We start from the raw sequence: 72089 nt of genomic DNA on the forward strand, positions 1-72089 counted from the left end.
GCTAAGGGTGTTGTTTGGGGGTTTAATTATATGTTTGGGAGAGGTTCTATGTAGGTTTGAAGGACTGGTTTGAGAGGGAATCGCACAGGGGAAAATTGGTTCGTGCGTGGGCGTTCTTGCTGTTCTGGGCTGGGCGCTGCGGCGCAGCATGGGTGCGCCGCGGCCCTTGGCGTTTGGCAGGCAGGGAGCTCTCTCTGTTTGAGGGCGCGCCGCGGCGCAGCAGGGGAGGGCCGCGACCCTTAAGGCCAATTTTGTTAAAATGTGGTTTTTAACTTGGGGATTCAAACCATAGGCCTCGGGGTTGGACCTAGTACCCGGTTGGGTAGTATTTGATGTCTCGGGGGCTGGGATTTGGTTTGGGAACCCTCGGTTATCATTTTTATTGATGAATTCTATAATTTGGTTATGACCAGGTGACCGTCAAGGATTTTAAAGGTTGATCGTTCTCAGGGGTCGTTCATATTATAATTCTCACTCGAACCAGAGGTAAGAAAACAGTGTATGAATACAGTTGCACCCTGTATAGGTATATGACATGCATGGTTTGATATTGAAGCATGTTGGTTGATTTATGTGAACATGGATTGCATGTTAAATGCTAGTGAATGCTGATTACCTGTTTGAGACACTGACTAGTCAGGGACCGACTCTAAAGTCGATGATCACGCATTGAATGGCTCTATGGCATTAATGCGGGACCGACCCTAAGGTCGAAGAACTTATAAGCGCTTGCCTGGTCTACGACCAGATGACTATAGCCAAGGTATATGACCCCGGTGACCATTTGTCACGTGGCTAAGGGACGTTGTCCATAGTTTCGACTCTAGAGTCGTGAGGAAGGTTATGTTGGTGACCAATCACCATGCACCTGTCCTGAACAAGCTTATTAAAGAAATCACCTATCAGTTAAGCCCTGGTGACCCTATCGTCACATGGCTAGAGGGGGCGATGCTCATTACTGTGACTTTTGGCTATTGTCACCTATTTGTTGGACTGATAGTCCTGAATGGTTATTATGATCGTTGTCGATATTATATCATGTCTTACTATGTTTTCTTGCTGGGCCTTGGCTCGTGGGTGCTATGTGGTGCAGGTAAAGGAAAGGAGAAGCTTCGCCAGCCTTGAGTGGAGAGCTTGGGCGACGTGATGTACATACAGGGCCGCTTGACCGCCACGGTCAAGGAGTTCTCAGAGGGACTAGGGGTTTACCCTATTTTTGCCGCTTATGCCGGCGGGGACTGTAAATTTGAAACAATAGCGACTCTTTTGTATTACGAACTACTTGTAAACATTTTAAAAGGCTCATGAGCAGTTTATTTACTTAATGGAATATATCCTTTCCTTTTTACTGGTTTTTCACCTAAACCTGTTAATAGTACCTAGATCACGTTTTTAGCCAAAGGACTCGGGTAGCGAGTCAAATTTCTGGTTCACTGTTCACCGTAACTGTTCTGGGGTAACTAGGGCGTTACAGTATGTATTGTTTGAATTTGACTGTGTGAAATCTGATCAACCGTAAAATTTTGAATTTTTTTTTGGGTTTTTTGAGAGGTACGATAGGGTACGATAGTGTGACGATAGGGGTACGATAGTGTTTGTGTTTTCTCATAACTTCAGCTTGAAGATGACTATACGATAGGGGTACGATAGTGGTACGATAGTTTTGTGTTTTCTGATAACTTGAGGTTGAAGATGAAGGTACGATAGGGTACGATATTAGGTACGATGTGTGCCTGCTATTGGGAACAAATTGTTGGGTTGTTATATTCCGATGGTGTACGATGTGTGGTACGATGGTGCACGATAATTTTATAGTTCCTGTTTTTATTATTTTTTCAGTGGTGTCCGGTATGGTGCGATAGTGTCCGATAGTTGCTCGATAGTAGATTGCAGAATAAAAATTTGATGTTTTTTTTGTTATTCTATTTAATTGGGTATTTATTTGTTTTATGCAGAATTTAAGACCTCCACAACTGATAGTTCCAGTAGAAGAACATTTTACACGACGTATCACTTGGCGCGGTAGTTGGTACTTTCCAAAGATTAAAGCATAATTTATACAGTGTGGTTTATTGGATAGGGTGAAGGAATCCCCTTTCAAACAGTTCTTCGTGGCAGAACCATTAAATTTTTCTGGTGCCTTAGTCCATCAGCTGTTGTTGCACAAATTCAGAGGGGAGAAGACTGACGAAGTCCAGTTTTATATTGGGAAAAAATGATGTAGATTTAGCCAATTGGAGTTCGCTTTAGTTACTGGTTTAAATTTCGAGGCCAGACCGTCTGAAGCTGAGATTAAAGCGAAGACCACTTCGGATCGGTTGATTCTTGAGTACTTCAATGGTCATTCCCCAGTGAGCATAAGGCAACTGCGCAGAACTTTTGAGAGTTATCAAATAGTTGATGATGTGTACAAGATGAGTTTGTGTTTATTAGTAGAGGGTGTTTTGAAAGGTCGTGAGGAGAAGTTGATGGTTTGGACTGACATGCTGAAGATGGTAGATGACGTTGACTTCTTTTTCCAGTACCCGTGGGGGAAGATATCATACCAGAAGTTGTTACAAACTTGTCAAAAAGACTTTGTAGAAATGAAGAAGCATTTACAGAAGAAGATTGAGAAAGGAAAGACTCAGAAGGAGCCCAAGTACTCTATTTATGGGTATGCTGCAGCATTGCAGTATTGGGCTTTTGAGTCCAACATTGAGTTGGGTCAGGATTATGCTGTGAGATTGGGCCAAGGCATTCCAAGAATGATCAACTGGCAGAGCAAGGAGAAAGTAGAGATACACAAAGAGCAAATTATTAAATTGTTTGCCAAAAAGGTGAGCTTTTACTTTACTTTTTAAATATTTTGAATGTTCTATATTTTTTTTTCTAGATATGAAATTCTATGGGTACTGCACGATAGGAATACGATAGGGTACGATTTGAGTACGATTGTGGGGTTATTTTGTGGTTTTTTGTCAACTGTTTGAAAACTGGCTAAGGGGTACGATTTGGTACGATGATGGTCCGATTGGGGTATGATATATATTCTTTATTAATGTAGTTGTATAGGTACGATATTGGTATGATGTTGTACGATGATGGTACGATAGTTAGTAAGTAATTCTCACTTACGGGTACGATATTGTTATGTTATGGGTACGATATGGGTACGATAATTGCATGATATGGGTACGATATGGTACGATTGAGGTACGATAATTGCATGATATGGGTACGATATGTTACGATTGAGGTACGATTGTGGTACGATTGGGGTACGATAGGTTACCATTGTTCACCGATGACAATTACTTATTTTTTATATTGTTTTACTTTCCAATCTAAATATTCATTGTTTTTGGTGGCAGTTGACAGTATACCCCTACCTGTGTGCCCGACCTACTGAAGAACAGTATGTGAGGACCCTTACAGACAATGAAGCCCCATTGTATGTGGACATGGGGTTAGAGGAACTAGAGGTGGGTGCCGATGGACAGCCTACACAGGAAGCCTTACAGAGGCAGGCTGAAAAGCTTGCTGAAAAGTTAGCTGAGCAAGAAGAAGCATCAAATATTTTTAAGGAGGTTCCACCACCTCCAGCACCTGAGGCACCTGAGGTTCCCCCATCAGCACCTCATGCCAGCACCTCCTCCCAAGCTGAGCAACCAGGCTACTCTATGATTTTGGCTAGGTTGGAAAAGGTTGAAGGGCAACAAAGTGCCCTTATTAAAGGTCAGTCCGAGATCTTGGGTCAATTGCAGAAGCTGATGACAATGATGGAATATCTTAGTAGGCCAGCTCCAGATCCACACCCTCAGTCCACTGAAGAAGGCCCTCAGTCTCCTGTAGATGAAGACATTCTCCCTAACGATTACAGACCTGATGATGTAGATGATCACATTTTTCGCACCCCAGAGGATATGAAAATTACTGTAATCGGAGATACTGAAGATTCTGAGGTACAATTCTTAGACATAGCTCCACCAGCACCGGAGAAGAGGAGAGAAATAAAGAGGCCTAGGTGGTTCGATGAGTACACTGCAATGAAGAAAAGGAATAAGAAATCGAAGACAGCAGTGAATGTGGATCCTTTGAGGGTTGTTGATGGTAAATTACTTATGACCTTTCACCAGTGGTTGCTTGGCACCATTGGGAATAAATATCCGAGGGAATGCTTCTCAGGGACACATGATGCTGCTTGGTTCCTGAAACTGCATACTCCGAGGATATGGCTTTCTGACTCTGTAAGTTTTCTATAACTTCATAATTAAAAAATGTTGAAAATTTATTTAAATGTTTCTATATGTAGTGGTACGATATAGGTACAATTGGTGTACGATGGTAGTATGATAATTATAAGTGTCAAATTATAAACTGTTTATATTGTCAATGGTACGATGGTGGTACAACATTAGCACAATAGGGGTACGATATAATTTGTTAAGTAGTTACTATTAACATCGTAATTTTAGAATTTGTAGTGGGACGATATAGGTACGATGGTAGTACGATAATAGTTAGTTTCAAATTGTTAACTTACTTTGTCAATGGTACGACAGTGGGACGCTAGTGGGTACGATGGTGTATACTACTGTAGTTTTTGCCATAAAGGTACGATGATGGTTTGACATTAGAACGATATGGGTACGATAGAAGGTTTTATTGTTGTTATTTAGTTACTATATTCATGTACGATTGGGGTACGATAGTTACTATATTCATGTCTGATAGTTTTTTGTTTATTTATTTTGGTACGATAATGTGGTTACTGACTTAATTTTCCTTTAATGTAGCATTTAGATGTAGCATTCCATCTCATGAGGAGGCGTCTAGAATTTTATCCTAACTTGTACCCTCAGAACTGTGTTTCTATGCCTACAATTTTTCCCGAATCATTGAAGGCTCGGTGGGACGCTTTTCCAGGTTCTGACTACTCTAGCTTTAGTTGGGATGATAGTATATTGGACCTGGTTAGGGGTGATGCAGTCCAGTTCTTACCGAGTTGGCAGAACAAGGAGTTCATTTATTTTTCCCTCTTCTTGAAAGACCAATTGCATTGGGTAGCTGTAGAGGCAGACCTGAATGGGTGGATGCTCAACATCTTTGACTCCAGTATTGGATCAATTTCCGAAAACGATTTGATCAGCTTGATGGTTGACTGGTGTTCCATTTTCCCGTTGGTCTTGCGACAGTCCGGTTCATTTGAGAACCATGAAGTTATACTCGCGCCTCAGTTGACAGCATCAGAGAGCCAGGTCAAACCCTTCGATTGGAAACTCACTCCACGTGAATTCGTACCGCAAACAAAATCCAGGTGAACTTTATTAAATATCGCATATTAATTATTATTTCTTAATTACAAAACTTTATTAAATTATTGTTTATTTTCTAATGCAGTGGCGATTGCGGATGTTACGTAATTGAGCATATTGAACATAAGCTTCTACAACTACCATTTGATAATGTAATTGACAATAATATGAAAATTTTTAGGCAAAGGTGGTGTGTAGACTTATTCTACCAAAACTTATGTTGAACGGTCTTAATTTTTTTGAATTGTATAATTTTTTTGATTGCTCTTTTTGTAATTACTACATTTTAATGTGTTTAATCTTTGCAATCGTACTATCATCGATCACTATCGTACTCTATCGTACCCACACATGTCTCACAAATTTCACGAAACTGTACTGAAATCATACCATCGTACCACTATCGGACCAATATCGTACATTATCGTACCCTAATGTCGTACATTAACTATTGTACTACATCGAGCAACGTCGTACCATATTGTAAGATACATTTAAATAATCATACAACAAACGATATCGTGCATTGTCGTACCGGCATAGTGCACTATCGGACCAACACTGGATTATTACATATTTAAGAGTTTCATAATGGAGAAAAAAACAGAAAAAAACCTGTAAAATCCAGCACATAACAAATATTACTAGTTCAAGCAGAAATAAAACATAATAGGTCAACTAGAATACAAACAAAACAATTTAACCTCGGTACTTGCAAGACGCTTTGTTGTGCCCTTTACCACCACACTTGCTACAACATCATTGTATCACAACCTTGTCTCCATTAGAAGGATATCGATTTTTCCTAATTCGTCTGACCTTTTGCTTCTTCGGTTGGCCTACAGGTTTCTTCTCAATCGGTAGTCCAATTTGGATGTTCTTAATGTCTTCAGGCAATTCCCAATCATCCTCATCACCAACTGGCATAATTTTCCCCTCATATGTGCTCTTCCAACACTCTCTTGTGTAATATTGAGAGCACAATGCGTATATGCTAATATTTCGTTCTTGAGCAGCAGCACATGCATGTGGACAAGGAATCTTCATGATTTGGAATAGGCCACAACTGCATGTTTGTGCCTCCAAATCAACTATACCACCGCTCTGAACTGTTCCTCCGGGGTGGACATTAAATGTATAAGGTCCAGCTCTATCGACGCTTAAGAACTGAGATTTCTCAAATTGACATGACAAGTCCCCCTCCATAACTGGTTATAGAGTCGTGCTACACTTTTCAGCGTTTTCCTTTCGAGTAGCAAACCATGTTTGAATAGTAAACCTGATGAATTCAACAAAAGCAGTGATCGGGAAGGCTCTTGCATCCTTAGTTTTGCTGTTGAAACTTTCAGCCAAATTACTTGTCATTACATTGTAACGGTCCCCTGGAAAGTACGCACGAACACATCTTTCAAATCCAATGCCCTCAAGATATAGTGCAACAGCAACATCCATTGCTTTTATCTTCTCAAATTCTCTTTCAAAATCTGTCTTCTTATACGAGTATGCACAACTGTAAATATGATCCGTGAAGCAATCAGTCTTGAACTTGCTAGCCACGTTCATAATAATGTGGTGGTAGCATGCGCCATGGGGTGCATCAGGGAAGAAAAGTTCCAAAGCATGAACAATGCTTTGATTCCTATCCGATACGAATGCTAAGTTCTCAACATCACCAATCGCTTGTTTCAACTTCCTCATGAAATAGGTCCAAGAGTCGTGGTTCTCACTGTCAACTATTGCGAAAGCAATCGAAAATATGTGGCTGTCTGAATCCAATGCCACGGCACACAACATTTGGCCACCATACCTAGTTTTCAAGAAGGACCCATCAATACATATAACAGGTCGACAAAACTTGAATCCCCGCCTACAAGCACCCAGAGAAAAAAAGCAATACTTGAAGCGACCCTCGTCTACCTTGAAATTAGTAATGGAATCGGGATTGTTCAACTGCAGCATGTGCATGTACCCAGGTAACTTCGAATATGAAGCTTCAGGCGTACCCCTAACTATGTGGAGTGCCTTCTCTCTGCATCTCCAAGCCTTCTCATAACTCATTTCGATCCCGAAAGAATTCTTCATATCTTCTCTTATTTTGGAGGCTAAATAATCTGAACCGTTAACTGAGAATTTATCCTTGATTAGTTCGGCAACTACCAAAGGTGATGCTTGACGGTTATCTTTTTTTCGAACATCGAGGGAACATGTGTGTACATTTTCAAATGCTGTCACCTCGAACATGTTAGAAAGTTGCTTCTTCTTCCCTCTTAACCTCCACCCACAATCAGGATCCTTGCATGTAATGTAATAAACATCAGTACCAGACTTCTTAACTATAAAGTCGAATCCCTTCTTCATTGCAAACAAGCCAGCAACCTTCTTTAAATGTTCCTTGTCTCTGAAAAACTTTCCTAAATGAATCTTCCCGCCCGATGTGCCACCCATCGATATATAGTGACTATTATCCTCAATGTCTTCCCTTGTAAACATCTGAGCTTTGAATTTACTATAATATGTCTAAGAAGAGAGTGGATCACTAAATTCTCTAGCATCATTTGTTCCGTCTGGACGACTACTACTAGTACCAGGTGTTTGGCGATCTTCTCTACGGGGTCTACTTCTACATGTTGTTTGCCTCGGTATTTGGTACGACAGTGGACTCAGGTTCAAAGCTTGAGAATGGACCTCTGTTTCTTGGTTGTCTCTTACATCATCATTGCAATCAAAATCAGCATCAGGTTCAGGATAATCAGGAAAATCGTCATTGCCCTCAAAATCATCTTCAAGGTCAGGACAATCAGGAAAATCATCATGAAATGGCATCTGTGCTACATGATCAACTGTCGGTATGAAAGGGTTTGATACAGGTACAGCAGTGGCTACCAGCACCTCCGGATTTGTTTCTGGAACATAAGTCCCAACCTCACTACGAGTATCCTTAACAGTACTTGGTGGAGGATTACGATCAACAATGATATTCTTCTCCACCAAAGTCACAAAAAGGGGAACAAATTCATCTGGCTTCTTCAAAAGCATTGACAAATATAAGCTTACACCCTTGTCATTCCTTATAAGTTCAGGCCGATACATTAACCCTTTCATGTACTTATAATTCACTTCTAATTTCAAGTCATACTGCACTTTGTCAACCTCCAGCTCTGAGTACAAAAGTTCAACAAGTTGTGAGTAAGTTATGTCATTCTCCAACTCGAACGTTAAATTTTCGGCTCCATTAAAAGCCCAATCTTTACCTTCACGCTCCAACACACCATTATACATCAAGTACGCGAACAAAGTTGACCTTATCATGTACAAAGAAAAAAAATCAGTAAATGGCAACAAAATGTCAAAATTTAGTTCGGCATTTTTTAGCATCGTACCAGTATCGGGCCATATCGGGTGGTATCGGGCAAAGTTTTATTTATGTTTTTAATCACTTAAAACAACTAATATCGGGCAAGTATCGGGTACCATTGTACTATTAGGTCCGCGGTAGCTTAAAAACAAAAATCGGGCATATATCGGACTATTATCGATCCATTATCGTACTTAAAGGGCGTATAGATTCAAAATAATAATCGAGCAACCATCGGGTAGCCATCGGACCTTTATGACCATCGGGTAACCAAAATATCGGGCAACCATCGGGTTGCCATCGGAACTTCATCCCTAACCTTGAAACTCAACAACTATCGTGCCCGAATCGGGCCTCTATCGGACACTATTGGACATTTAGAAAAAACTCAGGGAACAAAAAAAAAAGCAGATTTTTACAGAACACGATTTTCACCCAAAAAACAGCAAAAAATACCAACAAACTACAGATCCAACATCTAAACAGCATTCTAAATCATAAAAATAACCAACAACAATAAGAATCAAAGAAAATCACTTACCCATTTAATCTCTTCACTATGAGCAAAAATAATACAAAACTTTGTGTTTCTCCTCAAACAATCCACAATGTCCGAATGTGTATCTTTCTAGCAAGATTTTAGTATGAAAATCTTTTGTGTATTACGTATGGTGAAGAGAGAGTGAGAGAGAATGTATGGTGAAGAGAGGTAGAGAGGAAGAGAGGAAGAGGGAGAATAAAGAGGAAATGTGTTATGAGAGGGGTATTTTTGGTATTAAATAAAAGATGAGCATTGATATCATATGGTGGTTAACTTTGGTTCAAATTTTAATTATTAAGCTAATATAAGCATGAATTATCAAATTTTCCTTTAGAAATAATAATAGACAGGGTCTCATTTTCTTTTTCTTTTTTTGACTATTTAATTTTTATAATATATAAAAATGGGGGTGGCCTCATGTTTTTGACTTGTATACCAAGTCGCCGACCTAGTATAAATACATAAATACAAGTAAAAGAGGAAGCAAAGTAGAATATTATAAAAACTCATAAGCTAAGCTAAGCTAAGGTATTGGGGTCAATCAGAAAATGGGGGCCGCAGAATTTCTTCCCAAAGAGTACGGTTATGTAGTTATTGTTCTTGTTGCGTACTGCTTTCTCAATTTCTGGATGGGTTTTCAAGTCGGCAAAGCCCGTAAGACGTAAGTTTCTTATCTTCTCTTTTCGTTTTCGTTTTCGTTTTTTTAAAATTAAATGGTAAATTTTATGGTTGAGCAGGTATAAGGTGCCGTATCCAACTCTTTATGCCTCAGAATCCGATAACAAAGAGGCAAAGCTGTTCAATTGTGTTCAGAGAGGGCACCAGAACTCTCTGGAATGGATGCCTGTGTATTTTATGGTGATGATATTGGGTGGAATGAAGCATCCTTGCGTGTGCGCTGCTCTCGGATCTGTCTACATCGTCACCCGCTTCTTCTACTTCAAAGGCTACGCCACCGGTGACCCTCAGAACCGCCTGAAGCTCGGCAAATACGGATTCTTGGCGCTGTTTGGGCTTATCGTCTGCACAATTTCATTTGGGGTCACTCTTGTGCTTTCCTAACTCATCCGATCAGATCAGACTCGGATTATAGTTATCTTCTCAGCCTTGTCATTGTTATTGTTGTCTTTTTTGTTTTAATAGTTGTTTTTACAACATGTTTGTTTGGGTCATCACAGTAAGCAATAAGAACGAAGAGTAGTTTTTCATCTGCACAGATGTGTGGTATTTTTTTTTTAATATTTTTTTTAAAAAAATTAAAATTTAACGGACTAACAATGGAGGGTGCGGTGCAATAGTAAATAACCTACCTGCCCTGAAGATTTCGGGGCCATTCAATTTTGGAAGATAAACATTAAGATTAAAAAAGAACTATATGTACAGAATTATATTGTCTTCTGAGCCATTTGGCCAATGGATTCGTTAGTTCTAGATGAGGTGGTTGATTATAAATGTTGCATTTTTGGATCCACAGAAAAAAATACCATGGTTTTTGTATTTGCCAATAGTCGGTCAACATCATAATTTGTCTTATTTTACGGTCCAGCCAAGTTTGTCTTGATACTTTTCTTTTCGGCATCGGTATTTTAGAAGTGTAATCCATTAGATACATTTACAACAATAATAATTAAATATATTTTGGTCATCCCAAGATGTGAAAGACAATTTGCCCATATATATTGACAAATTGGTTCTTATATTTATTATTTTTAATATATTTTAATTTTTTTATGTTGATAATAAAATAAAAAAATATTGTAATGAATAAAAAATATATAATAAGAATTAAAAAAAGTATAAAGGTTCAAATTGATAAGTCAAAACTTTATGTTATTTTACAATACAAAAAGTTGACTTTAAAATTATTATAAATAAAAAAATATTATAAAAATTCAAAATTCAAATTAACAAAAAATATATAAATAATAAAATTCAAAAAATATATATTAATATATTTATTTTTTATAGATATAATTTGTAAAATTAATTATGAAAACCTAAAATGCAACACTTAAAATTAATTATGGAGCAGATCTTTGCTAAGGGCATTGGCAAGAAAACATTACTGATTAGCATGATCTCTTGGAGCATTTGGAAAGCTCGTAACGAGTTTGTTTGGAGAGGAACACGGCTGGGATTAAGCAAGAAGTTGTTACATCTGCACTTACTTATTTTGACAATTGGAGTATTGCTCAGAAAATACATTTTCTTCTGCCCAAAATTCAGGGAGAGATGAGCATTGGGCCAAGCCTGTGGATAATATGGTCAAAATTAATGTAGATGCTACTTTATTTCAGTCTATTAACTCTTTTGGCTTTGGCTGGGCAGCTAGGAATCATATTGGAGAGCTTATCGAGGCTCGGAGTCAGCTTAGGAGGGGCATGGTTCTTCCTCACATTGCTGAAGCAATTAGCGTTAAGGAGGTCCTCAATTGGATCAAAACCCAGCTGCTGCAAAATGTTGTTATTGAATCCGATTGTCAATTGGTTGTTCAGGCAATTCATAGCTCCAAATGCCTGCTTTCTCCTTTTGGTGATATTGTTAGGGACTGTCAAGATTTAATGTCTCATTGTACTAATATGTTTATTCAGCTAGTGAAATGTTTTGTTAACTAATACTTAGCTAGGAGCTTTTGTTATAATTCAAGACGTGTGTATAATGGAGCTAATGTTCCATCTGATTTGTTGATTCTTTTGCAGGCTGATTTGGCCAGTTAATAAATCTTCTTTTGTTAAAAAAATATCACCCTTATCAAAAAAAAAATGATGTCCGCAGTTTGTTATAGCCTCAATAGTATAGAATTGATAGCTATACAATCAAAAGAGAGGAACAATCTTCCCAGTTCCCAGCAGGCATCATTCAAATCACTGCATTTTCAAGATAACCCTTTCGAATAAGAATGGTCTAGGAATTAACCCATTGATTGAAAAAAAACATGGACTTAAGACCATCTCCAATTTTCCAAGACAGCCCTTTATGCAAGAGGTGTAGATCCTCTTTCTTGGGTTTTCCAAGTTTTAGGATTCCCAGCTAAGCAGCAACATGTTTATCATAATGTATTGGGTATAATTTTGTATTGAGATTAAAACAATATTGTCTAATTTTACAAGGTCATCTCTCTTTCATGTTGATTGCAATTTTAATATTGTGGCTCATGGTTTGGTTAAGCATGTCATTTGACTAGGTAATGAGTTTTTTTTTTTTAAAAGAGGTTTCTCCTCCAATCTCTCATGTTTTTCAATCTTAAATAGTGACAGAATCTATTCTGACAAAAAAAAAAGTTGTAGACCCCATACAAAATTAGATCCATTAATGCAGAAAAGGAAATTTAAGACTCCTCAAGCATGACATAAAATCTTTATTACGTTACTAAAAGGAAGGACGTTAAAGCCGAAGATGTAAATTCCTAATACATATCATGTCTTCCTAGGCGGGACATGACAAATAGGGAGACGTAAGAAGTCTTCAATGCACAAGACTTATTAAGTCTCTCCTTGGGGGATGTAATAGATAAATCTCACAAGAATTAGGGGTACTTGTTACTACTTGTTAGAGAGAATATCCCACATGTCCGCAGTTTGTTATAGCCTCAATAGTATAGAATTGATAGCTATACAATCAAAAGAGAGGAACAATCTTCCCAGTTCCCAGCAGGCATCATTCAAATCACTGCATTTTCAAGATAACCCTTTCGAATAAGAATGGTCTAGGAATTAACCCATTGATTGAAAAAAAACATGGACTTAAGACCATCTCCAATTTTCCAAGATAGCCCTTTATGCAAGAGGTGTAGATCCTCTTTCTTGGGTTTTCCAAGTTTTAGGATTCCCAGCTAAGCAGCAACATGTTTATCATAATGTATTGGGTATAATTTTGTATTGAGATTAAAACAATATTGTCTAATTTTACAAGGTCATCTCTCTTTCATGTTGATTGCAATTTTAATATTGTGGCTCATGGTTTGGTTAAGCATGTCATTTGACTAGATAATGAGTTTTTTTTTTTTAAAAGAGGTTTCTCCTCCAATCTCTCATGTTTTTCAATCTTAAATAGTGACAGAATCTATTCTGACAAAAAAAAAAGTTGTAGACCCCATACAAAATTAGATCCATTAATGCAGAAAAGGAAATTTAAGACTCCTCAAGCATGACATAAAATCTTTATTACGTTACTAAAAGGAAGGACGTTAAAGCCGAAGATGTAAATTCCTAATACATATCATGTCTTCCTAGGCGGGACATGACAAATAGGGAGACGTAAGAAGTCTTCAATGCACAAGACTTATTAAGTCTCTCCTTGGGGGATGTAATAGATAAATCTCACAAGAATTAGGGGTACTTGTTACTACTTGTTAGAGAGAATATCCCACATGGAAAGTATGTAGGTACATTTTACAATACATAAAAATATGTGTTACTCCAATTATCTTGGTTTTGAGATAGAACTACATGCTTCTTACCATACACCCTCTACTTTCTAAATCACCTTCTACGTTCTAATATGATATCACGAGCCAAAGAAAATTTTAATGAGTATACACGACCCAAATCCAAAAATTGGTCCAAAAAGGAGAGCTCTAAAAAGAGCCACTTGTGATTTGGGGATAGTGAGCAAAAAAGAGTCAAAAGAGCCTAAGAAATTTGCGATCGAACCATCCAAGATTAGTGAGCAAAAATAATCACCATCTTAAGGATGGATGTTAGAGAGAATAACCTACATGGAAAGAGTGTGGGTACATTTAACAATAAATAAGAGCATGAGTTACTCCACTCATCACCAATTAGTTTTGTGATAGAACCCCATGCTTCTTACTATACACTCTCTACTTTTTAAATCATCTTTCACATTCTAACTATTCCATATGAGAGAGGTAATAAGTCCCATAAAAAATAATAATAAAAGAAATCTAAATGCAAAAAAAAAATATTATTGTAATAAAAAATAGATTATAAGCAAATACTAATACAATTTAAAATCAAACAAAAAATTCCATAAGGGGAAATACCAATTTATCCATTGTGTTTAGCTCGAATACTTGGCCAGCTCTTGTGTTTTGTTAAATGACAAATCAGATAATTTGTTTTGCAAAATGGAATAAATAATATCGTGGACCTAGTTTTGGTCAAAATATATTTTCACATGACCAAAATACCCTCATGTTTTTTTAATTAATAAATTAAATTATATAAAATATATCATTATTGAATAAAAAATAATAGAAAATCATATTTAAAATAATTATATCTTTAAAATAATTATAATAAAGAACATTAAAATTAAATCTAAACTTTAACTCGTATTAAAATAAAAACTATACTTAAACATAATAAAAACAAAATTAAATTACTTAAATATATTTTTCTTTCTCCTTTTTCTCTTTCCCTTTCTTTTCTTCTACACCTAGCTGGCCCTAGCAGCTCCTCCATTGCAGTGCATGCACTTTCGTCTCTTTCACCATGCATCTCATTTACAACAATATATCGATGATGATGCGACAACGCTTTCTCTCCTCTCTCACCACCGAGGGTGATGGCTGTGGGTGAATAGCGATGATAGGTTATCGGTGAAAGTTGAACGATGATGGGTTATGAGCTATGGGTGAATCACAACAACTAAAGGTCGGAGGATGATTGGTAGAGGGATTCGCTCTAGGCTATTGTGGAACCCACCGGAGGATCTGAGCAGGGATAAAAGTTGTTGGTTTGAGCTTTGACACTTGGGGTGAACAGAGGAGTTGGGCAAGGATGACATCGTGGATCTCTGATGCTTCCAAATCTCTCCCAACTCTCTAGGCGACCATAAATAATGTACGACAAAAGCTTAGGAATAGCATATCTTAAATTATTCCTGCTGGCAGCTTGAGGACGACAAATTTGGCTTTAGTTTCAAATTCTGTGTTTATTTGCTTGCTTTAGTATCATTTTCAATTGTTACATTTAGTTTTTAATCTGTTTTGATATAGGTTTGGGAAGATTATAGTATTTTTTTTTTGTTTTGGGAAATCTGGGTTTGGGTTTGATAGGTGATGAAGAAGATCAAATCTAAGTTTAATTTTCTAATTTTAGTTTAGGATAGACTTAATTTTTTTTAACTTTTATTTTGTTTTGTTTTTTTATCATGTTTACGATTAATTATTGTTAGATTTAGGGTTTAAATCTTAAGTTTTAGAATCAATTTTGTTTTTTTATTGTTTAATAAAGTTTTAATTCATTAATTAAAAAATATGAGGGTATTTTGGTCATATTGAAAAATATTTTGACCAAATAAAGCCTAGGGTACTATTTTGTTCTATTTTGCAAGACACATGGTTCGATTTGTCATTTAACAAAACACATGGGTCGATCGAGTATTTCTGTAACGACCCGAATTTGCTAATAAGGCTTAGGGCATTGATTAGCGTGCCTGGAGGGCAATAAATGAATTAATATGCTAATATGTGAATTTATGTGAACATATGTTAAAGATGCATGTTTAGTTGAGTCAAATGTGCATGTGGGCCCCGTTCGGATAGTAGGGGTATAACTGTGATAAATGCGATATGTATATGATTTATTTGTGTAGCACGGCCCGAGACAGTCCTGGGGAGCGGTTAGCTAGAAAGTCACAACGGGGTTGAGAATCTGACTCAGGGCGAGTCGAGGGGTAATTTGGGCATTAGTTATTATATTGGGTTATCAGGGTATGTGAATAAATATTTGAAGATATATTTGAGGATATAATGTCTAGGAGGGAATATTGGGGAAATTTACCGTTTTGCCATCGGGGACGTTTTGGTACCCAGAGCCTTGAGTTAACCACATAGACTAAGTTAAATAAAACAAAAAGAAAGAAATACTTAGAGACTTGTAGAAACCGACCTAAGTCTTCCTCTTCTCTCTCTCTATTTTCTCTAAGGTAACACAAAGGAAACTCTTGGAAGCTAAGGAATTCAGCTGAGGACTCTACATTTTAGGCTTGAATTTTGAGGGATTAGCTCAACTTAAGCAAAGGAATTCGACCAGGATTAAGGTAAGGATTGATTCTCATTATCTGTGTTGAAAATTCTGAGAAATTGAGTATGTTCTAAGTGGTTTTTGGGTTTTGAATTTGAAGAGTGAATTGAGGCTGGAACTTTGGGAATTAAGCCAGAAAACACTTGGAGGATTGGTTCTGCAGTTGAGGTAAGCTTTAATTTAAAGTTTGAAGGTTGAATTATGGTGTTTCCATGGCTGAGTTTTGAGTTAGAAAATCTCAGAGATTGAAATGGATTTTTAGTCTAGATTTCAGCTAGGTTTTGTTGCTGGAACCTTGTGGAAAGTTTGTGGATAATTGAGTTGTGGAATTGGGATGGTTGCGGGTGGTTTTGAGAGAGGTTTGGGTGTCAAAAATGGGGGATTTTTCTGGGTTTGAAGGGTCGGACTGTGACACTGTTCTTGCTGAGCTGCGGCCCTTCGAATTTGATGCATGCTGAGGAAGGAGGGCGGGCCGCGGCATGGCCTGAGTAATGCCACGGCCCTTACCTATTATTGGGCATTTGGATGCCTCTGGTTGGGGCCATGCCGAGGCATGGTTGGCTAATGCCGCGGCCCTTAAGGGATTTTGAGATTCTAGGCTTGGGAATTTAACCTAGGGTGCTCGGGATTGAATCTTTTACCATGTTTGGTGAAACTCAATGACCCGGAGACTAGAATTGTGATTTAAAGCTAGTTAATGGGTTGGAACTTGATGGATGAATAGTATCTTGTGTTGTGACTAGGGTTTGGCAAGGCTCAAGGTAAGGGACTGTGCTTGGGATAGCGGTGCTCGGAAGCTCGGGACTCAGGTAAGAGAACCCTTGTTCCCATAGAGCTTGTATGCAGGGCTGAGCCCAATATGTCTGAATTGCAGGGCGTAGCCTTTGATTGAATTTGTTAGTGTTTAGTATTTGTTTATTATGCTATGAATGCTATTGTGTAAATGATCGGCAAGAGCCGGGAACGGTGTAGGTCGAGGTCGGCAGGGGCCGAGAACGGCAAGGGGCTGGGAGCAGTGTTGAGCACGTGGAGTGCGAGCTGCCAGGGCGGGACCCTAAAGGATACCTGGGATATCCTCACGGTGTAGACCGCGAACCCAGGGCCTGGTAAAGCGCCTGGGACGGCTTGGCCGTATGTGTTTAGCCTATTGATGGCCTGATTATATGTCTGGTGTATGTTCTGCATATGTTATCTGTTTGTGGGTTTTCTTGCTGGGCTTCGGCTCACGGATGCTCTGTGGTGCAGGTAAGGGCAAGAAGAAGGCCAACCAACCATGATTGTAGCAGGCATGAAGCGGCGTGTACATGTTTGGTCTGCCTGGTTGCCACAACCAATGGATTTTGGGAGATGAATGTAATAAAACCTAGATTTTGTCATTTAGCTGACTTGGTTGTGTTTATATGTTGTAAATATTTCTAAACAGTATTTTGGGATCCCAAGTGTTAAACTTTTATGATTTTCAATGGTATAGAGTTATTTCTAAAGTTTTTACTCTGATTATGGCTTAATTACACTTTTGCTTTAAAAACCTCGATTAGCGAGTGATTGCACGTTTTAAACTCACTTAGTAACGGCTCTAAGGTAGTAGGGCGTTACAATTTGGGCAAAACATTGGGGCCAAATTAGTATTTTTCCATTCCATAATGATATTCAAACAATTCTTTTTACACAATGTAATACACAAATACACAAAAAACTATACACATTCAAATATGAAAAAACTCAGGTATCTAAAAAAATAAAAATCACGCCCATCGTGCCCCATCTGCTGAACCCCACCACCACGTGCTTGTTGCCCTCGAACCCAGATCTGCCACCTCTTAATGAACACCCATAATCACCTGCAAGCAAACACAACAAAATAGTTTGAGTGAGAGAGAGAGAGATTTTGAGCCTCTCAACCTCATAAACCATGAACCCCAACGTCATTGGCCATACCACCGAGCCTAAGACTGTCATCCCCGTCCACAACCACCACCTCAATAAACCCATAATATAAATAAAAAAAAAACCAACCAAGATTTAAAGACATAAAAACAAATATAAATGATAGAATAGGTAGGAGAACTATACTGTGATACCCTGTGCTCCATTGACAACTCATGAAGTTGTTTGCCTCTGTCACGAATACATACTCAATAACAACAAAGAGAAATTGAGGGTGAAGGGGGTGATAAGAACGAGAGAGAAAGAGATAGGGTGAGAGATTGATGGGGGTGACGTCTAGTATGAAAATGACAAGGATGGGCTCTTAGGAAAGGTTATGGTATTAGGCTGGTTTGGCCATATACTGGGCTATATATATTTATATATATGGCTTGTTATGTCTACCTGTGGGGGCATCTTGAGGGGCATGTTAGAGTGTACCACATTGAATAGATGTGGAGATATCAACCAACATATAAGACCATGAGTTACTCTACTTAATTGGTTTTGAGATAAAAACCTCATGCTTCTTACCATACACTTTATTCTATTTTCTAAACCACATTCTAACATGGTATCCGATCCAAATTGGTCCAAACAGTTCAAGACTGATCCTCCAAAAGAGCCACCATCTTGAGGGAGCATGTTGGAGTATCCCACATCGAATAAACTTGAGGATATCAACCCATACACAAGACCATGAGTTGCTCCACTCATTACAAATTGATTTTGAGATGGAAGTCCATGCTTTTTATCATACATTATATTATACTTTCTAAATCATATTCCACATTCTAATAGGACGTAATAGTATTTTGTCACACCTTGTAGGACGTAAAATCCTCTTTTTATGAACCCAATGGTGTGGCGTAATAGATTTTTTTATGTCATGAAGCCATATTACTAGACATAAAATGGTATCAAAATATCTCTATATTGTAGTAGTGCTAAAAATGATGTTATTTAAATTCCTTTATAAAACTGCTTTGTCTAAAATTACTTATACAGCTCAGCAAGATTACAACAGAAAATAACCAATCATTCAAGAACTAATCTCAACAGAATACAGTTGCAACAGATTGTCAATATACTCAGAAGATTAAGTAGTATAAAAGAAGATGAAGAAGCTTATCAAACACATCAAGTGAGAGCCTTCTTCAAGATATGAGTTTAAGCTCCAAGAATCCTCAAGTCCGAAAAAGTGTTTTGTTCCCCTCGTGAGGTTTTTTGTACAGAAAAGAAAAGAGAGAGAATCAGTAAGAAAGCTAAGGAAAGAGTGAAATAAACAGAGAGAGCAGGATAGATTGAGGCTTACCAGTCAAATTCTGTGACTCGGAACCTCCATTGTTGTACTCAATATCATGCATGCTGAATGAAAAGGCTGAGCTAATCCCTTGAGGTGAGCTCGACGAGGAAGTAGCTATTTTTGGGCGAACCTCGAAAACTCTCTGTGTTGCTTCTTATCACTCTCTTATTTTTCTGTTGTTTTTCCTTTGTTGATGTTCATCTCTCAAATTCCTCTTTCTGGTTTATGCCCTAACTGAGTTTGATGCAGAGAAAGTTTTTCTCTTGAAGGTAGATCGCCTTTTCTGAAAAAGGAGAAAGACTCATTAGGTTTTTCATTAAGTTGTGTCTACTGTTTTGTGTAGACACGTGGGTCTTTGTGGTTCACATATCTGTCTTTAATAAAGGTCATTTTTGACCTTGGTCTGATAATTTGTTTAGTGAACTGGTGTAGGATAAGGTGGTAAAATCCTACAGTGGTATCAGAGCCAGGTTTGGCAAAGAGATTCAGTTCACAAGATTTATCAAGAAGACAAGAAAGACTGGAGGAAGTTGATCCTCCAGGGGCTGTATTCAATACATGAGACTTTGTGGATATTCCACTGACCGATCCAGCTGAAATTTCTGATTCTTTAACCAGTTTAATTTCAGATTTTTCTAACATGAGTAATATAAGATTGACATTGATAAGTTTGATGGTTCTGGTGATTACAGGATTTGGAGAAGAAAAATAAGATCTCTATTGGCACAACAGAAACTGCTGAGAGTTCTTGAAGATCCAATAGAGTGGCCTGAAAATACCTCCAAGATTCAACAGGAGGAATACTTGGAAACAGCCACGGGAATCATCATCTTCAACCTATCCAATGCTATAATCAGATTGGTAGACAAAGAAGAGACCCCAGCCAAGATATGGAAGAAATTGGAGGAGCAGTTTCAACAAAAGTCATTAACAAACAAGATTTTCCTAAAAGAAAGGATATTCGGATACAAGATGAGTCACACTAAGACTCTTGAGCAGAATCTTGATGAGTTCCTAAGGATGCATATTGAGTTAGCAAACTCGGGTGAGAATGAATCACTAAGTGATGAAAACCAGGCCATCATCATACTTAACTCACTTCCAGACACCTATAGGGAGGTTAAAACAGCCATTAAATATGGTAGAACATAGATTACTCTTGAAGAAGTAATCTCAGCTCTCAAGTCTAAAGATCTTGAAATGAAAACAGAAAAGCTTGGGTCATCAAGTGGAGAAGTGAATTTTAGTCAAGGCAAGCCTCAGCATAAGAAATCTCATCACAATCGGGGCAGAAGTCAACACCGAGGACACTCTAGGGGACCTAGCAACCACAGAAGCAGATCAAGCTCCAGGGAACCTAATGATCAAAAAGGGTGCTACTATTGTGGAAAACCAGGACATTTTAAAAGGGATTGCTATCTCTGGATAAGGAAGAATAAATTCAAAACAGAAGGACAAGACTCAAAAACAAATAAATCAGACTACCCTTCATTCAAGAACAAATCAGAGCAAGCTAATATAAGTAGTGGTTATGACAGTGGAGAAGTCTATGTCTCAACTACAACTTTCAAAGACGATTGGATACTAGATTCAGGTTGTATTTTTCATATGACTAACACAAAACAATTCTTTACTGATTTCAGGGAATCAACAGGAGGAAAAGTCATTTTGGGAAACAACCAATCATGTCAAATAGAAGGATCTGGTACAGTAAGTTTTAAAATGTTTGATGGGGCTATAAGATCACTAACAGGTGTCAGGTTTGTTCCTAATCTTGCTAGAAATCTGATTTCAATTAGTGTTCTAGATGACATGGGTATTGTGAGTAAAATTGAAACAGGTACAATAAAACCGAGTAAAGGAGCCATGACTATAATAAAGGGGCACAAACATGAAGGCCTATACTATCTACAAAGAGAACCAGTGACTCAATGCAACAATACCATGACACAAGCAACTGAAGATCAAAAGGCTGTTCTATGGCATAGAAGATTGGGACACATTAGTGAAAAAGGACTACAAATCCTAAGTGAAAAAAACCTGTTTGACAAGGACCGAGTGAGCATGGTGGACTTCTGCAAATCTTGTATACTTGGTAAGCATCATCGGCTTAGGTTCAAAACAGGGGCACACAAAACTAAGAAAATCCTAGAATACATACATTCAGATTTATGGGGTCCTGAAAAGACTTCTACTCATGGGGGGTGTTCTTATTTTATGTCTATAATAGATGACTATTCTAGGAAAGTTTGGGTGTTTTTACTTAAGCATAAAAATGAAGCTTTTCAGAAATTTGTCCAGTGGAAAACATTGATGGAAAATCTTACTAATCATAGAGTCAAAACCCTAAGAACAAATAATGGGCTAGAATATTGCAATGACCAGTTTGACCAATATTGTAGGGAAGTTGGGATTCAAAGACACAGAACAGTTTGGTTAACCCCTCAGCAAAATGGTGTTGCTGAAAGGATGAACCGAACACTAATGAATAAAGTTAGATGCTTAATGTTACAATCAGGTCTAGCTAAAAGTTTCTGGGGAGAGGCTGTTCTAACTGCTGCTTATCTAGTCAATAGGTGCCCATCTAGTGCTATTGAATGCAAAATACCCAAGGAAGTTTGGACAGGAAAACCACCCGACCTATCAAATTTAAGGGTATTTGGTTATGCAGCCTATGCACACCAAAGTGTAGGTAAGCTAGAACCTAGAGCTCTGAAGTGTGTGTTCTTAGGTTACCCAGAAGGCACTAAGGGATACAGTTTGTGGGTTAAGGAGAAATCTAGTCTTAAAACTATATTAAGTAGGGATGTTGTTTTTAAGGAAGATGTTTTTCCTTGTATTACTAATCCTATTTCTAGTGCAGATACAGGTTTAAACACTAACCATGCAGGAACCATAATAGATTATCATGCTGAAATAAACCAACATAAAATAGGGCAAGTAGAGCCTTATCAGAATGAACCTGACCAAGTAAGAACATAGCAAGCAGAACAAATTCAAGAGGATAATACAGGTCAGGTGGAACATACTCTAGAAGGACAAGAACCAGCTGAAACATTGGCAGATTATCAGCTTACTAGAGACAGAACAAGAAGAATCCCTAAACCTACTCAGAAATTCAGTTTTGATGCGTGGGAAGAAGTATTAGCTTATGCATTTGTAAGTGCTATGGGGCTGGACAGAACTGAACCTACCACCTATGAGGAAGCTATGAAAGACAAGGATTTAAAGCAGTGGGTCAAAGCTATGAATGAAGAGATGGATTCTCTAATGAAGAACAGTACCTGGAAATTGGTAAACAGGCCTAAGGGTAAGAATGTGGTATCATGCAAATGGTTGTACAAGCTAAAAGAGGGCAGAAACAAGGAAGAACCTATATAATTCAAAGCTAGATTGGTTGCAAAAGGTTTCACACAGAAGGAGGGGATTGATTTTACTGAAATTTTCTCACCAGTGGTTAAGTATAAGACTATACGAATCATGCTCTCTATTGCTACACAATATGATCTAGAGGTTGATCAGATGGGTGTTACCACAGCGTTTCTACATGGGGAACTAGAAGAAGATATCTATATGGAACAACCAAAGGGGTATGAAGCCAAAGGAAAGGAACACATGGTTTGTAAGCTAATCAAATCCCTATACGGTTTAAAGCAGTCACCAAGGCAGTGGATAAAAGGTTTGATGCATTCATGAACAAGAAAGGGTTTTCTAGGAGCTACTATGACACTTGCCTATATTATAAGGGAGCTCAAATGAAAGATGTGATCTACTTACTGCTTTATGTGGATGATATGCTCATAATAAGCAAGGAAAGAACTACAATAGACCTAATGAAGGGCTGGTTGAAATCAGAATTTGAAATGAACGACCTGGGAGTGGCAACTAAGATCCTAGGCATGGGTATTCACTGGGACAGAAACAAAGGAGCACTTACTCTATCTCAGGGAGACTATGTGAGAAGAGTCATTGGAAAGTTTTTCATGAAGAATGCTAAGACAACTAGGCAACCTATGACAAACCAATACTACCTCAGCAAGGAACAGTGCCCTAAGACACAGACAGAAAAGGAAGAAATGGATAAGGTACCCTATTCTAATGCAGTTGGATCTATAATGTATCTTATGGTGTGTACAAGACCTGACTTAGCATATGCTATAAGTGTCTTAAGCAAATACATGGAAAATCCTGGAAAAGAGCATTGGGAGGCTATGAAATGGGTGTTTAGATATCTACTTGGTTCTACTGAAATAGGACTTAAGTTTACTAAGAAACTAAACTGCACTTTGATAGAAGGATATAGTGATGCTGACTATGCAGGTGATAGGGACAACAGAAAATCTACCTCAACATACTTTTTCTTAGTGGAAGGAAACTGTGTAAGCTGGAGAGTTCAACTTCAGCCAGTAGTGGCCATATCAACTACTGAATCCGAATATGTAACAGTTACAGAGGCTATAAAGGAGGCAATATGGATCAAGGGTCTAATGGAAGAACTAAGCCTATTAAGAGAAAAACCTACAGTCTATTCAGATAGCCAAAGCTGCATACACCTATGTAAGAATCCAGTTTTTCACGATAGAACTAAGCATGTAGAAATAAAGTATCATTTTATAAGGGATTGGGTAACACAAGAAGTGGTCAACATTGAGAAGGTGCCTACTGAGGACAATCCTACAGACATGGGTACTAAAATACTATACCTAACTAAGTTTAAACACTGCCTAAACTTATTAGGTATCAGTCAAGGAGGATAACAACACCACTATTCGAGTCAGGACCCTCAGGGAATACTAATACTATGATTAAGCAGTCTCATAAAGGAATTTAGGTGGAATTTGTTATTTAAATTCCTTTATAAAACTGCTTTGTCTAAAATTACTTGTGCAGCTCATCAAGATTACAATAGAAAATAACCAATCATTCAAGAACTAATCTCAACAGAATACAGTTGCAACAGATTGTCAATATACTCAGAAGATTAAGTAGTATAAAAGAAGATGAAGAAGCTTATCAAACACATCAAGTGAGAGCCTTCTTCAAGATATGAGTTTAAGCTCCAAGAATCCTCAAGTCCGAAAAAGTGTTTTGTTCCCCTCGTAAGGTTTTTTGTACAGAAAAGAAAAGAGAGAGAGTCAGTAAGAAAGCTAAGGAAAGAGTGAAATAAACAGAGAGAGCAGGATAGATTGAGGCTTACCAGTCAAATTCTGTGACTCAGAACCTCCATTGTTGTACTCAATATCATGCATGCTGAATGAAAAGGCTGAGCTAATCCCCTGAGGCGAGCTCGACGAGGAAGTAGCCATTTTTGGGCGAACCTCGAAAACTCTCTGTGTTGCTTCTTATCACTCTCTTATTTTTCTGTTGTTTTTCCTTTGTTGATGTTCATCTCTCAAATTCCTCTTTCTGGTTTATGCCCTAACTGAGTTTGATGCAGAGAAAGTTTTTCTCTTGAAGGTAGATCGCCTTTTCTGAAAAAGGAGAAAGACTCATTAGGTTTTTCATTAGGTTGTGTCTACTGTTTTGTGTAGACACGTGGGTCTTTGTGGTTCACATATCTGCCTTTAATAAAGGTCATTTTTGACCTTGGTCTGATAATTTGTTTAGTGAGCTGGTGTAGGATAAGGTGGTAAAATCCTACAAATGAGAGGAGCCATTTTTGTCCATTAAGTGAAGGATAGTAGAGTGTTTAAAGTATTATATTTGTAAAGATTTCAGAGCAAGAAACATTTAGACTAGAGATTGAAGAAGAAAATGGTGAATGCAAATCAAACACACCATTAAACTTTTCTTATTTATAGAGAAAGTGTTACACTGAAAGGATAAAGCTATAACAGATTTTAGTTCATAAGCAATAAAACAACTACTTAGAAAGAAGTAACTAACTCTTATGTACAGCTGAATAGTTGACTGTTAATCGTTATAATCTTGAAGGATTTTCGATGCCAAGAAATCTTTAGCTTGTAAATGTCTTCAGCTTGAAGAGTACCAAATCACAGAACCTTTTTCCTGCATTTAATCCATCTTTGTTGTTGACAAATATAACCAGAAATTCAATATAATTGATTTGAGCTGGTCACATAAGCCTACTGGGAGTCAAAATATACGCCGAAATGAATTGCGAAATTGGCTTCCAAACTCGATCACATATATGCTTTCAAATTTCTTATTCCATAACTTAGTACTTTTTTTATGAAGATTTATCGTAAAGCAAAATGTAAAAGCCACACCAACCCCATCAACAATGGAACTAAAGACTTTCCATATGGGAATGGAATTGGAGTTTAGAAAGTTTTACAGTGCCACAGGCGGCTTCTTCGGCTCGAAGGAGATGGTTTGAAGCTGGAAAAACTAGTGATTTCTTCACCTGTGACCATGATGTTGATCTCATACGTCCCTAAAAAGTGGTCAGAAGGAGAGCACATAAGATACGAGTTATGAAACTTTTCAGGTATATACATGTGAACTTTGAAAATAATAGATGAGAAGAAAGACCTTGGCTACTAAGAAATCTGATACGATGCCGTTTCCACCAAGTAATTCTCGTCCTAGAGAGACAGTTTCCATTGCCTTTAAGATTATCCAAGCCTGAGGATTACAAACATTGAGGAAATTCCATGGGAACAAAAAAGAAATGCAAGAGTGATCCTCCTTGCATATCAGTTTACTTACTACACTAAAGATATGGAGTTCAATAGTTTTGGGAGGACACTCTCTTTTTCACGTGGAATAATTCCTACTATTTTTCCTACTCATTTTACCTATTTTAGATGATAATTTCTCATTTATTCCATAACCATTTTGAGTGTATCAATTATTGATTTATGTACTGACATTGGGGAATGCAAATATCTAACAACAATTTACTAATTCCAATAATGTAAAAATACCATATAAAATAGTGTCTAACAAAGAGTGCATGTCACAGTATACTACCTTGGCCAAGCTAGCTTGACCTGGAGTCATTTGACCAGTCTCATACAGCTTGCAGAGTCACCAACCCATGAGTAGCATTTCTTGAACATTGCCCAGCATACGGACAAGTTTCTCTTGATTGATTTGGAAAGCTGCCAATGGAGCTCCAAATTGCTTTCTCTCTTTCAGATACTTGAGAAATCAGTAGAGATGTTCTATCATGAACTTTTCAAACACATCTGACAAAGAAGTTTTAAGTACCTGTGACGGCACCCACCGATATGCCAATGGGTTGCCAAGCAACCATAACACGGGAAATAGCAAGAACCTGTTTAAAATGATAATAAGTAGGATAAGATGGGATTTAAAAATAATTCAATAATTCCATAAAATAAAATATATTGAAGACAAATAATTTATAACATAAATGATTAAGAATAAAAAAAAAACTATACTTAAAATTAATTAAGTAAAGATAACTGTTGTCAAAACAGCAAGATTCAACCTATTATACAAACAAATTTCAAAGGCACAATATCACAAACACCTTGTAAACCCAGAAATCAAAGACAAAAATGATAAGAACATGAAAACTAAAGGAACCCAAAAGATTATACTGGTTCAAAACAAGATCAGAATGAATCTTGAATCTACATCCAGTTTAGAAATACACCACAAGGCTCTTACTAAATCTGAGAATCACAAAGATACAATACACCCTCAACAGTCAAGAAACTTTGCCTTTCTTCCTGTACAAAAAAACCAGTACTCAAACCCAAGTACCCCAGTACACCCAAGTAACACTCTCTCACAGTTGTATCACTCTCAAAATACAAAGATCTATTTCTTGGTGTTTATCTCTCTAGCTACTCTGTTTTTCGTGTATATATTAACCAAAGGTAAGAGTCAGCCCCATATTGATTACGTGGCCTGCAGATGACTCGACTTAGTTGCAAGTTGATTTAGATGTAACCAATCAAGGAGTTACAACTGTCAATAAACTAAATATTATATTGGAGGATTAATACAACAAATTCCACATTAATCCTTCAATACTCATTTGCAGGACCTTGAGCCTTATGGTGATTTTTTGAGCTTATTATCCTTCTCCAACATTCAGTAAGCTTCTGCAATGATTAAGTTTACTAAATGATAAGAATTTAGTGCCTAAGTCAGCTGGATTATTTTCAGTTGGCACTTTCTCTAGCTCCAAAACCTTGTCTTCAATTTTCTCACGTATCCAATATAGACGTATATCTATATGTTTGCTTTTCTCGTGTTAGACTGGATTCTTGCAAAGATGGATTGAGGATTGGCTATCTGAGTAGATTGTCCCCTTTTTTTCTAGTAATTTCAACTCTTGTAAAATTCCTTGTAACCAAATGGCTTCCTTAAATGCCTCTGCTGTAGCCATAAATTCTGCCTCTTTTGTTGAAAGCAACTACTTGTTGAAGCTGTGACTTCCAACAAATACAATTCTGGTTTACCTGAAACACATAGGCTGTAGTTGACCTCTTGTTATCCTTGTTAGAAGCAAAGTCCGCATCTACATAACCATTTAGAACCATTTTTCCAGCTGCCTTCTTATAGATCAAACCAAACTTTGAAGTTCCTTTGAGATATCTTAGCAGCCATTTAAGAGCATTCCAATGCTCTCTTCTAGGATTAGACATGTAACGACTTAGAACACTTAGAGTGTGGGCTATATCGGGCCTTGTACTCACCATTATGTACATCAAACATCCAACTACAGCAGCATATGGAACTGAATCCATTTCCTTTCTTTCTTGTTCACTTTTAGGATATTGGTCTGCAGAAAGATTAAAGTGTAAAGCTAATGGTACAGCAGTAACTTTAGCATTTTCCATGTTGAATTTCTTCACAACCTTGCTGATGTAGTTACTTTGGTGAAGTTGCATCACTCCTTTATGCCTTTGTCTCAAAACTTCAATGCCCAAAATCTTCTTAACGGGTCCTAGATCCTTCATTTCAAACTCAGATTTTAGCCTTTTCTTTATATTGGTGATAGTGACCAAATCCTTCCCAAGTATTAACATGTCATCGACATACAATAGTAGACAAATTGTGTGTGAGGTTTTAAGATCTTTGAAGTAGAGACATGAGTCATAACATGATCTTGAGAACCCAATTTCTTGAACAAAATTGTTGAATCTTTTGTTCCATTGTCTTGGTGACTGCTTCAATCCGTATAGAGACCTTTTCAGCAAGCATACCTTCTTTGTTTCACTTGTTTCCACCTGAAATCCAGGTGGTTTCTCCATATAATTGACTTATTCTAGGATTCCATTGAGGAAGGTCGTTTTGACATCGAGTTGCTCAACCTCTAAGTCAAATTGTGTTGCTATTGCCAACATCATTCGAATAGTTTTATACTCGACTACTGGAGAAAAGACATCCACATAATCAATACCTTCCACCTGAGTAAATCCCTTAGCCACAAGTCTTACTTTAAATTTGACTTGTTCTCTAGGTGAGCTTCCTTCCTTGATTTTGAAAACCCATTTACGAGCAATTACTTTATGTTTTTCTGGTCTATCTACCAACTCCCATGTCTTGTTTTTGAGCAAGGAACCCATCTCTTCTTGCATTGCTTCTTTCCATTCCTTACTGTATTTACTGGCCACGACTTCTTCATAAGATGATGGCTCTTGAATCTCATCAGATTTTATTGCAGCAAGAGCATAAGCCATTAAGTCAGCTTCTCCAAATTTAGTGGGCGGTTTGATAGTTCTTCGAAATCTGTCTCTAGTAAGTTGATATTCAGATAAATCTGGTTGTTGGTTGAACTCAGCTTGATCATCTCTTGAGCTTGAATCACTTTCAGATGTCGTTGGGCTAGTACTTTCTTTCAGCTCAATTTCAAACTCAGCCATATCTTCTTTGTCCACCTGTGAACCTACACAATCAGAAACACTACCCTTCTCGACTTTCAAGTGAGGATATTCTAGTTCATTGAAAACAACATCTCTTGAAATAAGAATTTTTGGTTTGCCATTTTCAATTGTACATAGCCTATATCCTGTAGTTCCTAAAGGGTATCCCAAGAATATACATTTGATAGCTCTAGTGTCTAACTTATCTTTCTTTTGATGTGTAAAGGCTACACAACCGAATATTCTTAAGTGTTTCAAATTAGGTGTTCTCCCTGTCCATTTTTCATATGGTGTTTTAAAACTTAAAATTCTATTTGGACTTCGGTTCACTAAGTAACCTGCAGTGGCTAAGGCTTCACCCCAAAATGGCTTACTTAAACCCGAGCTTATTAAAAGACACCTTACTTTATTTAAAAGTGTTCTATTCATCCTTTTCGCAACCCCATTTTGTTGTGGAGTGTGAATCACAGTTCAATGCCTCTTAATACCATGCTCAATACAAAGTTTATCAAATTCTTTATTTATAAACTCTAAGCCATTATCAGTTCTTAATATTTTAATTTTTAGCCCTTTTTGGTTTTCTACTTCTTGTTTCCATTGTTTAAATTTATTTATACACTCATATTTAGTCTCAAGTAAATGAACCTAAAAACACAACGACTAAAGTCATCTACAATAGATAAGAAGTAGTGATAAGCTGAGTGTGTAGCCACTTTGTTGGAGCCCCAAAGATCAGCATGTATGTATTCGAGTGGCCTCTTTGAACAATGTGTTGCTGTAGCAAACTTGAGTCTATGATGTTTTCCTAGCACACAAGTGTCACAAAATGGTAGCTCACTGCTTTTAAGCTTTTCAATGACTCCTTGTCTATGTAGTTCATTGATTCCCTGGTCACTCATATGTCCCAAGCGTCTATGCCACAACTCCATTTCAGATTCTTGATGCTTTACCATTGACACTTCAGCTGCCTCCACCGTTTCTCCTTTAAGAACATAGAGACCATTAACCTTTTCTCCCTTCATTACAGTCATGGATCCTTTGGAAATCTTTAGCATTCCCATGTCAGCCTTATAGCAGTAGCCTTCATCCTCCAAAGTGCCAAGGGAGACTAAATTTCTTCTCAGCTCCGGAATGTGTCTGACATCATTGAGGATTCTCACAGTTCCATCAAAGTGCTTGATGGCAACCTTTCCGACGCCAATGACCCTAGAAGATTGATCATTACCCATTAGTATTGAACCACTATTTACCTTCTTATATTCAAAGAAACTCTCTTGGTTTGGGCACATATGGTATGTGCATCCGGAGTCGAGAATCCATTCTTTTGTGGTTCTTCTGTCTGAAACCATTAAGAGATCTCCATCAGACGAAAAGTTGTCTGATTCCTCACCCACTGAGGCTGCATCACGCCTTAAGTCTCCATCTTCTCTTATCTTCTTTTTGTATTCAAAACAGAACCTTTTCAAGTGCCCAGGCTTCCCACAAAAGTAGCACTTTCTTGATTCCTTATTATATTTTCCTCTTGACTTGGATCTTGCAGGTGACTTGCTTTGTCTTCTCCAGTGATCCTTTTTGGAATTTCGACCTCTAGCAAAATAAGCCTCGTCTTTAGAATTTTCTTTCTCTTTCTCAAGTTCAAACTTTTTTGCCTTAAGAGCTCCAAGAACATCTTCTAGAGTAAGTGTGTCTCTTCCATTTTTGATCACTGACTTGACTTCATGGTAAGCTTCAGGCAATGACCTTAAAAGGATTACATCTTGGCTTTCTGCATCAACAGTATAATCAACATTAGCAAGAACAATTATTATTTGATTAAAATAATCTAAATTAGCATCAAGAGATAAGGAAGGATTCATCTTGAATCCATAAAGTCTTTCAAGAAGATTGATTTTGTTAGTTAAGGAGGGTGTCATGTAAAGTTTTTCAAGCTTCTTCCACAAATCTCTAGCTGTCTTCTCGGACTGGACCTTCCTCCTCACATTATCAGACAAATACATGATGATGGTTTAATATGCTAGCTCTTCTTTCTCTTCTAATTCATCGGGCTTGTATTTTCCTTCAAGACCCTTCTTTTCTTCAAGCCTTTTTGACAGTTTTTGATGCACTAAGATTCCCTTCAAACTTTCTCTCCACAAGCCAAAATCCCCACTGCCATTGAACTTCTCCAATTCAAATTTTGCCGAGGCTGCCATGGCTCCTTGTTTGTGTTGATGTGAATCTTGGCCCCTTAATTACTTTTGGATCAACGAACCTGGCTCTGAACTATTGTCAAAACAGCAAGATTCAACCTATTACACAAACAAACTTCAAAGGCACAATATCACAAACACCTTGTAAACCCATAAATCAAAGACGAAAATGATAAGAACATGAAAACTAAAGGAACACAAAAGATTATACTGGTTCGAAACAAGATCAGAATGAATCTTGAATCTACATCCAGTTTAGAAATACACCACAAGGCTCTTATTAAATCTGAGAATCACAGAGATATAATACACCCTCAACAGTCAAGAAACTTTGCCTTTCTTCCTGTACAAAAAACCAGTACTCAAACCCAAATACCCCAGTACACCCAAGTAACACTCTCTCACAGTTGTATCACTCTCAAAATACAAAGATCTCTTTCTTGGTGTTTATCTCTCTAGCTACTCTGTTTTTCGTATATCCCCTTCTCTCACTAAGGTCTGTATATATATATACATATATATATATTAACCAAAGGTAAGAGTTAGCCCCATATTGATCACGTGGCCTGCAGATGGCTCAACTTGGTTGCAAGTTGATTTAGATGTAACCAATCAAGGAGTTACAACTGTCAATAAACTGAAGGTTATATTGGAGGATTAATACAACAATAACAAAATTTAATTCCATAGTGTGAGACATTTTTCAAATAATAGAAGAATATAAAAAATAATTACAATAAAAATTAAAAATTAACAAAAAATATATAATTAGAGTAGCTTTAAGTCAAATAATTATTAAAAAACAAATTTAATAATTTCATTAAAAAAAGAAAATAAAATACTCATAGAAGAACTTTAACAATCTTAATCCACTTTTGCTTCAACTATCCCACCAATTAGAACGATTTAGTGGATGTGTTCCAGTAGATGATGGTTACAAACAATAAAGTGATGTTTGGTTAGATGTAATTAAATGAAATTCAATTTTTTTTTCTAATGTTATGTCAGGTTGCTTTATAAAGTATTGGAACGATTTTTCCAACATTTTAGTAAAATGGTTATTTCATACAAAAATGAAAGGAAAGATTATTCTAATACACAAATAAAATAAATTATTAATTATTTTATTCATATTAAATTTTATTTCATTTCTATTCACATTACCATTTTCATTCTTTTCGAATGTTTTTATCACTCCCAACCAATACATGCCTAAATTCTTACTTGCTAGCGATCTAAATAATTCGTATCACCCAATGCGATTCTATCTTATTTTTCTTTGTAGAACTTTAATATCGATCAATTGTATTAGATACTAGTCAACACTCCTATTATGCCACAACCACAACCACAATAAGAGGCTTTTTGTGGCAAAGGTAAGGATGCAACCAATATTAGAATTTTTCTAGCTTAATGATTAGTTATTTTTTATTTTTATTATTATTATTATTATTATTATTATTATTATTTATTTTGCATTTTTATTGAACAATTTGTGAATTTTATATTTTCTTATTAGAAAATATTGTTAATTAAATTTTCATTTACTAAATAAATGGTTATATTTTTAATTAATAAAGCTACTAAAAGTGTTATTGCAATAGAAAATACAATTAAAAATGAATAATTTTATTAAACAAAAAGCTTTATTATGATGATATTCGGCTCCTATAAGTGTTGTTTGGTAACATTTAAAAAAATAAAATTTTATTTAATTAATTAAAAATTTGATTATTAAACATAAAACATTGTTTGGTAACTATATTTTTATTTATTATTTTTAAAAAATTTAATTAAAATTCATTAAATTTTGAAAATATAATTTTTTTAAATCTTTTTCAACTTTTCATTTTTTTCTTCTCTTCCTCAAATCAACACCTCATTTTATATTATTAAACAAAAAATAAAAATAAAAATAAAAATAAAAGTTATCAAATACATTTTTTATTTTGGGTTTTGAAAAATGAAAAACAAAAATAGTTACCAAACATATTTTTATTTTTTTATAAATAAAGAAACAAAATAAAAATAATGTTTTCATTTTTGTGTTAAAAAAATTCAAAAACAAAATGTACGCCCTAAACATCCGCGCACTATTGACGAGCTGGAAAATGGCCTAATTTGATATGCCACGTGTAAATCATCCACCTGGAGCTGTTGTTACGGGCTTCCATTTGTCCAGCCTGAGCTGATTAGAGAGTTAACTGCTACTCGGAGGCAGTGAGCCAGCAGTATGGATGTCACGAGCTGTCGCTACATTGAGCTCGTGATGCGGCAGAGATCTGACACCCGAATCCTTGTAAAGTCAATCACGCAAAATAAACGTGCATATATCAGACATCACGTGTCTATTCCATTCCTGAATTCTCGGACGCGCAGTATAAACGTGCGTGTTCAGGCATCCCATGCCTGATTTGGGCCATGCGGCCCATTATCCCTCCTTACCTATTGATTAGACCACACTTCACTGTAAGGTTTTAGGAATTAATCATCAGTGTCACAGAGATGACGTGAATGGTAAAGAGATCACGGGATGACCCCATTGCCAACCCAGGTATCCTTTTCCTATAAATACCAAGATCCTGGATAGTGCAAAGGGTTGGCATTTTTTGTAAAGAAATAGCCAAGAGATATCAATAATATCGAATGGTGGACTAGAGGGATTTTAACCATCGAACCACCCAAAAAGAAAGGAGTGATCACCTTCCCATGATATTAATTTCTCAAGTCTATAATTAAGCTATTTTCATATTACGGTTCACCAATTAGCACTAATCCATCCTACTTATTCGTATAATTACCTGTTATCGAAGAACCGCGTCAACAGTTTGGTGCTTTCATTGAGAGGATTTAGATTGGTGCTATCGCAAAAACCTGATCATGGTGGTTACTCGCTCGAGACATGGTAACGAGGCGGATCAACATGATGGGCAGGAGGCCCACCATGCCGCCATATCCGATGAACAAAGCCCTGAGATCCAGCAGCGATCGGGAAAGCAGTCGATGGGCCAAGACGACACTGGGAGTTCAGCGCCCCGACTGCCAAATCCAAACTCGGGTTTCCTGACGGCGATAGAGATGGAGAACATGCAGTTGAGGAGTCAGCTATCCGGAGCAAGTAAGAAAATCGAAGAAGTCTTGGCCCGAATACCCCCTCTTACAACCGACGTTAACGTCGGAAAGAGGCAAAGTGGGACTCACAAGTCCCACAAGGATAATTGGCCCAGACCCAGTCGATTAGTCAGAACCTCAACCCCGAGTTCTGCACCCGCGTCACACCACAACCAGGAAACTATGTTTGAGGAGTTTCCCAGGGCCAATCAGCAATTCAGCCGGTCAGTCCGAACCTCGACTCCTAGCTCGATTCCACCGTCAAACGCTCCCAGAAGGGCTCGCGGAGGAGATCCGGGGAAGGCTTGCGAAGACAGCCTGCTCCGGCCAGCCCTCTCGTGCCGTGGTCAGACCGCGGAGCGCAGGATGCTGGAGATGGTAGAGTAGAACGGCCGCGAGCTAATTTGATCTGCCTAGACGGGACTAGGATCGTGTCAACAGTTAGGCATCCCCCTTCATCGATAAGATACCCATCTCCTCCTCATCCAGTTCGAGACATTTCGACACATGGGAGTAGCAGAAGAAATCCTCCTCCCGTCGGTCCTTCCCATCGTAACCGAGCTTGAGGGGGGGGGGGGTCTCGAATCCTCACCCTCAGCAGCGGGCTCCAAGTTTTTCCAATGGGAGCTACTGGACCGGGAGCCACCGAAGTGGCAGATCCAGTGGAGACCTGCGTAATCTCTTGAGTTCGGTGCAGAGCCTTCGGGCCACCTCGAGGGCCGACCTTCAAGATCGCCTCAACTCGCAGAGGGGGGATTCGACTAGAAATGAAAGTCATGCTCACCGAGGGAATGGTCTTTCCAAAGTACGTGACAGTGGGAATGTCCCACCTAACCAAGCTCAAGCTTGGAGGGACAATAACCTGCCTAACGCGTACAATGGAACAGGAGCTATTGAACAGCCCCAGAACAACCAAAGGATTAAGGACCAAACCCTAGAGCGTTTGGCTCAGATGGAGGAGTTGATGAAGAAGCTCTTATCAGAAAAGGAGAAAGATGAGTATGACTTGGGGGACGAGCTTGAGCTTTTCGCCCCCAACATAGCAACCACAACGTACCTGCTGGGTTTCTAGATGCCCCACCTGTCTAAGTTCGATGGAGACGGAGACCCGTCGGATCATTTGGGTATGTTCAACACCCTGATGATGGCCCATAATATCGGCCCCGAGTTGAGGTGTTTGATATTCCCTTCCACTTTGACTCGGCCATCTAGGCAATGGTTCAAGCAGTGTAAAAAGCATTCCATTAGCTCGTGGAAGAATTTTTCTGCTGCCCGCGTCAAAGCTGACACCCTGGTGAACGTGAAGCAACAGCCCGGGGAACCTTTGAAAGCTTACCTGAGCAAGTTCGCAAACGTCGCGGCTCGAGCCAGGGACGCAGACGATAGTTCCAAGCTTATGGCCTTGAGGACTGGAATCCTCGTTGGAGGCGGGCTATGGAAAGAGATACAGAGAAGAGGTGTCAGCACCGTGGATGAATTCCTGAACAAGGCCCAGGAATGGATAAACCTGGAAGAGGTGCGAGCGTCGGTCGCGGGACCCAGCCAAACCCTTGATCAGCCCATTGGAGTGGAAACAGATGTCGTAAAAATGACTCAAACCGTTGCACAGAATAACCAAGGGGGTGGAGGTAAGAGAAAAGGGAGTAGCGAGGGCGGCCATCACAGTCCGAAGAAGAACAAGCCCGTGGAAAAATTTAAGCTAGTCTACACGGCTTATACCGAGCTCACAAACACTAGGGAACACATCTTCCTAGCGAACTCTGCCCGCCTCCCCTAGAAAAAGCCGGAGCCTTTGAAACACCAGAAGTCTAAGAGGGACCCTTCCAAGTTCTGTCGATTGCACAACGACATTGGCCACAACACTGACGAGTGTAGGCATTTGAAGGATGAGTTCGAGACACTCATCAGAGCCGGACCTTTGGCTCAATATGCGTGGAACCGAGTTCCTACTATTCAGCCAGCCCCGGAAGCTCCGGTAAATCAACCCGGGCCCTGGATATGTCAGGATACCCCTCCTCCTGTAATAGGAGGAGAGATATCCATAATCTCCGGAGGCCCCCATTTGGCCGGCATGAGCAGAGGTGCCCAGAAGAGATATGTCAATGAGTTGAAGGCTCATAACGGAGTGGAATTCATCCCAGAGCAGCATCTACCCAAACAACAATGATTGGAGAGGCAACCAATCATTTTTACTGAGGAGGACGCTAGTCACGTCCAGTTCCCCCATAACAATCCTCTAGTCATAACTGCCCAACTCGCCAACCAGAGAGTTAGAAGGATACTAGTCGATAATGGGAGTTCGGTGAACCTGCTGTTCTGATCTACGCTGGAGAAAATGGGATTGTCTGTCACCGAGCTGAAGGCCACCTCCATGATTCTGTATGGATTTTCCGGAGAAGGGTCGGCAGCGATAGGAACGATCGAGCTAGTAATAACCTTGTGAAATGGGCCCCGAACTGTCTCTAAGCTCATTGAGTTCGTGGTTATCAATTGTCCCACCGCCTACAACGCTATTCTGGGTCGACCTATGTTGATGGCATTTGAAGCGATAACCTCTATCCGCCATCTCGCAATCAAATTCCCCTCTTCTATGGGGATATGTACGGTCCGAGGTGATCAACTCGCTGCCAGGGAATGCTATATCATTTTCATGAAGGGAAAATCACGTCCCGGGCAGCAAGCAATGATCATTCAAAGCGGGGATAGGGAATCTCAGGAAGTAGGACCTATTCCTGAGTTAGAAAAACCTCAAGAAGCCCATGGGGAGGGTATCACCTTGAATGATGATATCGATCCCAGGATATGAGAAGATAGATCCGAGCTCCAGGCCATCGAAGAACTCGATGAGGTGAACATCGATCTGAAAGACCCCTCGAAGGTGGTAAAGCTCGGGAAAAACTTGTGTAATGAGAGGAAGGCGGAGCTGCTGAGATTCCTACAAGAGAATCTAGATGTGTTCGCCTGGTCTCATGAAGACATGATAGGGATTAGCCCAAACGTCATCATGCACACCCTCAACTTGGACAAGAATAGGCCTGCGAAGTCCCAGAAACAAAGGCGTCTGGGCACGGCCCGATATGAGGCCCTAGAAGAGGAAGTAGCTCGACTTTTAAAGTGCGGCTTTATTCGCGAGGCAAAATACCTGATCTGGGTCACCAATCCTATTTTGGTTCCGAAGCCCAACGGGAAGTGGCGGACCTGCATCGACTTTTCTGATCAGAATAATGCCTGCCCCCAAAGATTGCTTCCCCTTGCCAAGGATTGATCAATTGGTAGATGCCACTGCGGGGCACGAGCTCATGTCTTTTATGGATGCATACTCGGGCTATAACCAGATCGCCATGAACCCTGCGGACTAGGAACACACTAGCTTCATGACCCCTAACTAACATTTATTGTTACAAGGTCATGCCCTTCGGGCTGAAAAATGCAGGAGCTACATACCAGAGATTGGTCAACAGGATGTTTACTAATCAGATCGGGAGAAACATGGAAGTGTATGTTGACGACATGTTGGTCAAGTCGAAAACTGTCGATAACCATGTTCCCGATCTGAAGGAATGTTTTAAAATTTTAAGACAGTACGGCATGAGACTGAATCCCTAAAAGTGTACCTTTGGGGTTGCGCCAGGAAAATTTCTGGGTTTCATAGTCAACACCAGAGGAATAGAGGCGAACCCTGATAAAATCAGGTTGCTACTTGAGATGCCATCACCCCGGTCGTGAAAAGACGTCCAAAGTCTAACAGGAAGGGTGCCAACCCTTAATTGGTTCATTTCCAAATCAACTGATAAGTGTTTGCCATTCTATAACCTGCTCTAGGGAAATAAAAAATTTGAGTGGACCGATTAGTGTGAGCGTGCCTTCCTCGACCTAAAAGCACATTTAGCTGAGCCCCCTGTGTTATCTAAGCCCACAGCAGGAGAGCCTCTTTTTCTTTACCTAGCTGTAACGGAAGATGCAGCCAGCGCCGTGCTGGTTCGTGAGGAGGACCAATCTCAGAAGCCGGTCTACTACATTACCAAGAGGCTTCTCGGAGCTGAGTTTAGATATCCAATGATGGAAAAGATGGCGTCCTGCCTTATCACGGCCTCTAGAAAGCTCAGGCCGTATTTCCAGTCCCATTCAATCCACGTCATAACCGATCAACCTTTAAGGCAGGTTTTGCAGAAACCTGAGGCATCGGGGCGTCTTTTGAAGTGGGCTATCGAGCTCAGCCAATTCGAGATACTGTACGTGCCGCGAACTGCGATCAAAAGCCAAGCTCTGGCTGATTTTGTAGCAGAGTGCATGGGATTCCAAGAGGAACCAGTGGAAGAACCGGTACGAGCCTCGTGGAAAGTCTTTGTGGACGGCTCGTCTAACAAGAATGGATCCGGAGCTGGAATCATCTTGATATCCCTGGAAGGACATCGTTTCCACTCCGCATTGCGATTCGGATTCGAGGCATCCAACAACAAGGACAAATATGAAGCTTTATTGGCTGGGCTAAGGGTGGCCCAGGAGTTGAAGGCCAGCTCCATCCAGTGCTATAGTGATTCCTAACTCGTGGTAAACCAGGTGTCAAGAGAATACCAAGCGTGGGGAACCAAGATGGCGGCCTACCTGGCCAAGGTAAAGAAGTAGCTGTCCGCATTTGAGCATAGCTTAGTTGAACAGATACCTCGAGGGCAGAATGCCAATGCCGATGCCTTAGCAAAGCTCGCCACCTCCGAGGAGGCCGAAACCTTGGGCCTGGTACTGGTGGAATTCTTGGAAAGGCCAAGCATAGAGGAAGCCGGGAGGGAGGTCGAAATGATCGACACCAGGCCGACCTGGATGACTCCCATAGTCGAGTACCTCACGACAGGAAAGTTACCTGAAGAGTGAAACGGCGCAAGGAGGGTACTTTACCAAGCTCTGAGGTATGCAATGGTAGATGGGACGTTGTACTGGCGTGGTCTTTCTTTACCTCTTCTGCGATGTGTTCTTCCAGGCAAAGCAAAAACTATTCTGCGGGAGATGCATGAAGGATTTTGTGGAGATCACGCCAGGGGGAAAAACCTGGCCTTGAAGATATTAAGGCAAGGATATTATTGGCCCACTCTGTCGAAGGATTCGATTTCTTATGTCCAAAAATGCGACAAGTGCCAGCAGTTCTCAACGGTTGCCTAAGCCCCTCCAGTCGAGCTGAAGATGATCTCGTCCCCATGGCCGTTCGCGGTCTGGGGGATTGATTTAGTTGGTGCCCTGCCCATGGGAAAAGGAGGAGTTCGCTATGCGATGGTGGCTATTGACTACTTCACAAAATGGGCAGAAGCGGAGCCCCTGACGACGATTACATCAAAGAGGGTCCTCGACTTTGTGGTTAAGAATATTGTCTACCGATTCGGGCTGCCAAAGAAGATCGTGTCGGATAATGGAACTCAGATCGATAGCGACTTCTTCACCAAATTCTGCGAGAGGCACGACATAATTAAAAGCTTTTCCTCCGTGGCCTACCCCCAGGCAAATGGGCAGGTCGAAGCTGTGAAAAAGACACTAAAATCGAGCCTTAAGAAGAGGTTGGATGAAGCCAAGGGAGTCTGGCCTGAACAGCTTCCCTAGGTGTTGTGGCATACTGGACCTCACACCGAAATTCGATTGTTCACACTCCTTTCTCCCTGACTTTTGGGAGCGAGGTTGTCCTTCCTATCGAAGCAAAGATAGCCTCGCATAGAGTTCGGGGGTTTGACCAAGACCAGAATGAAAAATTGCTCAGCGTGCCCCTCGACCTAATTGACGAAAAATGAGAAGCTTTGCAGTTGCAGATCGCGCTTTATCAACAAAAGATCACTCATTATTTCAACTCAAAGGTCAAGAGATGCATCTTTAACTTAGGCGAACTGGTGCTCCGAAGAGTCTTCTTAGCCGGTAAGGATCCCAAGGACAGAGTGTTGGGACCAAACTAGGAAGGACCCTATCAGATAATAGAGGTTGTGAAGGAAGGGACCTTTAAACTAGCTCGGCCTAATGGAGAAGCAGTCCCACGGACATGGAACGCTACCCACCTAAAGAAATATTATCAATAGTCGTAATTTTGTAAGGCTTAATTATGAAAGCCGCCTTGTTTTATTAAAAAAAATGAGAAGTACATCCCTCGTATATCGTTGTATGTTCCCATGTGCGTGTAGTGTTAGAAGAGTGTGTTCCAAGTAACCAAGAAGGTTCCTTTTCTGGTTACTTAGGGGGCATATATATCCTGGATACAACCAGGTCCTGAAACTTACAAGTTGGTTTAAATTGACTAACTAGTGTTTTTTTTTAAAAAGCGCGAGGTGTCGATAAAACTAACACGAACTAAGTTTTTAAAATCAATGTCCTGGATACAACCAGGTCCTAAAACTTAGAAGTTAATTCAAATTGTTTAATCGATGTTTTTTCTTAAAAAGCACGAGATATCAATAAAAAATTAACACGAACTGAGTTTTTAAAACCAATGTCCTGGATACAACCAGGTCTGAAAACTTAGAAGTTAATTCAAATTGGTTAATCGATGTTTTTCTTAAAAAGCACAAGGTATCAATAAAAAATTAACGCGAACTAAGTTTTTCAAATCAATGTCTGTAATGACCCAACTACTCTAGACTTTGGACCGTTACTAACTTCTATACTAATCTTACGAAAACATACATTTGAAATAACATATCTTTATTTCAGACTTGTAAGGTAAAGGTTTAAAACTATATAAAATTCATAAGTAGGACATTGGGATCCCATTGTTTGAAATAAAACATAACTTTGACATAATGAAAACTTAATTAAAACTTATTACAACCAATTGCGGAAAAATACATAGAAAACCATAATTAAAGAGACTTCATCCTCGAATCGAACGCTCGGTCCATTGATTCCATCCCGCCTCAATACACATCCCCAAGCTTCCAAGAACCTTTCTTGCCACCAAAGCTATTTTCCTTCACATATAAACATAAAGGAGTGAGCCTAATGCCCAGCAAGGAAAACCTAACACGTAAATCTTATACATAAAATTCATATCGCAACATATACTAAAACATATCATAAACATATATCACATATACTATAATGGCCATTATTACTTGGGGCTTGTAAACTAAACAAGTCATATGCCCATTAGATTTGCGGGGCTTGCTAGCTAAGCAAGTCATATGCCCATAAATTTATTGGGGCTTGTTAGTTATACAAGTCATATGCCCAAGTCTATACATAACATAACATAACACATAAATCATAAGCTAACATAACACATAAATCATAAGATAACATATAGCATAACATATAATATCCTATCCTATTTTCCTTACCAAATATACCAGGATATGTGAACAGGTTTGGGACCTTAGGACACTCCTAAAAACCATCAAAGGAAGGTGAGTATACTTAAAGAAAAAGGGATGAAAATAATGAAATAACTATACCATCGAAAGATACTTACCAAGAACCTTATGTTCAAGATCTTAGATTTCCTTGAATGCTTCTATGACCGATCTAAACCTTGAACCGAAATGTGCTATAAACCTTACTTCCCAAGTGCTTGGTAAGCTTATAATCCCCAACCCAAGTGTTTAAGCACTCAAAAATAACCTAGCAGCTTGCAGCCTCTGAACTTAGCTTGATGAATGAATAAATGGCTGGGTACTAGGTCCTATTTATAGAGTTCAAGAATGAAAATATCTTCATTTAACTTGAATAAAATAATGGCTTTTTAAGTGAAAAATATTTGAATTATCGTTCAGCAAAGGCTGAAGACTCTGTCAGAAAGATGCTGGACTTATCAAGAGGTTAAAGATTAAAATGGGAACGTTTTCAAAAACATTCAAAAGTCCATCAAAGGAGTCGATATATCGCCTGGGCTAGTATGCCCGAGGCTCGTCGAGGTGATCGTGCGAAGTTACGTGTTTTTCGTATCCCCATATTGCGATATATCGCCCCCTATAGCTGCGATATATCGGCATACGCTGAATATTTAAACACGAAATTGCACATTTTCAGCCTAATTTGAATTAAGTAAACAACCTTGACTAAGTCCTCCAACGTTTTCAAAGCTGCTGACAGACCCTAGGATATTCAAATATTACTCTTAATAAACTTATTCCTCAAAAGTACTTAATTATCATTAAACATACACAAGACAAGTGTTACTATCTTATTGGGTCTATCTAAACCTTATAATATAATAAATATCACCATCAATATTAGTCATATTAATCAAACCTTAGGTTAAAATTAATATTCTTAAACTATAGGTTAAACTTAGAAAATCTACAAGTGTTACTACGAGTGTCCAATTAAATCCCGGTCTGAACCAAAATCCACAGTCCTAAAAATACTACTACTATTACTATTATTACTACTATCTAACTAGCTAAGTAAAGTTCTTGGACTCTACAATGTCCCGGATACAACCAGGTCCTAAAACTTAGAAGTTAATTCAAATTGGTTAATCGATGTTTTTTTTCTTAAAAGCACGATGTATCAATAAAAAATTAACGTGAACTGAGTTTTTAAAACCAATGTGCTGGATACAACCAGGTCCTATAAACTTAGAATTTAGTTAAAATTGATTGGCAGTGCTTTGTGGTTTCGAAGAAAAAGTCAATAAACTAACGCAAACTAAGTTTTTACCAAACATGCTAAAAAAAAGAGAATATAAATAATAACAATAATAATAAAAATAGATTGAAATGAAACCAATTGTCTCAAGGAGGAAAAACCTCATGGTAAAAGATTACAAGTAAATAAAGAATACAGAAGTCCTAGGCCCCCCCAGGCCGCTCCGATGAAGTCACCCCTTCGGTTTCCTGCTCGCCAGCAGCGGAAGTCTCCCCAGTCTCAGAAGTCGGCTCCTGTTGAAGGCAGGCCTTGAACTTCTCGAGGAATGGCTCCCACACCTCAGGTGCCAGGAAGGAGAAGTCGCCATCCTGGTTGAAGGCCCAGCAGTGGTAGAACATGGCCTCCATGGAGGAGCTGGAAGACGCCCTCTCTACCACGGTGGCGGCCTCAGCCTCCAACTGCTTAGCCTTGGCCTCCTCGAGTTCGGTCTTCGCAGCGGCCAAGGCGACCTGTGCAACCTCAGCCTCAGCCTCCAACTTCTTAGCCCTGGCCGCCTCCAGTTCGGCCTTCGCAGTGGCCAAGGTGACCTGTGCGGCCTTTTCGTTTTCTTTGGCAGCCGTCACGACAACCTTGGCATTTTTCTCTTGCTGTTGTGCAGACGCGAGAGCGGCTTGAGCAGTCTAGAACTCACCCCTAATCTTGTCAATCCTGGCCCTGGACCGAGCTATGCTACGGTGTAGAGCCACAGCCACCTACAAAGACATAAGATAGTAAGGCATGTGCTGGAAATAAAGCAAAGAAGCATGTGCTGGGAAGAAAACAAAGAAAGTTAACTAAATAAACTTACCGTGAGGGTCATCCCCAGCGAAGACTCCATAACATTCTTGGGGCTCCTCGTCTCGATCTCCCGCAAGTTCCTTGGGGTGGCATTGTAGTAATGATCCACCGTATAGCTCGCGGTCTCATAAACCGTCCCTCAGAAGGCCTCGGGGATTTTCTCCAGGGCCTGGGTGTTAACCAGGATACGCACTGTGGGAGTGGGAGCTGGCGGGGTTGCAGCTAGTGCCTCCTGTTCCCGAGTAGGGACTGGAGCTCGCGGGGGAGGTGGGGGCATGTTCTCTACAGCTTCAGGGACCTGGCCCCTCCCCTTAGCGGGAGACTTGGAGGTGGTCCCGGGGGAGGAGTCTTCTTGGTCAGCCGGTGTTTCTTGACTAGTGGCACGGACGATCCAGAGGGAGGATTCCCCCCTGGAAGATGGACCGCAGGACGTTGTCTCCAGGTTGGGCCATCTCTTCACCTGAAACAGAAAAGAAGGGAGCGTTAGTATACATGTAAGGTTACTTCATTATAAGAAAAGTCTGCAGGTGTATTGAAAAGGTCCTACCCTCCGAGCTAGAGGAGGAATCTATTGCCACGACCTCCAGCCTCGGAGCTTCTATGGGGGAATCTAAGTTTATGACTTCGCAAATGAGAGGGGGCTCTGGGTCCGGATCCACCTCAGGACTGGACTCCTCTACATACTGCCTAAGCCCTGGAGCGACTACACCCTCCAGAAGGGAGGGCCACGACCTAAGGTTGGTTTCGTACTCCTCAAAAAAGGCCGACCTAAAAGCCAGGGTGTTGTCTACTACTACAATGCCCCTAGGGCGGCCCATATCATGGTGCAACACTAGTTGACCTACACACTGGAGTAGGGTTATGTTAAGGTTTGGGTCATCTCGATGACGATGTACGAGCTGGCTTGGGTTAAACCTAGCAAGCCTTAGGTCTGCGACAGCCCTGTCTAAGTCCCTAAACATGTATGGGTTACCTTGGCCGGAGGGGCCGGCTGCTGCCCCAGACTGAATCTGATCTGTGTCGAGGCCCTTAGCAGCCTCGAGGGCCCGCTTTTGTCACACGAGCGGCACCTCATCTTCCTCGTCCTGCTCGTCACTGTCCACAGCATCTCCCTTGGGGATAGGCACCAGCCCGCGAGCTACTGGAATAGCCCGCGACCTCCTCAAAGCCAGAGTCTGGCCCGGAGAAATTAACTTACATGCCAGCATCGTCTCATCAGATATGAGCTGGCGGTAGTCTTTTTCACTTGGTGGGAGCCCCGCCAAGGTTTTGTATTGACCCCCAAGGGTCACCGATTTGGCCGTCCTTGCAAAAATGGATGCACGATGATGTTCAAGTTAATACGCATCAAAAGAAATAAAGCAATGTGGTGATTTTGCGAGCTGAGAATAGAGAGAACATACGAGGACGGTTGAAGTAGTGGTATTCGCAGTTGAGAAACCCCATCGACATGAAGAACTGGTCCTTGAAGTCGTTGGGGTGGCTGGGCAGCTTGACGACTGCAGGAGAGTTGGGAAAATGGGTCAAATAGTAGAACCCGTCGCCTCGCCCGCGTTGATCTGGGCTGGCTTTGAGGCAGAAGAAGAAAAGGATGTTCGCTGGTGTAGAGACCTCTCACTCATGCCTCAGGAAGAGGTACCTCAGCCCCGCTAGCAGATGGTAGGAGTTAGGGGGCAGTTGGAAGGGAGTCAGCTTCACGTAATTCAGAAAATCTGTGAAGTACTAGTCCCGCGGTAGGAAGGCCCCAGCCTTGAGGTGTTCGTCGCTCCAAGCCACGAACTCCTCGTCGAGAGGCGTGCAGCTCCTCTCGCCCTCGAGGGGAGATCGGGCAACAACAACGCCTGTCCCAATTTCAATGTTATAGGACAGCAGGATCTTGTTGACCCTCCCTTGGGTTGTAATCTTCAAGACTATCCTCTCTACCTCGAAGAAAGCATCAGGTCCCACATCGACCTCTTTCTCCACTGTGGGACCGAAGTGGGGAATGGGAGAATCCACAGCAATCCCTTTCCCCTTGCTGGCCTGCTGGGATGATGAGCCAGTCGTGCTCTTCTTGGGTATGTTCTTCCTGGGCTCCATCTGGTCGCCTAACGAACAAGAATGAAGAAAAGTTTAAATATGCGACCTAGAAATAGAAAAGGGAATATAGCGCGAGAAATGATTTTCAAACATAGGCTGAGGTAATCTCAGCCCGCGGTGTGTGAAGCCACGCGTTGCCATGGTCACACGCCCGCGTTTCCAACGGATCCCCGATTGCTCGGGATCTGTGTGTCAGGAGGGTTAGGATAATGCTTGCCTTGGAGGGAAAGTTTTAAAAAGAAAAACTGCCTAGGAAGCGTGACCCCTAAGCTACCCAGTTTTGCACCCTATAAACCTCTCACCTTCCCCTTTCCAAACAGGCATTCCCTAAAGCTACCCAGAAAAGCTACCCAGAATAATTACCCATAAATTATCTTGTCCTAAACATCATGTTCCTAGACATGTTCTCATATAGTCGATATCCCTAGGATCAAAACCTATGCACCAGAAACCAGCCAAAAACAACCTACAATGTGTGACTAAGAAAGAAGTTTACCTAACAGAGAAATGGAAAGACCAAAACATGCAACAGGCAGAGGACTTACAGTGTTTTTTCCGTGTGAAAGTCGCAAAAAGTGTAGGAATCGGAGTCCTGGTGGAGCCTTTAAAGCTGGACTGACAAAAAACTCTTGTGGCAAGAGCGTAGGGATCTCTAGGATGATAACCGGAAGAAGAAAAACTTCTGAGACTAAAAAGGAGAGAAAATGAGGAAAAAATTTCAAATAAAGGGTGGCTAATATGGAAGATGGCCAACCTTATATATACGTAAGAGACAAAGGAACGAGGATCGTTCGATCAAATTAATGCGAGATACGAGGGTCATAACTCGAGAGGCAAAATGACGACCGAAGGTAGGCTAGGCCATTTAATGCAATTCTTGGAAGCCGAACAGTCGCTAACCATGGCGCTCCACGTGTCTGATACCCGCGCAGTGAGCGGGACATGAAGAGTCGAAAGGGAAACTTAAAAGCCCCTGTTGTGAAGGTCACAGATGACGTCTTGGGTCACGAGCAGGGGCTTGGGGGGAAAATGTACACCCTAAACATCCGCGCACTATTGGCGAGCTTGAAAAAGGCCTAATTTGATCCGCCATGTGTAAATCTTCCACCCGGAGCTGTTGTTATAGGCTTCCATCTGTCCAGCCCGAGCTGATTAGAGAGTTAACTGCTACTCGGAGGCAGCGGGCTAGCAGTATGGATGTCACGAGCTGGCGCTACGTTGAGCTTGTGATGCGGCAGAGATCTGACACCTGAATCCTTGTAAAGTCAATCACGCAAAATAAACGTGCATATATCAGATATCACGTGTCTATTCCATTCCTGAATTCTCAGACGCGCAGTATAAACGTGCGTGTTCAGGCATCCCACGCCTAATTTGGGCCATGCGGCCCATTATCCCTCCTTACCTATTGATTAGACCACACTTCACTGTAAGGTTTTAGGAATTAATCATCAGTGTCATAGAGATGACGTGAAGGGTAAAGAGATCACGGGATGACCCCATTGCCAACCCAAGTATCCTTTTCCTATAAATACCAAGATCCTGGGTAGTGCAAGGGGTTGGCATATTTTTGTAAAGAAATACTCTGTAAGAAATAGCCAAGAGATATCAATAATATCGACTGGTGGGCTAGAGAGATTTTAACCTTCGAACCACCCAAAAAGAAAGGAGTGATCACCTTCCCATGATATTGATTTCTCAAGTCTATAATTAAGCTATTTTCATATTACGGTTCACTAATTAGCACTAATCCATCCTACTTATTCGTATAATTACCTGTTGGCGAAGAACCGCGTCAACACAAAATTTTTACGAAACACAACCATAAGCAATAATACAAAGGGTGTTTCTATATGTGCCTTCTATTTTTTCTCTTCCTTAAAAAAAGAGAGGAAATTACTCTATATATAGGATTTTTTCTTAAACTTTGAAAAATATAGCATTTTTTTCCTTAAGTTTTTTATGGTTTTTTTTTTTTATTACGTTTTTATGGGAGTTTTTTCCCATATATTTATAAAATTTTATTTGTATACCATATTTTATCTTTTATACATTTTTAGTAGTTTGTTTTGAGATTATTTTTATAATTTTAATCTTTTTGTATTATTTTTTATCATTCATATTTTATAAATTTTTTTTTACATAATTCTTTGAAGAAAAAAATTTGAGACCTTCATCACCATACATTTTATTCTCATTTCTTCTTTTCTTCCATTTTTTATCTATTTCAATCAACATTTTATCCACAGTAACTGGTTACCACTATCAAAACAATTTTGATTTATCTTTTGTGATAGTAATCCTATGCCATTGTTAATTTTTTTTAGTGATGTGTGGTAACTGGTTATAATAATAAAAATCTGTTTTATTTTTAAGTGGTGTTGTAGTAACTAGTTACAACTGTAAATTATTTTTGATGCTTTTAGTAATGTACCATTATCAAAATATCAACTTAATTGTAACTGGTTACTTAGTGAGATTTGGAAAAAAAAATTGATATGAAAAAAATAAACTAAATTGATCGCGAAGGTAACTGGTTACAGCTAGGTTTGAAAAAAAAATAGAGATATGAAAAAAAAGAACTAGTTGCGATGGTAACCGGTTACTTAGCCAGACGTGGAAACAAATATAATCACAAACAAAAAGCTAAACTTTGTAAATGGTTAGAGATTTAGATCTAAAAAAAGAATCAATCGTCATGGTACCTGTTTACTTAGTCCAGTGTGAAAATAAAATCAAATAAACAAACAAATCTAAATTAATTGTTATTGTAACTGGTTGCAGCTAGATCTAGAAAAATCAGATATGAATAAAAAGAATCAGATGTCATTGTACCCGGTTACTTAAACAGATCTGGAATAAAAAATAGAATTCAGAACAAATCGTGACTGTAATTAGTTACAGTTAGGTTTAGAAGTAAAAAATAAACAAATATGAAGTGCAAAATCAGATTGGAAATGTCAAAAATAGATGTGAAAAAGAAGAAGAAGAACAAAGAGAATTTAAATAAAACTAGATCTGAAGAAGAAGAAGAACTAGGGGTAGAGGTACGTCGCAATCAGGGGCGGGGGCAGAGGTGCGTTGTCATCATCGGGGGCGGGGGCGGAGGTAGTATCTCCGATGGAGGGCTGAGATGAGAGAACCTAATGGGAGAGGAGAGAGGAAGAAAGGAGAAAAGAGAAAAGAGAGAAATATGTCGTGAGGGAGAGAAAGGAGAGAGTGAGAGAGAGTTTTGTGTATTTATGATTATGGTAATCTATTTTTTATATTCTATGTAATTACCATATTTTAAACTTTTATTTTCAAAACTTACCATATTTTATATAATTATTTTTTCCCCATAAATATAAAAACTATGTTTATTTTTCTCATTTTTATGTAAATTTCTCTAAAAAAATCTCTTAAATTCTTAAAATTTATTTTACATATTTATTGATAAACACATTAAAAATAAACTCCACTCTCTATAAATATTTATTGTTTAAAAAAATTAAAAGATTTTTGACACTATCAATAAAAATGTAATAAATTTTTAAAAATAAAAAGGAGTCAATAATAATTTTTACAATTGCGTTACTCAAAATAAGAATAAATGTTTTGTCAAAGAAAAAGGTATAAATATAAATAATTTAATATTAAAAAATGATCAGAATCAAAATCATCAGTAAAATTAAAATATCAAACTTTTTATTATTGTAGAAAATATAATTTAAAAAAGAATTATTTTTTAAATAATAAATTATTTAACATATAAGAGACATGATTATTCTTTAGAGGGTCCGATCCTTCATTGTAATAATAGTTCATTGTAATGCCTTAAAATCCCTAATGCGGTTTAATAGCTGGATTAGTAGGCCGGGAGGGCCATAATTGTTTTATTATGTCATTAAATGATTACATGCATGTTTATGTGAATTATATTATAATATGATGTTAAATGCATGCATGTGGGTCCACATTTCATTATAGGGGTGTTTTGGTAATTTGGCCCGTTGAAGACGTAATTGTATATTTGTATGCATGTCGGTGATCTATTGTTGAGGCCACATTATAATGTGGATTTGTTCGAGCCATTCAGCATGAGACGATCTTTGAGTGCAAATTAGCGGTTTAGTCATGACGGGATTAAGTTCGGGGCTCGGGGCGAGTCTCGGGGTAATTTGGAGATTTGAGCACCACCGGGAATTAAAGGGTAACTGGATATGAATTATTGGTAATTGAGAATATCGAGAGTAACGGTAATTGGAGAGTGTTAATTATGATTAACGAAATAGGCCGGAAATGACGGTTTTGTCCTTGGGAGCCTTTAGAAACCTTTATTTGACCTAGGGGTAGTTTAGTCTTTTCACCCTTAGGATTGGTTTAAGCCATTGAAGGCTGTAGAAACCTGAAGAAAATGGAGCATAGAAAACCTCCTCCCGTACCTATTTCCTTCTTTTTTTCTCTTTGGATTTTTTAGCTTAATTTGAGGATTCAAGCTTGGGAAGTAAGTCTTGAGGGCTTGGGATTGTGTTTCTCCATTGAAGAGCATCATAGTCTGAGTTTGAGGTAAGATTCTAGCCAATAAATCTCTGGTTTGGTATGTTTTTCTTGGTTTTCAGCTGGGATTTCTAGGTAGGTTGAATGGATTTGATTGGAGTTTTTGGCTAGGGTTCTTGGGGTTGTGATGCCTAGGACATGTGGGGATGGTTTTTGGGTTCATTTGGCACTTAGTTTGATGTTTGGAAGCATTATAATCAAGTTGGAAATGGAGGAGTCGAAGGGGAGAAGTTCAGGGGCACTTCTGGCTGGGTGTAGCGCCATAGCGCCCACAAGGGGGTGCTACAGCGCTACTCAAGGGTGCTTGGGTGGTTTTGGTTCTGGAAATGGCTCTGAGGCGCTACCCTGTTCCATTAGGTTCCCGTTTTGGGCATTTTTAAGGGTTTTTGGCTCGGGGTTTCAATCCTTAAGACCCGGGGTCGAATTTACTCATCGTGTGGGTACATTTCGGGGTCTCAAGAGTGGGGTTTGGGTCAAGATCCTAATATTGTTGATTTTCATTAATGGAGGTTATAATTGGTTATGATTAGGTAACCACTAAGGAATCAAAAGGTCGATCATTCTCAATGGTCGTTCTTATACTAATTCTCGCTCGAACCAGAGGTAAGAAAATTGCACCCCATATGTGACACGCATGGTTATTCATGGGCATGTTGAATGTTTAAATGTGTACATGGATTGAATATTGAATGGTTAGCAAATCTTGCTCACTTGTGTATGGCACTGACTGAATAGTCAGAATTGGCAATAATGTCAGTATCAACTGTGAAGTTGTGACTCATTAGTCAAGTTCGGCAGTGGTATTGGGCACTGGTCACTGGTCACATGGTATTGACTCATAAGTTAGCATGTCTAACGCAAGCCAATAGAGATTAGATCTAATCGACATCTGCATTGAATGACTCGAATGAGCATTGATGCCGGACCGACCTCAAGTTTGATGAATATTATAAGCGCTTGTCTAGCCAAAGGCTAGTCATTTAGAGCCAGGGTCAGTGAGCCCAGTGACTATTTAGTCACATGGCTATGGGTGCCGAGCCCCGTGTGACTTACCCATCAGTCACTCACTTGTTTGTCAGTCACTCAGTATGGTTTACCAGAACTTTAAGTGTTAAATCACTCATCTGATTAGACTTATAAGCTCCTTCATGGTTAATGTAACCACAAAGTGATATTCACTCATCTGTTCAGAGCTTTAAGCTTTGTGTGATTATAATGATAATCATTTGATAATATTTATATGCATTATTGTGTTTTCTTGCTGGGCTTTGGCTCATAGGTGCTATGTGGTGCAGGTAAAGGAAAAGAAAAGCCCACCCAACCTTGAGTGGAGAGCTTAGGTGGTGATGTGTACATATGCGACCGCTTGACCACCACGGCCAAGGAGTTCTCAGAGGAACTAGGGGGTTTACCCTATTTTTTGCCGCTTAGGTCGGCGGGTTGTAAATTTAAACTGTAATGACCATTTTGAGTTGTAAATAACTTGTAAACGTTTTGATGGGCCCATGAACAGTTTTATGTTTTAAATAAAATATATCCTTTCCTTTTGATTGGTTTTCCACCTTAACCTATTAATAACACCTAGAAGCACGTTTTTAACCAAAGAACTCGGTTAGCGAGTTAAATTCATGGTTCAACGTTCACCGTAACGGTCTTAGGGTAACCAGAGCGTTACATTCATGAATCCATTAATAACATACCTTGTTAGTATCCTGAAAAGAATTAACACCAGGCAACCTGTCCTCATCAGGAACAAAAACATTCTTCAAGAAAGTATCTCCATTCTGAACCTTTCGCAAACCAATTTTATTTACTATTTTGGTAGCTGTGAATCCAGGGGCATTCTTCTTTACAATATATCTGATGCAGAAATTGTAGGGAAAACTTATATAGGATCTTTATTTATTTTCATGTATATCTAACATTAAACAAATTAATATGAGATAGCCTAAATCATGTTTCTAAAATTTAATTCAAAGAGAAACAATGAATAGAATACTTATAGTATACGCAGTAGAATTAAAGAGTCCTTCCTTCAGTTTCTCTGACTCTTGAATCCTTTCTGTCGCAGAGTATTATCAAGAAATTGAACCGTTCTTCTAATTTGTTCACAGTCTTCCAATGTAACCTTAGAATCACCTAGACTAGTGTGGGCAATTCTCAACACATGAGATAGATACAGAGAGAAGAAGAGAAATTAATCAAAAGGCTTAGAAAAAGGACTTGTGTTTAGAGAGAATCTAAAACTATCAGAAAATCTGACTTGTGACTTATGTTTTGACTTCTCTCTAAGCACTCCTTTTATAGACTCAATTAGGCCATTTAATTTAATTAAAAAATAAATAAAATAATACCAATTTTAAAGCCCTAGGTCGAAATTATCATGGGCTTTAGGCTCGTGAAATTTCTCATTTGATTATAAGCCCATTGGACTTAAAATCAAGGCTTGTATTATTTTCTATTGATTTAATTAATTAAATAATTATTTAAATTATTTATCAAATTAATTATTTATAATTTGAACCTTGATTTAAACTTATTTATTAATTTAGATACCAATTTATCTTAATTAATAAATCAACCATAATTTCTCTTTTCTTCTCTAAATTACATAACTCTGTGAAACTATCTGAAATTGACCTGGCCAATTTTGATAATTCTAATTGATGATTAAATCAATTAATTGAGACTATCTAGATGATTTTATCCAAGGTGCAATGGGGACCATGGGCCTATAAAATCAAACTCCAATAAGTTACCATAAATCTAACAAATAAATTTACTAACTTATTAATTCCTCGCGACTCTACTATAGACTCAGAATTGCACTCTTGAATTCATAGAACGCTCTATAACAAATATAGATACGCTATTAATTATCCATTATAACAACCATAATTGTCATTCAATCCTCTATATACGGTCTACAATGAGATAGGAATAAAATATTGTTTTACCCCTCATTGTATTTTATCCTTAAAACACTTAGTTCCTTGTAAATGATATTTCAGTAAACTAATATTAATTACTGAAATGAGATCTCTATCATTTAGCACCTTGAACCAAACTAAAAGGAAACCATCATTTCAGTTCTTCATCAGAAGCTATGGATGTTCATATCTATGATTAACTCCCACTCAATTATACCACCGAGTTCCCAAGATGTAAGTATGGGCTAGTCCATAGGGTAAGCTGGTAACGAACAAGTCAAAGAACTTAAATAATACAATCAATTAGAATACTAACCACTCAGAATTTAGATTGAATTAACCTGTGGTCAACTATATGATATGATTAGAATAGATAATAACGATATGTTTACTTATATTATCAACTGTCAATATCGGTCCAGTCCGATGTAACAAATACATCCGATCTTATCTACTTTGCTAATGTTCTGGAAAGAACATAACACTGTAATGTGTAAGTAGATCATATCATAGATTGGCAAGTCAGTGTAAATCATGTGCACTGACTAATCTTAGGACTAACTTATTTTGAACATATAATCATATTTATATTCCACTGTGATTACGTCACTATAAATACGATTAGCTATATGCTCAGGATTTAATAGAAGCTTATATTAAACAAATAATCATGAAAATAAAACATGTGAGCAAAGTGATTGACCAAGTAAAAAAAAATTATTTTTATTCTTTTATTGATAATAAAATGAGATTACAAAGAATTTGGGTTTTAATTAGGGCATAAAACCCCAACAGAAAAAAAAGTATTTATTTGTCCTTCGGAGTCCTTCGAACAGGCTTTGTCGAGGTTCATATAGTCAATTCACACTCATTTTTTCCCATTCTTCTTAGGGACCATCACCGGTTAGCAAGCCAACTAGGGTATAAACATTCCTCAATTACGCTGATGCTCAACAAACATTCCACTTCATCTTGGATTACTTTATTCACAAACTATCGTTGCTTCTGTTTAACAGTTGGAAACACTTTTGAGATGTTAAGGCTATGGGACATGACTGTAGGTTTTCATCTGTGTTGTGAGAAAGTCAATTAGCTTCTATTTCTCAGTTTCTGATAATCAGGCATTTAACATCACTTTCTTAGATGGATCATTTATGTCGATGCAAACTTCTTCCAATTCGTCAAGTGTTGATTGTGGCCTGTTGTGCTCCTCCTTATCTTCTAGTTGTTTAAGATATGCTGGTAACTTGCCATTTAATTGTTATTTGGGATTTGAGTCATCAGATCAATGGTGTAGCGACTGTCAATTGATTGGCATCGCATCATCTGATGTAGAGTAGAGACGTAACCTTGCATTCGGTGGATCAAGTTCCTTCCCATAATTGCGTTGTAACTTGTAGGGGAATCAATGACCAGAAAATCGACTTCCAAGCTACGTTCTGCTGTAAATACATTCAACGTAACCGCTCCATTTGGGTAGACCCTAAGTCTATTGAAACCCAATATTGGCACTGTAGAGGGTCTAATGAGGCATTCTTCGAGTCCCATCTTTTAGAATGCTTCCCAGAAGAGGATGCCAATGTCGCTGCCATCTTTTGGAGGTGCGGGATTTCCAGGTGGGGGTTTTGAAATGAGGGTCGATTTCTTTTGCGCACGCTTGCAACATTCCAACACCTGAAAGACGCTTTATTATTCGGGAAATTTCTGGTCTGTTTCTCATGTGTTGTGACAGATTGAGAAGATGAGGCCACATGAGTCTGAGTAGAACTTGCAGAAGGGCCAGTCATCGAAACAATAGGAAGATTTTCATAAATAAAAATTATTTTTCCTTTAGGTTTAGATCCATTTGATCCTAATCTAGAAGAATCACAAGCTTTTTGACCTGCAAGCATAACATCATCCAAAACCATAGATCTATGATTAAACACTTTGACACCTTTCACATTTTGATCAACTTCATTAGACAAATGTTTGATTTCAGAATCTTTAGCAACAATATCAATTTCATATTCTTTAACAAGAGAGTCAAGTTCTTCATTTCTCTTCTTGAGAACTTTGTTATTGTTTGCCATCAAACGATTATCTGAACACACTTTCAACCATTGATCATACATGTTTCTGTATGATTCTTTCAAGGAATCCTCATCCAAATCGGATTCATCTGAATTGCCATAGGAACCCTCATTTGTTGAAATAGTATTATTTAAACAAACAGGGTTCTCATTCATCTGCACAGAAAGAGGTAAGCAAGAAAAAACAGAAGTTAAGACAAGATTATAATTTTCTTCCTCATCACTACTTTCAGAGTCCTGGTCACTCCAAGTGGCTGCCATGACCTTCTTATTTTTCTTCAAGGTATTGGCACATTCGAATTGAATATGTCCAAAACCTTCACACTCCCTACATTGAATACACTTTTTATTAGTAGATTCAAAAGGTTTGGAAAAAACTATTACCTTTGGAAGATTTAGACATGTTTTTCTTGTTACCAATCTTTTTCATAAACTTCTTAGAGTTTTTTTATAACAAGATCATTTCATCATCATCTTCCTCATCTAAGCTTTCCATTTTCTCTTTGGAAGATTTCAAGGCAATCAATTTCTACTTCACAGGAATTGGTTTCTCTTGTTGGCGGATCTTTTGATTAAGTTCAAAAGTTTGAAGAACTCCCATCAAATCCTCAACTTTTAATGTGTCAAGGTTCTTTACCTCCTCAATGGCTGTGATCTTGGATTAAACCTGTCAGGAAGAGATCTAACAATTTTCCTAACCAAAACAGAGTCAGACAACTTTTCTCCTAAAGCAAAATATTCATTAGCAATGTCAAACAATTCTTCATAAAACTCAGTGAGGGTTTCTTTTTCAGACATGCGAAGGTTTTCAAATCTTGTGGTCAACATTACAAGCCTAGATCGCTTAACATCAGCCGTTCCTTCAAATTGAGTTTGAAGGATTTCCCAAGCATCTTTGGCAGACTCACAAGATGAAATCAATTTTATATAACTCTCACCAACACCATTAAAAATTGCATGTAAAGCTTTATTATTATAAATTGACAATTTATCTTCTTCATTATACCATTCAAGTTCAAATTTTACCTGTGTCTTACCAGATTTCGAATCTATCTTGACAGGTGGTGTCTAACCGGTCAGTATTGATCTCCAAGTCCTTTCATCAAGGGATTTGATAAAAGCTTTCATCCTTACATTCTAGTATGGATAGTTTGTATCATTCAGCAATGGAGGGTGAGTTTTAGATCCACCTTCTACAAAGAAAGACATTTCATAAGAAACAAAACAAACGGAAAACCACAAAATCTCACTAAGGGTTTAGTAACCTGGCTCTGATACCAATTGAAATTTCGTTTTTAGTAATTACCAAATTAATTAAACCAGGTGAATTAATTAAGGTGTGGAATGGTAATTAAATGTTGAAACATATTTCAGATCTGTCGGGACAGAAAAAGAACATGTCACGACAGAAATTGAACACAATAAAAAGAGAGTGCAAAAACAATAAAGAACACAATGAATTTTTACGTGGTTCAAAAATCCTTTCGAATAACCTAATCCACGGGGCTACGCCCAGAGAATAAACCAATTAGTAAAGAAAATAGTGTGTACAAAAACATTGACTTAAACAATGTAAGACTCCCTCTTAAACTATTGTCGCAATCTTGTTGTACTCTTTTCTACGAATCTGGTTTTGATGAAACGCTGATTCTCTTGAAATTCCTTCAAAGAATAGTGAGAGCTCTCTTCCTCCCGAAGCGAGACTTTGATGAAATCTTCTCCCGAAAATCCTTAGAAACACGTTCACAAGAGATACCACCTGTTACAAGGAACACGATAGATATATGGACAAGTGCACTCGGCACACACACAAAGATTAAGGTGAACAACTTAATCTTTACAAAGAAACACTCCTAAAAAATAACAACAAGTGTTTAGAAAATACAAAATGGAGGAGGTGATTTTTCCAAAGGCCTTGGCAAGGTATTTATAGTTGAGAAAAACGTCCAAGGCCAGCTCTTCTGAAGTCTTTGCAATTAATACAGGGATATTTGCAAATTTCTTTGACTGAAAAAAATCTACCAGCCAGGTTGATTCTTTTCTGACGAAACAAGAAACTGCTGAGTCAACATGATCATCAGTCTTTACTGGCTGTAACGAACATTTTTCTTGACCAGGTTCATTTTCAAATCTTTCTTATCCAAAAGAACTTAATCCCTGAAAATATGCAGGCAAAATAAATCAAATAAATTATCTTTATCACAAGATAAGATATTTGACTTTCTAAGAGCTCTTACTATCTATTTATAGCTAATTATACGTTCTGAAGAACCTCTCTTGCAATCTGGAGCAATAAGGAAATGATTTGCAATTTTTCTTTGATTTAGAAAATCTGCCAGGCAGATTAATTCTGTGTCAACAGAAAATGAAACTATTGACTTAGCAATGACATCAGACTTATCTGGCAGAACGAACTTGGTCATTTCTTTTGACCATATTTATTTTCGAAAATATCCTTATTTTTGGATGAACATAATCCCTGAAAATAATCTCACAAAATAGTTTAAATACATTATTTTACCAATAAAGAATAATTGTGATAAATATGGTAAAAATATTGTATTCACACTAAAAGATATTTTCACACTAAAACCAATTGAATCAAGTGACAATTATATCATGAATCAATAAAGATATGCCACTGATTTTTGTCAATTACTTTAAAATATTTTGTCTAAAATAAAGTTAGCCAATAAAGATTTTTACATAAATAACTAATCTAAATATTAAAAAACTAAAAATATATATCAAATTATAAGTTTAACCTTAATAATTTGGGTGAAATGACAAATTTCCCTAAACTATAACACAAATCTCTAAACACTAAATTGATAAATAAAATATGACTTTATTTTTAAAAAAAACTTTAAAATATGAAAATATATTTCAATGCAACTAACTTAAATTAAAAAAAAACCATAGATTAAGAAAAATCTCAAAATATCCATATTTATGAAAGAAAAGGGAAAAAAAATTCATATCTCACATTATTTAAGAAATCATACAAAAAATATATACTATTTATTAATAATATTAAATTAAGTTTTTAAAATCAGACAAATTAATTCGTTGCAATATTAAGTTTACAACACAATCATTAAAATTTAAAACTAATATCTCAAAACCAATAAGTATTGTACTTAGATAGTAACATAACATGAACACAACATCAACATCTCCAAAATTACCTCCCTAGGTTGTTTCTTGCCAGGAGATGGAAGTGATCATTGGGTCAAACCTCAACTGAACAAGATCAAGGTTAATGTGGATGCTGCAGTATTTTAAGAAGAAGCTAAGTTTGGCTATGGGTGTGTGGCTCGGGATTGTGAGGGCAGGCTAGTTGCTGCTAAGGTGGGTTGTAGGAGGGGTTGTATTCAGTCTGAAATCGCTGAAACAATGGGGGTGAAGGAGGCGTTGAGTTGGATGAAAGAGAAATGGTGGCATCAAGGTGTTGTGGAGACGGATTGTCTTGTGGAAGTTCAGGCTATTCAGAGTTCTATTAGTCTATTGTCTTCGTTTGGTACTATGGTGGAAGATTGTAAAGCTTTACTCTCTTCATTGAGTCAAATTACTTTGAGTTTTGTCAAACGATCTGGGAACCGAGGAGCTCATTCTTTTAGCTCGTGTATCATTTTCTTTCTCTGATTGTGTGTTTTTGGAGCATGATGCTCTTGATTGTTTATTGCGTGTACTTGAACTTGATTCTGTTGTTTAATGTGAGTGTTATTTTCATTCAAAAAAAAAACTAATATCTCAGAACCAATAACTAGAGTACTTAGATAGTAATATAACATGAACACAACATCAACATCTCCAAAGTGCTAACATAGCATCCAAAAACAACAACAATCCAATTAAATATATTTATTAAAATATAATTTTTTTAATTGTAATTGGATTAGATCAATTCCTAAATGGATTTTCACAGTCTCATATGTCATCCAATCCAATCCAATTAACATCAAACTTTTCAAATTCAATCCAATCCAATTTTCGTAATTGGATTGGTTTGAATTAGTTCAGGGTAATTGAATTGGTTTAGATCATAAACACCCTTAGTTGGGATAAGAATAAGGCCAAAAGTTTAGCAAAACTCTAAATGATAGTTTATTTCAATTTTCAATCATTTAAAGCCACAACAGGTCAAATTCCAGCTCGGATCCACCTCATTGGAACACCAACACTTGGTTCCTTAATTTGTATCATTTGGGTTTAAAATGATATTTGCATTGAAATGTGTATGAAAGTGTTAATTATTAGAACTACCAAATTCCATCCTCACATTTTTTTTTAGATTTTTACAAATACCCAAATTAGTCACATTGTTACATTTATAAAGTTGGGCAATTTTTTTTATTTCTTCTTTTTTATTGTTATGATTTTTCTTTTATACGTTTTTATTACCTTTTTTTTTTCAATTTTACAGTTTGGTTATTCACTGAACCTATATTAATAGTTTTTTTTTTTCTATTTTTAATTGATTTATTAGTTTTTCATTAGTCTACTAATAACTCTACAAAATAGAGTTATTTTACCACATTTTTTATGCTAATTGTTGCTTAGTCTTTAAGTTTGTAAGTAATTTATTAAGTTTTAAGTAATTTTGTTTATTAGTCTTATTGTAATTTTTTTATATTTTTATATGTTTATATGTTTTTATAGATATTTTATTATAATATGTTGTAGTTTAATTATTTGAAATTAGTGTTGTTAGATTAAAAGTTAGAAATGTGATTTTATTGAGCTTAAATGTCAAAGTAAATTAAGTTTTAATTAGTATTTTCATGGAACTCATGTTGTATATTTTATTATTGGAAATATTTAGTTTTAATTTAGTTTATGTTTATTTTGTAGGAATTATGATGTAGTTTTGGGTTGAAAATTTAGAAAAAAAATAATTTGGAAAAAAGAAAGGAAAAAATGACATTATTGAAATGACTAAAGGAAAAGCCTCCCAGACCCGCCTGCCCCTGCCTCTCAGCTCCACAGGCCACATGCTCCATCCGAGCCCACCAAGCCCAATCTAAAGCTCAGCCCGCCTGCTTCATGCCTCCTAGCCCGCCTGCTCCCACGCCTGCCCAGCCTTCCCAGCCACACAGGCCCATGCTTGCCCAGCCTCCCTTCGGCCTAGATACCCCACGGCCCAGCCGCCTGAACCCACAACCAGCAGCCTGCACATTCTTTTCTTGAGCCCATAATTGTTCCCTTGTCCCTTTGTCCCATAATGTCCAAATGCCATTTTTTACCCAACTTTTCTACATATTTTACCACAAAATTCATCATTACACCCTAACCTCTACATGACATATTATTCTTCATTTAAAAATTTAATTTAATCATTTTAATTAATTTAAATTTATTATTTTAAACACTTTATTTTGGCTATAAATAGGTAGTTTCAAGAGTATTTTTTGGGTGCTTAATTTTGGTGTTACTATCATCTTTTCTACACTTTCTCTCTACATTTTCTCTCTTCCTTTTGGAAGATAATTTTGTGCCAAGTATGTATTTCTTTTGTAATATATTTTGGATTCTAGTTTTGTGCTTCTAATTTTTTTCAAAAGATTATTAAGATTATGATGAAGCAATTTTTAACTAGATAGTATTTATTGTTGTATGTTGATTTCTCTTGTAATGCAACAAAGTTTATGGATTTTTCTTCTTCATATATATCTTTCATTTTAAATATCTTATATTTTGCATTGTTAGATAATATTGCACTTTGTTCTTCATTTTGAAAAATATAATATTCTTTGATTAAGATATGTCATTAAATTGTACACATCCAATGCTTAGAACAAAAATATTATGTTTTGTCTTATAAATAATGATTTTTTGTTGTTTCATTAGGTTTATTCACATTAAATGCTTTGAATTTTTTTTTTAAATGTAGAAAAATCCTATCTTTTTATAAATAATTTGTGCTTAAATTATAAATCTATTTGGAAAATGATAATTTGATTTATTTTAACTATCACTAAAACTTGGGAATCAATATACTAATAAATATTATTAAACTTACATTTTATGGATTCTAGTATCTTAATAATATTTCTTTTACAACTTATTTACAAATCATAATTGATTTATTTTTCTTCTCTTAAATATCTTTTTTTTTCTATCTTTTATTTTATTCTCGAGATATCAAATCTTATCAATCTTTGGAGCAAGGTTATAATTTGTTTAATTTTGATTTTAAATATTTTCTTTTTTATTTTAGACAACTTATTTGGGTTCGACATTCTTACTTACACGAACTCTATATTATATATACGATTCGTGCACTTACAATTTACATATTTAAAATATACTCATTTTGGGTCTATCATCTACTCATTCCCTTATATAGGAACTAGTTGTTATAACTTGTTATTTAACTTTTGAGCTTTATACATGCTAATCTACGAGAAGCTTAGTTTTCTAGATTCATCAAAAAAAAAAATAAGTAAAAGATATTTTTGTATAATAAATCCAAACATCTCTTGGAAAGTGATTTAAACATCAAAAGTAAAAAAATTGACTAAAAGCATTTTTGGAAAGTGTTCCCAACCACACCCATACTCTATTTTATTCTAACATTGTACCATCTTTAATTACTTTATACCATTGTTTTGTCTTTTTTTTGTTGCTTTTTTGCTTTACTATATATAGTGTTATTTTATACTATTTTTTTGTATTCTTTTTTGCTTTCTTGCTTTACTATATTTAATGTGGAGTGACATGTGTTAGTTCAAATATGACAAACTTCAATGCTTTGGGAAGGGTGTCAAGTAAAATATTAAATAACTTTTTATGATATTCATAATCATTTTCTCTCAATTTTATTTTCTTGTGCCAAATACCTCTCTCTCCATTATTTTTTCTTTCATTATTTCTTCTTCAAATTTTCACAACAACACTAACATTAGAGACAATCATTGACTTGTTGTTGATTTTGTGAGAATTTTGTGTTGACACATTTTTTGGATTAAGTCATCATAGTTGCACTGCTTTGTTATCAATTTTTCTGTTTCTTCAAAATCAACATGATGTTTGTTGGTTCAAAATCAACATGATGTTTGTTGGTCTATTGATTCCATTCCATGAAAGGCATATAATCTAAGGTTTTGTTTTAATTTAGAATGTCAAACATATATAGTGTATTGAATAAAAGTTCAAAATAGCAATGTTTTCCTATTAAATTTTGAAAATCAACCAGATCAAGTTAGTCACATAAATAACAACAAATATTAAAAAAAAAACAACTACAAAACAAAATTCGAAATCAAATATCAAGCAATTATACAATTTATATCTTACTTTTAGTTACATCCATGTTGTCTCAACTCTAAAAAAACTCGATATATATATATATTGAAAACATCAACCACAAATCAACAATTATTTGAGGGTGGTTATTTTTTTAACTTTTAATTTAAATTTGTAAATTTTGCCAAAAGAATAGTTTTCATAATCTGAATTAATTTTTCAGGGTTAGTGACATTAATGTGAACACAACACAACAACAACACGATATAAATATTTAATATAAAAGATTTCAAAATAAACTCTTTGTTTTCATTAAATTTTCTAAAATGTAAAGATTGATCAAATATTCAGCAATTTTACAATTTATATATTTAACTATCTCAACCTTCAACTAGTAGGATTAAACAATTATGGCATTTCAATTTCAAAAAATCAAACTGTTGTTTAAATCCACTCATAAGCCAAGATTACACAGAAAATAAAAACAAGATTTATGTAGAGTCCAAGAACTTTACTTAGCTAAGTTAGATAGTAGTATAATAGTAGTAATAGTATTATCTTTATGACTATGGATTTTTGGTTCAGACCAGGATTTATTTGGACACTCATAGTAGTACTTGTAGATTTTCTAAGTTTAACCTATAGTTTAAGAATATTAATTTTAACCTAAGGTTTGATTAATATGACTTATAATAGTAGTAATAGTATTATCTTTATGACTGTGGATTTTTGGTTCAGACCGGGATTTATTTGGACACTCATAGTAGTACTTGTAGATTTTCTAAGTTTAACCTATAGTTTAAGAATATTAATTTTAACCTAAGGTTTGATTAATATGACTGATATTGAGGATAATATTTATTATACTATAAGGTTTAGATAAGAACCAATGGGATTTTAGCACATGTTATGTATGGGTGATTAAGGATTAAGTATTTAGAGGATTAAATTTAATAAGGGTAAAATTTGAATGCTCTAAGGTCAGTCAGCAGCTTTGAATACGTTTGAGGGCTTAGTCAAGGTTGTTTACTCAATTTGAATTAAGCTAAAAATGTGTAATTTCGTGTTTAAATAATCAGTGTATGTCGATATATCACAGCTATAGGGGGCGATATATCGCAGCACGTAGATACGGAAAACACGAAACGATGCACGTTTGCCTCGGGCATAATGGTCCAGGCGATATGTCGCCTCCTTCAGCATATTTTGAATGTTTTTGAAATCCTTTTCCATTCAACCCTTCAACCTCTTGATAAGTCCAGCATCTTTTTGAACGAGTCTTCAGCCTCTGCTGAACGATAATTCAAATTATTTTCACTTAAAAAGCCATTATTTTTATTCAAGTTAAATTAAGATCCTTTCATTCCTAAACTCTATAAATAGGACCTACTACCCAGCCATTATTCATCTTTTGCTCTAAGTTCAGGGCTGCAAGTTGCTAGGTGAGTGTGAGAGTGTAAACACTTGGGTTGGGAATCATAAGCTTGATCATCATAAGCTTATCAAACACTTGGGGAAGTAAGGTTTTATAGTATTTCAGTTCGAGGTTTAAGATTGGTCTTACAAGTCTTCAAGGTATTTCCACACCTTAGTTAATTGGTATTATTTTTTTTAAGTTCTCATAGTCTTCTACTCAGGCCTCTAACCTTAATCTTTATTTTGGTTAGGAAATCTAAGAGCTTGCACATAAGTTTTTGGGTAAGTATTTTCTCAATGGTTTAGTCCTTCCATTCCTTTCATTTCTCTTCTTCACTATACTCACTCTTTTTCAAATGGTTCTTAGGAGTGTTCCAAAGTCCCAACTCTGTCCTCTTATCCCGGTAATTTTGGTAAGGAAAATAGGATAGAATTCATATGTTATATGTTTTATATGTGTTATCTTATGTTTTTATGTTGTGAAATGTGTTATGATATGTATGTATGTAGGCTTGGGCATATGACCCATATGACTAACAAGCCCCAAACAGATTATGGGCATATGACCTACTTAGCTAGTAGGACCCCACTAATCTAATGGGCATATGACTTGTTTAGTCTATGGGACCCTAAGTAATAATGGCCATTATAGTATGTGTATGATATAAGTGTTATGTTATGTTTCTTATGAAATTTATGTATATGAACTATGTGGTAGATTTTCCTTGCTGGGCATTAGGCTCATTCCTTTTTGTTTTTATGTGCAGGAAAATAGCTATAGTGGCGGGTAAGGTTCGTGGATGCTTGGGGAATGTGTATCGGTGATGAATGGATTCAAGGAGTCGAGAGTTCGATTTCGAGGATGTAGTCTTTATTTATGGTTTATGTATATTTTTCCGCACCTATTTATGTAATCTCTTTTCATTTCAATTAAGATATGTTTTCTTTTTAAAACAATGGGATCCCATATCCTGCTTTGAGTTTATGTAAGTTTAAACATTGGTTTTTACAAGCTTTTAATAAATTATGATCTTTTTCACTTGTAAGTTCTATTAAAGATTAGGGTCTATGTATAGTTTTCGTTAATGGTCCAAAGTCTAGAGTAGTTGGGTCATTACAATTTAGTTACTCTACAACTCAGCAAAAACAGATTTATAACAGACTCTTCAAGGACTTCAACTTCCAACCTCTCTCAGCTACATCGACTCAACTTATCTCTCTCTCTCTCTCTCTCTCTCTCTCTCTCTATATATATATATATATATATGCACTGCCAAAACAAGAGACCTAAAGAGACTTACAACAAGCAGAGAAGTGAAATCACTCCAAGGAAAAAGAAAGTTCTGGTCTTTAGAAAGATCCATCTTATGCTTGAGAGATTTGTGAGATTCATGTAAAGAAAGAAAAGAGATTAGTGAGAACAGAGAGATCTAGAGTGAGAAAGAAAGAAACAGAGAGTGGTTTTTCAGGAGATTACCAGTTGTTTATGTGGCTTGGAATCTCGGCATCTGTGTATAAACTCCATTGATTTAGTGCAAGAGGAAGTCTTCCTCTAAGGTGAGCTCAACGAGGACGTAGCCCAGTTTATTGGGTGAATCTCGATAAAATCCTTTGTGTATTCTTGTATATTTGATTGCTTTACTTGTGTGTGTGTGGGTAATTTTTGGGGTATTGCTTGAATGCCCAAGGTTGTTTTCAGAAGAAAGATATAGTTTTTATTTTGTCTGCAAAAAGTAAAAGGCATCTGGTTAGAGCATATTCGCATATATACAATATAAAACAATACATACATTTTTGTTGGGTAGTGTGTGTATGTAAGGTCAACTTTGAGCCACATAGCACCCATGAGCCAAGGCCCAGCAAGAAAACACAATATGGCATGATATAATATCAACAATAATCATAATAATCATTCAGGAATATCAGTCCAAAACAGATAAGTGACAGTCGCAAAAGTCACAAAAGTGGGTACAACCCCCTTTAGCCTTGTGACGATAGGGTCACCCAGGCTTAACAGATAAGTGAACCTTTCATAAGTTTGAACAGGATAGGTGTATGGTGACTAGTCACCAACATAACCTTCCTCATGACCATAGAGTCATAACCCTAGAACATCGTTCCCTAGCCACGTGACAACCATCACCGGGGCCCCATGCCCTGGCTCTGAGTAACTAGTCTTAGACTAGCCAAGCGCTTATAAGTTCATCAACCTTAGGGTCGGTCCAACATTAATGCCATAGAGCCATTCAATGCTGATATCGATTAGATCTAATCTTCATTTGGCCTTGCGTTCATGACGCTATGCCATTTCTGACTCTTAGGTCAGTATCCCTGACTAGTCAGTACATATACAAGTATGCAACATTCACTAGCATATAATATGCAATCCATGTCCACATTTATCAACCAACATGCCTCAATAACAATCACGCATGTCATATACATATACAGGGTGCAATTGTATTCATACACTGTTTTCTTACCTTAGATTCGAGCTAGAATGATAAAAAGAACGACCCTTGAGAACGATCAACCTTTAGTCCTTTAGCGGTCACCTAATCATAACCAAACATGGGACATCATTAATAATAATGATCAACATAGGTTTCCAAACCAATATCTAACCTCCGGGAGATCAATCCAAACTAATCCAAGTAGTAGGAACACTCCCGAGGCCTATAACTAAGTTCCCGGGGTCAAAACATGCAAACGGGGTGAAAACTAGGCAAGGGTTGCGGCCCTAGCACCTTGGGCCGCGGCCCCCAGAAATTCCTGAAGCAAGGGCCGCGGCGCCCAGCAGGCACAAAGAGCCCCACCTGCTTCTTCAAAGCAGGGCCGCGGCACCCCAAGAACAGGGCCGCGGCCCCCAACTCTGGGCCATTCCCAAACGTGTTTTTAACACTCCAAAATCATACCTAAACATTCCCCAATCATCAAAACAAAGTTCCTAAGCTTCCCAAAGCTCCAAAACCCTCAAAACCCAAGGTTCAAACCAACCAAAAACTCAACAATTTACAAAATCTAATTCAAAGCTTAGAAACTCGAAAAACTCAAAACTTAAACTTCGATTACCTTTGATTGGGTTGTTTTCCATCAAATCCTTCGGTTAAGAAGCTTCTAATCTTTCCTAGGATCGCTATGCCTTGATCCTCGCTTGATTCCGACTCCTAGAACTCGAGATTTCTTCAAAAAGGCTAAAACGGTAAAACGAACTAACGAAAGGGAGAACGAGGGGTTTTCTAACGTGCGTTCTATCTGATAAGCTACTTCAAGCTTAAGTAACCTCAAATAAAGCCTAGTGCTCGGGGTCCCGAAAACACCCTCGGGGACATTATAGTCAAAACTTCCAGAATTCCATCCTGATCTCAAATACTCCCAATTTATCATCAAATAACATTCCTATCACCCAATAATTGACCCCCTTATGACAAAACCTCTAATCCATTATATAGGACCGTCTCATGCCGAATAGCTCGAATATATCTCCATAATAATGGGATCTCATTCACAATTCACAATATGCACCCAAATATACAAATATACCCTTAACGGGCCAAATTACCAAAATATCATAATATTCAAATGTGGACCCACATGCATGCATATAACATCATATTATAATATAATTCATATAAACATCCATATTATCATTTAATGGCATAATTAAACAAGTATGGCCCTCCCGGCCTACTAATCCCGCCATTAAACCAAATCGGAGAATTCAGGGCATTACATACTTCTTCTCTATTCTAATCTATATGATGTTTGTTTAATGCTGGTAAATACTTGATCACTATTTACTTGATTTAATGGTTTTGATTCAAAATTCGAAAGATGAGATTTGAATATGCTATCATTATATAGACATAGGTTGCATATTGGACGAAAGTACCTGTATGACTTGTGTAGTAATTAGGTTTCCATGCTTAACACCTTCTATATGTTTAAGTTTATCACAAAAATGTAGAAAACCTGCATATAGGCTGAGATCTTATATCTTGAAAAAGAATAGGAATCGATTATGTTAACCTGCATTAGAATAGGAAGAAGAGATTTAGAATTGATTAGTAAACTTAATAGAATGAAAAGTTGATGAAATTAATTCCTAGGCATTTATTATTGATTTTTAATTAGTTGATTCATTGTTTTGCTTCCAGTTATTTAAATTATGTTCATAGCTTAGAGTATTCATTAATTTTAATTATTCATCTAAATCTTAATTCACCAAATAGAATTTGAAAATCAATTATTGGTAATTGTTCAACAGTCCTTGTGGGAACGTACTCTATTTACTATCCATATTACTTGAATCGATTGCGTGCACTTGTGTATCATATTTTCATGATTAGTACTGGAAGAACCAATAGAATGGCCAGAAAATACTTCAAAGATTCAGCAAGAAAAGCTTCTTGAAACAGCCAAAGGCATCATCATATTCAATCTATCAAATTCAATAATCAGACTTGTGGATAAGGAAGAAACCCCGGGAAAGACATGGAAGAAACTTGAAGAACAATTTCAACAGAAGTCTTTTACCAACAAGATTTTCTTGAAGGGAAGAATCTTAGGATACAAAATGAGTCACACAAAGAACTTGGAATAGAACTTGGATGAATTTATGAGAATGCATATTAAATTGGAAAATTCAGGAGAGAACGAGGCCCTAAGTGATGAGAATCAGGCCATTATTATACTAAATTCCTTACCTGATTCTTATTGGGAGGTCAAAACAACAATAAAATATGGCAGGACAGATATTACCCTAGAAGAAGTTATTTCAGCCCTTAAATCTAAAGACTTGGAAATGAAAACAGAAAGGTAAGGGTCATCAATTGGAGAACTGAACTTGAGTCATGGAAAACATCACCAAAGAAAGCCTCATCACCACTGCTCAAGAAGTCAAAGTCGAGGACCATATAGAGGACCGAATTCTAACAGAGCCAGATCCAACTCTAAAGGGCCAAATGACCAGAAAGGATGTTACCACTGTGGAAAATTGGGACACTTCAAATGGGACAGTTGCCTACTACAAAGAAAGCACAAAGGAAAAGCTGATGGAAAAGAGTCAGAATCACAAAATTTGGAACATCACTCAGCAAACTTGAGTAATGGTTATGACAGTGGGGAGGTTTATATGGCATTAGCATCATCTAAAGATGATTGGATTATTGACTCAGGTTGTACTTTCCACATGACAAATAATAAACAACTTCTTATTGATTTCAGGGAATTAAAAGGTGGAAAAGTGATCCTAGGCAACAACCAGACTTGTCAAATTGAAGGTTTTGGAACAGTAAGTTTCAAAATGTATGATGGGATGGTAAGATCACTCACTGAAGTCAAGTATGTTCCTAATCTAGTAAGAAATTTAATATCTATTAGTGTACTTGATGACTTGGGTATTGTGAGCAAAGTTGAAGCAGGGACAATGAAACTCAGTAAGGGTTCAATGATCATAATGAAAGGACATAGGCATGAAGGTCTATACCACCTAAAAGGAGAACTAGTTACAATCTGCCACAACACAACAGTAGCAATATCAGAGGATAAGAAGGTTATTCTATGGCACAAAAGGATGGGGCATATAAGTGAAAAAGGACTTCAACTCATGAGTGAACAGCACTTGCTAGGCAAGGACAAGGTTAGTAAAGTGGATTTCTGTGAAGCATGTGTACTAGGTAAACACCATAGACTGAAATTTAAAACTGGAATGCATAAAACTAAGAAAATTTTAGAGTATGTTCATTCAGATTTGTGGGGACCCGAAAAGGTACCCACACATGGAGGTTGTTCCTATTTCATGTCTATAATTTATGATTATTCTAGAAAGGTGTGGATTTTCTCATTAAAATGCAAAAATGAAGCTTTTGACAAGTTTAAACAATGGAAAGTTTTAATAGAAAATCTTACAAATCTAAAGATAAAAACCCTAAGAACTGACAATGGTTTGGAATTTTGTAATAAGAAATTTGATAACTATTGTAAGGATTATGGTATACAAAGCCATAGGATAGCCTGAATAACACCACAACAAAATGGTGTGGCTGAAAGAATGAATAGGACTATCATGAATAAGGTTAGATGCTTGTTGATTCATTCTGGATTGGGTAAAGGATTTTGGGGAGAGGCTGCCCTTATAGCAACTTATCTAATGAATAGGTGTCCTTAGTGCAATAGATTGCAAAACACCTGAAGAAATGTGGACAGGAAAACCTCCTGACCTATCAAATTTGAGAGTATTTGGTTGTGCTACATTTGCACACCAAAGTGTTGGAAAGTTGGAACCTAGGGCACTCAAGTGTGTGTTTCTAGGCTATTCAGAATGGACTAAAGGGTTTAGATTGTGGGTCAAAGAAAAAATTGGTTTTAAAACTCTTATTAGTAGAGATGTAATGGTTAAAGAAGATATATTTCCATGTATTACTAATGTTGAGTCAAGTGCAAGTGCTTCTATAGAAACTAACTCTCCAGGTACATCTATAAACTTTCTGCCTAAGGAAGATCAACAAAACAAGAGGCAGAAAGACTAAGAGCAAGCCCAAAGAGATATCGACAAGGTGGAACATGCTCAGATGGAACAAATGGTTGAAATTGAAGAAATAGAGACAACTACAAATGAAAATCAGCAAGAATTAGAAGGTCTAGAACATTATCAGCTTGCTAGAGATAGAAATCGAAGGATACCTAAACCAACCCAGAAATTCAATTTTAATGTATGGGAAGAAATATTGACTTATGCTTTTGTCAGTGCTATGGGACTTGAAAGAGTGGAACCAACTACTTATGAGGAAGCAGTTGCTGGAAAAGATTCAGATAAATGGATAAATGCCATGAATGAAGAAATGGGGTCTCTTATGAAGAACCAAACTTGGAAGCTTGTGGTAAGACCTAAAGGAAAATGGGTAGTAGCTTGCAAATGGTTGTATAAAGTAAAGGAAAGTGGAGAAAAAGGTGAACCAACTAGATTCAAAGCTACATTAGTGGCAAAGGGGTTTACACAAAAATAGGGTATAGATTTCACATAAATTTTTTCTCCAGTAGTAAAATACAAGACTATTTGGATAATGCTTGCCTTGGCTACCCACTACAACCTAGAAGTAGACCAAATGGATGTTACTACTGCTTTCTTACATGGAGAACTAGAGGAAGATATCTACATGGAGCAGCCAAAAGGGTTTGAAGAAAAAGGAAAAGAGAAACTGGTATGCAAGCTGATTAAGTCCTTATATGGACTCAAACAATCTCCTAGGCAGTGGAACAAAAGGTTTGACGCTTTCATGAGTAAAAGAGGCTTTACTAAGAGCTACTATGACACCTGCTTATACTTTAAGGGAACCAAAATTGAAGAAGTCATCTACATATGTAGATGACATGCTCACTATTAGCAAAGTACCTGTAGATGACATGCTCCTATATGTAGATGACATGCTCACTATTAGCAAAGAAAGATAAAAAATAGAACTGATGAAGAGTTGGCTAAGGATAGAATTTAAATGAAGGATCTGGGTGTTGCCACAAAGATTTTGGGAATCAAAAGTCAGAGAGACAGGGACAAGGGAATCCTCACCTTAACTCAGAAGGAATATATTGAGAAAATCCTAGAAAAATTATCAATGAGAGGTGCTAAGAGTACTAAACAACCTACGACCAACCAATATCATCTTAGTAAGGATCAATGCCCCAAAATTCAAGAAGAGATCGAGGAAATGAAGAATGTACCCTACTCTAATGTTGTGGGGTCAATCATGTACCTAATGGTGTGTACAAGGCCAGATCTAGCTTATGCCACAAGTGTGCTTAGCAAGTATATGTCTAATCCAGGAAGGGAACACTGGAATGCTATGAAATGGGTTTTTAGGCATCTCATCAAGTTTATGGATGTAGGTCTA

The 72089-nt window shown here is 37.6% G+C and overlaps 2 protein-coding genes and 1 pseudogene across 2 annotated transcripts; 2 read left to right on the forward strand and 1 right to left on the reverse strand.

Annotated features, from left to right (window-relative positions):
- Nucleotides 1-1693: 1693 nt before the first annotated feature.
- LOC133800285 (uncharacterized) lies at nucleotides 1694-5596 on the forward strand. The gene is made up of 5 exons (XM_062238242.1): nucleotides 1694-2819; nucleotides 3354-3944; nucleotides 4545-4607; nucleotides 4779-5299; nucleotides 5383-5596. The coding sequence occupies exons 1-5, from the start codon at nucleotides 2415-2417 to the stop codon at nucleotides 5519-5521; spliced, it is 1719 nt and encodes a 572-aa protein (XP_062094226.1). The 5' UTR covers nucleotides 1694-2414; the 3' UTR covers nucleotides 5522-5596.
- Nucleotides 5597-9662: 4066 nt separating this feature from the next.
- LOC133801014 (uncharacterized) lies at nucleotides 9663-10407 on the forward strand. The gene is made up of 2 exons (XM_062239141.1): nucleotides 9663-9854; nucleotides 9931-10407. The coding sequence occupies exons 1-2, from the start codon at nucleotides 9742-9744 to the stop codon at nucleotides 10253-10255; spliced, it is 438 nt and encodes a 145-aa protein (XP_062095125.1). The 5' UTR covers nucleotides 9663-9741; the 3' UTR covers nucleotides 10256-10407.
- A 15294-nt stretch (nucleotides 10408-25701) lies between these two features.
- LOC133800286 (acyl-coenzyme A oxidase 4, peroxisomal-like) lies at nucleotides 25702-57959 on the reverse strand (annotated as a pseudogene).
- Between the last annotated feature and the right edge of the window lie 14130 nt (nucleotides 57960-72089).

The sequence above is a fragment of the Humulus lupulus genome, chromosome 9 (genome assembly GCF_963169125.1).
Source record: "Humulus lupulus chromosome 9, drHumLupu1.1, whole genome shotgun sequence".
NCBI lineage: Eukaryota > Viridiplantae > Streptophyta > Magnoliopsida > Rosales > Cannabaceae > Humulus > Humulus lupulus.

Coding starts and splice junctions, on each gene's coding strand:
- LOC133801014 (XM_062239141.1), top strand. CDS start 9,742: ATGGGGGCCGCAGAATTTCTTCCCAAAGAGTACGGTTATGTAGTTATT. Junction 9,855..9,930: donor GTCGGCAAAGCCCGTAAGAC/GTAAGTTTCTTA, acceptor ATGGTTGAGCAG/GTATAAGGTGCCGTATCCAA.
- LOC133800285 (XM_062238242.1), top strand. CDS start 2,415: ATGAGTTTGTGTTTATTAGTAGAGGGTGTTTTGAAAGGTCGTGAGGAG. Junction 4,608..4,778: donor GCCATAAAGGTACGATGATG/GTTTGACATTAG, acceptor CCTTTAATGTAG/CATTTAGATGTAGCATTCCA. Junction 5,300..5,382: donor GTACCGCAAACAAAATCCAG/GTGAACTTTATT, acceptor TTTCTAATGCAG/TGGCGATTGCGGATGTTACG.